This window comes from Hemiscyllium ocellatum, chromosome 2 (genome assembly GCF_020745735.1).
Source record: "Hemiscyllium ocellatum isolate sHemOce1 chromosome 2, sHemOce1.pat.X.cur, whole genome shotgun sequence".
Taxonomy (NCBI): Eukaryota; Metazoa; Chordata; class Chondrichthyes; order Orectolobiformes; family Hemiscylliidae; genus Hemiscyllium; species Hemiscyllium ocellatum.
The window spans coordinates 111,252,761-111,324,849 of NC_083402.1; positions in this window are offsets into that span (position 1 = coordinate 111,252,761).

Consider the following 72,089-nt stretch of genomic DNA (forward strand, 5'->3'; position numbering starts at 1 on the left):
CATATGCTGAACAATGCCTTGTAGATGATGGACAACCTTTGAGGAGTTAATTCGAGATTGCTAGTCTCTGAGCTGGTCTTGCAGCCCACAATTTATATATGGCTAGTTCAGTTTAGTGTCTGATCAAAGTTAACCCCCATGATTTTGATAATGGGGGATTTGGCAATGGTAATAACATTCAATGTCAAGGGGTACTGGTTCAATTCTCTGTTATTGGAAATGGCAATTATCTAGCACTTGCGCTAGTGTGAATGTTACTATCCACTTCTCAGCCCAAGTCTTTGTAATATCCAGGTCTTTTTGTATTTGAACATGGTCTTCTTCAGTATCTGAGGAATTGTGAATAGTGGTGAACATTGAGCACTTATCAGTGTACTTTCCCATTTCTGACATTATGATGGTGAGATTGTCATTCATTTGGCACCTGGAAAATAGTTGTGCCCTTGAACACTATGCTAATGAACTCCAGCAAGATGTCTTGTAGCTAAGATCTCCAACAGCCACAACTATCTTACTTTGTGCCAGGTATGAGTCTAACCTGCAGAGATTTCTCCCCCATTTCCTATGGATCTTAGCTTTTCTAGGCTTCTTTGTTTCCACACTCAAACAAATGCGGCCTTGAAGTCACCAGCCAACTGTATCGTCTTTATAGTTTTCATCTTCCCAAAATGAGGTTGAATATGTCAGATATCTAAAGTCCTATCACCTTCACTTTATCTCCAGTCATTCTTTCATGTTTTATTCTTCTGTTTCAAAGAAAATGATCAGTTTGTGGCAGTGGGAGTAAACTGGAGGTTACTGGTCTCTTTTTGGCTTCTTAAAATCCATCTGCAGGATATTGTCCCTCTTTCTATATCTTCGGTGCTGATATGGATCATGACCTCTGGCTGTTTGCCCTTACCCATCAGAACACTCTGCAGCTACTCAATGACACTCTGATTATATATTCATCAGACAATATTTTATGTGATTCACCTTCACTCCCAACATTATGAATAATTCCAAAAGGTTTTTGCTTAAGTTCCCAGATGTGCAGCTTTCTACCAAATCCCTTTGTTCTGAATTTGGCCTTGAGCAAGTTGATGCAAATTCAGCTTTAGCTACAAATAAAGAATTCAACTCATAAATTTTACAAGGTGCTCTCAGTGGGTTGTTGAACACTTTTTTTTGATATTTTAGGCAGCTGTTTTATTTTGCAAGGTTACAATTTTAGTTATTCTTTAAATGTTGAATTGAAATAATACTTACTTTATTATTTTCAGCATCCAACATTTTTCATCAGGAAATGAGATTGCGGTTCGTGTGTTCATATGGTATACAAAACTTGTGATTATCCAGAATATTTCAGTACCTTATAGATCAAAGTACTGTCAAAAAAGTGCTTCTAAATAATAACAGAAAATTCAGTGGACAATCTGTTCATAGCCTGGTCCCACAAGCAGCAATGTGATAAACAATGAAAGAAGTTACTTTTTCTGATGGCGTTTGACAGAAAGATCACAGTTAGTAAACTGGGAAACATCCCTGTTTTTTTGTAATAATGGAATGCAATTTTTAGATAGTTCCCAGGGCCTCAAGTGAATATTTCATCTGAAAGATGACAGAGACCTCCAACACTGCAGTAGTGAATTGTCAGACTAGTTTATGTAGTTTAGTGTCTGAAAAAAGATTTGAACTCATGACCATCTGAGTCAATATTCAAGGTTGTAGGCATCCCATGCATTTGTTTCAAACAATGTAGGCATTATGGGTATTTTTGCTTGCCCAAAGATACAAAAAAATGTCAAAGTTGGAAAAAGACATTTGGAACATATTGAAACACAATCCACTTTTGATTATTCAACTCTATATTGAACAATGTCAAATTATGGAGCTGAATCCTTTTGCGGAGAAAGCCAACTCAGATTCTAAATGCATATTGTCGATGTAATGAATCTTATCTTTTATAACAATAGATCTGTAAACTCAAAAGGCAGAAATAACAGTGGCAATTAAGTACTTTTATTATTATTTCAAATCATTTACTTGAAGACTAAATAGAGACTTTGTACAGTGCAAACAATTGAGAAATGGCATTTCTAGAGAACCAGGTGATTGTCTATGCATGTCGTTTACAATATCTAAAAACTAAATGTCCCAATAGAATGAAGATTTAGACCCCTTCATTTAAAAAGAAAACATACATTGTCCAATCCTTTCTGATTCTGTCTTTGTTGGATGTGTTTTAAGTCATCGTTTGAACTGATCGTTGATGAAACATAGGGGGCAGAATATCATCAATAAACTGTTCTTTGTCTGAAGGTTTCACATCATGTTACCTTATACAATTATGAACAAAGATCAAACCTATCAGCATACCATTGCAGCCTATCCTGATTTAAATTTGTGTTTTTACCATATTTACCGTATAACTGTATTGTCTGCACTCAGTATTCAAAAGAACAATTGGAGCATATACTTTAATTTTCATATTGCCATTGCCCTTTTATAAAAGAAGAACATTTGCATGATGGAATGTTACATAAGAAAATGGTTTTACGCTGGAAAATGTCACATTAATAAGAATGGCCTAATAATTAATTGCTCATCAGGAAAGTTACAGCACAGAAACGGAAGTGAATATTTAAGCGTGGCTTTACAGTAAGTCTGCAGTAGTGCGTAGAGTGGGTTTTTTCTTGATTATATATTTTATTGAGATATGTCTCTTGATTAAACTTAAAATATAAGCCATACGTATTAATTTAACCAGGAGCAGTGTTTTGTTGAGGAATAAGACGGTGCTATTTTCTGGGTCTGTAGGTTGTGAATGAACAAAAATGGCCTTAGTAGAGTGATATGCTCTCCTTCTCAGATGTGGGAGTTTAGGGAGAGTTTAGGGATACTGAGGATTATATCTGCAATAAATGCCATTGGTTGTGAATCCTATCACATCGAATGGATTGGTTGGAGAGACAGTTAGAGGCAGCGAGGAATTTACAAGAGCAAGGGGATGTGATGGATGGCAGTTACAGGAAGGGGGAAAAGTTACAGATACAATCACATAGATGAGTTAACTCCAGGAAAAGTAAGAGAGGTAGGCAATTAGTGCAGGAGTCATCTGTGGCCATTCTCATTTGAAACAAGTTTGCTGTTTTGGAAAATGTAGGGGTGATGGATTCTCAAGGAAATGTAGTCCGAATAGCTACATTTCTGGTATTGAGACTGGTTCTAATGCAAAGAGAGATACATTGGGTTCTATTAGGGGACTCTCTATTCTAAGGTACAGACATTTCTGTGGCCAGCAGCAAAAAAATCAAAATGGTGTGTTGCCTCCCTATTGCCAGGATCAAGGATGTCTCAGAGAGGGTGCAGAATGTTCTCAAGGGGGAAAGGGGCCAGCAGGAGGTCATTGTACACATTAGAACCACCGACAAAGGAAGGGAAAGGATTGACATTCTGAAGGGAGATTACAGAGAGTTAGGCAGGAATTTAAAAAGGAGGTCCTCAAGAGTAGTAATATCAGGATTACTTCTATGAGCTAGTGAGGGCAGGAATAGGAGGATAGAGCAACTGAATGCATGGCTGAGAAGCTGTTGTAACGAGAAGCATTCACATTTTTGAATCATTGCAATGTCCTTTGGCGTAGAGGTGAACTGCACAAGAGGGACGGATTGCACCTCAATTGGAAGGGGACTAATATATTAGCAGAGAAGTTTGCTAGAGCTGCTCAGGAGAATTTACACTAGTGAGGTGGGGGGTTGGGACCCTTGGAGATAGTGAGGAAAGAGATCAATGTGAGACTGGTACAGTTGAGAACAGAAGCGAGTCAAACAGTCAGGGCAGGCAGAGACAAAGCAGAGAACAAGGTAGGACTGATCAATTAAAATGCATTTATTTTAGTGCAAGGGGCCTAACAGGGAAGGCAGATGTACTTAGGACATGGTTAGGAACATTGGACTGGGATATCATAGCAATTACAGAAACATGGCTCAGGGATGGACAGGGCTGGCAACGTAATGTTCCAGGATACAAATGCTACAGGAAATAGAAAAGGAGGCAAGAGAGGAAGGGCAGCGGCATTTTTTGATGAGGGATAGCATTACAGCTGTACTGAGGGAAGATATTCCCGAAATACATCCAGGGAAGTTTTTTGGGTGGAACTGAAAAATAAGAAAGGGAGGATCACCTTATTGGAATTGTATTATAGACCCCCTAATAGTCAGAGGGAAATTGAGAAATAAATTTGTAAGGAGATCTCAGTTATCTGTAAGAATAATAGAGTGGTTATGGTAGGGGATTTTAACTTTCCAAACATAGACTGGGATTGCCATAGTGCTAAGGATTTAGATGGAGAGGAATTTATTAAGTGTGTACAAGAGAATTTTCTGATTCAGTATGTGGATGTATCTACTGGAGAAGGTGCAAAACCTGACCTATTCTTGGGAAATAAGTCAGGGCAGGTGACTGAGGTGTCAGTGGGGGAGCACTTTGGGGCCAGCAACCACAATTCCATTAGTTTTAAAATAGTGATGGAAAAGGATAGACCAGATCTAAAAGTTGAAGTTCTAAATTGGAGAAAGGCCAATTTTAATGGTATTAGGCATGAACTTTCAAAAGCTGATTGGGGGCAGATGTTCGCAGGTAAAGGGAGGCTGGAAAATGGGATGCCTTCAGAAATGAGACAATGAGAATCCCAGAGAAAGTATATTCCTGTTAGGGTGAAAAGGAAAGGCTGGTAGGTATGAGGAATGCTGGATGACTAAAGAAATTGAATGTTTGGCAAAGATAAAGAAGGAAGCATATGTCAGGTATCAACAGGATAGATCAAGTGAATCCTTAGATAAGATTAGAGTTGTGCTGGAAAAGCACAGAAGGTCAGGCAGCATCCGAGGAGCAGGAAAATTGACGTTTCGGGCAGAAGCCCTTCATCAATTCCCCTGCTCCTTGGATGCTGACTGACCTGCTGTGCTTTTCCAGCACCACTCTAATTTTGTCTTTGACCTCCAGCGTCTGCAGTCCTCACTTTCGCCATGTGAATCCTTAGAAGAGTTTAAAGGTAATAGGAATTTACTTAAGAGGGGAATTAGGAGGGTAAAAGGGGACATGAGATAGCTTTGGCAAACAGAATTAAGGAGAATCCAAAGGGTTTTTAACAAATACATTTAGGACAAAAGGGTAATTAGGAAGCAAATAGCACCCCTCAAAGATCAGCAAGGCCTCCTTTGTGTGAGCTGCAGAAAATGGGGAAGATACTGTTGGGATCCATTATTAAGGTTAGGTAGTGTAAGAAACTTTATTGTTAGGTAGTGCTCACGTAAGGCAGTATTAGCAAGTCTGGAACTTGTTAGCTTCACTAGACAACAGTAAGCCATTATGTTATACTAAGAGCAGACTGAAAAGCTGATGGCATAGCCTGAAGAGGCCCCAGGGAGGGTGAGAGATAACAGGACATTGGAGCCGTGTCAAAATGCACGTAGCTCAAACTGAGGTAATAGAACGTTATCAGGTGAGAACCAATGACATACCAGAATACTGCATTTTACCAAATAAGGATGTAACTCTGGAATGTGAGAGAACAAAAAGTTAGACAAATTAGAATATAGTCAGAACGCGCCTTCTCCAGTGAGCTAGACACCTCACTGTACTGTGTACGATTCTCTCTCATTAAAGCTGCTTATACTTTTAATCAGACCTGGTGTCTCTCTCCTCCAAACGAACACGGAGACAGAAGTCCTGTCCCAACAATACTAAATAAGTATTTTGCATCAATATCTACTTTAGAAAAAGACATGGAAGATATAGAATGTAGAGAAATAGATGGTGACATCTTGAAAAATGTCCATAATACAGAGGAGTAAGTGTTGGATGTCTTGAAACACATCAACGTGAATAAATCTCCAGGACTTGATTAGTTGTAACATGGACCTCTGTGGGAGGCTACTACTATGCAGTAGCATCATGAGTGGTGTTTTTTCACTGACAAGATGATGCCATCAAGCTAAAAGGATCTTCTGCCTGTCATAAAAATGAGTTATGTGGGATATAATTTCAGTACTAGTGTGGTGCTATGTAGGTTGCAGGTCACAAAATTGCAAATTCACAATACAGCGTCCAGTATTAGATGTGACACTACAATTAGATAACATTTGCTACATTATCCTGAGTGTTGAAGAATTATGCTGACAACCATTTTAGGATTTTCACTTGGTCTCACAGTATTTCACATTTGTATGTATTGTAAGTAACATGTATAAATATACAAGGCCCTACTCATTGCAAGTAGTTTCATGTAGCAAAATAGGTGGCAGTCATTCTCTGATTCATTTTTTAGGGCAATGTTGCGGTCAATCAGAATCAATCTGCTTGCTTTAAAATAAAAACAAATAGAATCATATAGTACAGAAAAAGCCCTTTGGCCCATCAAGTCTGCTAAAAAACCTACTCTAAATCTACACCGGTCCCACTTTCTAGTACTTGGCCGATAGCTATGAATGTTGTGAAATTTCAGGTGCTTGTCCCTGTACTTTTTAAAATTTATGAAGTGTCTTGCTTCAACTACCCTCCCAGGCAGAGCATTCCAGAATATTCACCCAGAGGACGGTAGCATTTGTTTCCTCAAATCCCCTCTAAACCTCCAGCGCTTCACCTTAAAATTATGTGTTCCGTCCCACTTTTTATTGACCATTCAATTAAGGGGAACAGCTGCTTTCTATCCACCCTGTACATGTTCCTCATAATCTTCGACATCTCAACGTTCCCTACTCTAAACAAAACAATCTGAGCTTTTCCAGCCTCTATTCATTGCTAAAATGCTCCATTCCACAAACCATCCTGATGAATGATGACCATTCTGGTCACCACATTACTAGAAGAATGACTTAGACAGGGTGAAGAGGAGGTTCACCAGGATTTTGCCTGGTGTGGAGGGTGCTAGCTGTGAGGAGTGGTTGAGTATATTAGAATTATTTTCACTAGAAAGATGGAGATTGAGGGACGACCTGATTGAGGTCTACAAAATCATGAGAAGCATAGACAGAAGCTTTTTCCCAGAGTGGGGGATTCAATTACTGGGGATCACAAGATGAGAGGGGAAAGGTTTAAGGGAGATAGGTGTGGAAAGTTCTTTATGCAGAGGGTGGTGGGTGCCTGGCACGCGTTGCCAGCATAGGTGGGCATGATAGAATAATTTAAGTTATATCTAGAGAGATAAATGAATGCCAGGGAGCAGAGGGATACAGAGCCTTTCAAAATAGGTGACAGATTTAGATAAGGGATCTGGATCAGCGGAGGCTTGGAGGGCCAAAGGGCCTGTACCTGTGCTGTAATTATTTTGTTCTTTGTTCATTGAATCTCCTCTCACCCCCGCCAATGTAATCACATCCTTCCTATAGTACAGTGGCCACAACAGCACACCATTTTCCAGCTGTTAACTATTAAGCTGTGATAAAGCTTAATAGTTAACCTTTAGTCATCATTAATTGTACACTTGCCATAGCAATATTTCTATTAATCAGAGTCCAGTTACCAACCAATCAGAGCAGTCCTCTCAGAAAGTACAAATATAGTTTTCCCTTTACTTTGGTATTTCTTGTGAATTGTCCTGATGCATGCATGAAAAAATGTTTCATTAAAATGTCTTAATAATACTCAAGTTGCATATAATCCTTATTCAGCAATATTAAATGATTTAATTATTCAGGATTAAGCAATACTCAAGCTGTACATAATCAACTGACACTTATTCAAAACCAATATATGCGTTACAGAATATACAATATAGCAAATCAACTAACGCCTATACATGCAAATTGCAGACAAAAGCAAATTAACTCCCAGAGTTACAACATTGTCTACACACAGCACACAAAGTCTTTAAAGGCAAACTGTCTTAAAGGCAGAGTTTATATACAATATCCCACTCATTTTTAAAAGGAAGCTTAACTATATATACAATAACAAGTGAGTCTATAAATATCTATAATGTATAAAAGATTTATTGATAGTCCAGATCTTGTGATAGTGGCACTGCCTGGAGATGCTTTTCCACAGTTATTAGCTGTTTAATTTAATATGAGATGTTTGTCATTCCTGTTGTGATGTTTAGTTAGTCTTCCATTGATTGTAAATACTGTTCCAGAATTGCTCATACTCATGCAGAAGAGCCAAGTTTTATTACAGGTTAGGCACTGGTTAGCTTTGCTTCTCAAACTGTTTTGAGTGATTCAGACCTCCTTGGCACTGTCTGTTTTCTTCTTTAAGTGCTTCTGATTCATTTTGAAGCTTGGATCCTTCTAATTCTATCACAGTATTAGTCTTGTTGGTCTAGTATTTGCTCATATCTACCTAATACCTTTAATCTTTTTTTGTTTACTTTGAAGATTGGACCATTTCTATTTTCTGCTTCAGTGGTTGATTTGGCTTCCTCCCTATTCTGCTTGATTTTTTTTTCACCAGAGCATCACGATTGTTTCTGAAAGGAAGTCACTGACTGATTGATCTGTCATTTTGCCAGCATTGCTTTGAGCTCAAGCTAACGTTTCTCTCGCTGCTCCTGCTGAGCCTGATTTTTTTTGTTAGTTGCTTAAGATATTCCAATAAACTGGCAATTTCTTTTCTCTTCTAGTTTTTCATTCATTTTTGTGAACAATTAAAAAGTACCTCCTACGTTAGCTCAGAGATGGCATTCTTGGGTCTGGATTTATTCTGAGCTAGAATTTACTTCTTGAAGTTTTGATTCTTCTCTCAACAACAAAACACTGAGATTTGATCCACCAACCCCCACATTAATTTTGAAGAAGTGAAATTTTCCACCTTTTGTTTTACCGAATCAACTTGTTCAGGGATGTTAAATACACCTCTGCAGCAAATAGGGTCCACTACCTATGTACCACAACAAAGCCCTTAAATCGGTGTTTGATTGTATGGCAGAATGTAAGTTCGAAAGGGTGAAATGAGCAGCCACTGTTGGCAGAAAAAATCCTACTGTGCAATATTCCATTCTTCTTTCAAATTTGGTTTGGAAAATATTTCTTAACAGTCTGCTGCAGTTTCTGTTGTATCTCTAATGTTTGACTGATTCCATGGGTAGCAACTAGTATGACATTATAGTGTGCTGATAGACTTGTAATTACTGTCCCAGCAGTGACCACGAGTATAGAATGTCTGTAACATTTAGGCATATTGATTATCCTTGCACTCCAGCACTATTGATCCTACATATGGAACTGATGAACTATTGTGTGTTGAAAGGTTTTCATGTATAGATTTTATCATGTCTTTATACTTCTGCGAGTATATATACTTTTCAGAATTCAAAGGAGTAATGTAATTGTATTTGTTCTTATGTGATTCTTGGCGAATAATAAATAGTTACCAGTCTTCTGAAGACAGGTAATTTGAACAAAGTCTGTGAGAAGATTTGTAGCTCAGGTGCTCGTTTGTAGCCATGAAATGACATGAACAGCTATCCCTAATAGCCACACATGCAGATGACAAGCAACATGAATTCGACTTGGACAACACTACTATTATAGGACAAGCCAAACAGAGAATAGCCAGGGAATTCCTAGAGGCATGGCACTCATCCACAGATTCAATCAATAAGCACATCAACCTGGACCCAATATACCGACCACTGCAGCGGCCAGCTGGAACTGACAACCGGAAGCGGCAGATTCAAACCATTACAAATGCCGGAGGAAAGATCACAGAAATGCTTCACAAGAGGCTCCCAAGCATTGAGGATGTCACCTAGACAGGGGATGAAACATCTGCAACACAAATTCCCAGCTCGGCAAACAGAACCACAGCAACGGTAATTTGAACATTTAAATCTCTTCAAATGTTTAATGATATTGATGTTTTCCATGATTGGCATTGTGAGACATGTTTTCATGTTTTTCTTGCTGTGTGCATTGTCAGATTCTAGTTTGCCGATAACATCTGTACCTCTAGCAGGATACCATATGGCCTTCATTGCTTGAAGATATTTTTTGTCTTTGCTCTGTTTGGGTCAGTGCATGGCTGTTTGTAGCTGAAACAACCCTTGCTTTGTGCACTTCTTCAATAGTTGTTTTTGTGAAATGCATTACAAGATTGCTTGAAAGTTGACTATTTCCTTGGTGCATACAGAAAACCAAACCTTTCAGTTTGCTATCTTTGAGTTTTCTAATAATTGTGAAAACTGAAGAGCTTATGTTTAGGATCTTTAATCATTGTCAAGTTGTACTTATTTGCAACCTTCAGTAATTCTTCAACTCTATTAGCTCTCAGTTTGTGTAGTAAATATTTATAGAAAGCTTTTACGGGGGTGAATGCAATCACTAAATCAACAAGTTTGTTTGCTAGCACTTTATCCTAAAAATCACACAATGAGCTCTTTCCATCATGCTTGACAAACCTACTTGAATTTTTCGAGGAAGTAAGTAGGAATGTTGAAAAGGGGCAGTCAGTTGATACAGTTTACCTGGACTTTGAGAAGGTTTTCAATAATATTCCACATAAGAGATTAGAATGTAAGGTTAAAAAACATGGAATTGGGTGCACTGTACTCGCATGGATAGAGAACTGTTTAGCAGACAGGAAACAAAATATTGGAGTAAATGGGACTTTGTTTTCCTGAATGACAGGCAGTGATCTGTAAGGTACTGCAGGGATCAGTGCTTTGACCCCAAGTTATTCAAAATACATATTATTGATTTGGATGAGGGAACTATACATAATATCTCCAAGGTCACAATTAACACAAAGCTGGGTGGGAGGGTGAACGGTGAGGAGTATACACGGATGCTTCATTGTGATTTAAACAAGTTGCGAGAGTGAGTAAATGATTGGCAGAAGAAGCTTAATATGGATAAATGTGAAGTTATTCACTTTGATGACGAAAATAAGAAGGTAGATTGTTATCTGAATGGTGATATTTTGGGAAAATGGAAGGTGCAACAAGACCTGGATGTCCTTGTGCATCAGTTGCCAAAGGTAAGCATGGAGGTGAAATAGGCAGTGAAAAAGGTATGTTGGCCTTTCTTGTGACGGTAGGCGCTGCATGACGTGTCAGATCATGGACATAGATACTACCATTTCGTGTGGGGATACCTCCCACCATGTACATGGGAGGTACTCATGCGACTCAGCCAACGTTGTCTATCTTATACGTTGCAGGCAAGGATGCCCGGAGGCATGGTACATTGGTGAAACTGAGCAAAGGCTATGGCAACGGATGAATGGGCAGCACACAACAATCAACAGACAGGAGTGTTCCCTCCCAGTTGGAGAACATTTCAGCGGTCCAGGACATTTGACCTCGGACCTTCAGGTGACCATCCTCCAAGGCGGACTTCAGGACAGACAGCAACGAAAAGTGGCTGAGCAGAGGCTAGTAGCTAAGTTTGGTACTCATACGGGGGGCCTCAACCGGGACCTTGAGTTCATGTCACAGTACAGGTGACAACCATTGCACTATACACACACACAGACACTCCTATGCGCACATGCACTCCTATACACAGACACTCACACACACGCCTATAGACACACACACTCCCATACTCACTCATGCACCCTCTCACAGACACTTTACACTCACATACACATATACATTATCTCTCACTGACACTCACAACCCCCCACCCCAGACACACATGCACACACACACTCCTACAGACACACACTCCCAAACTCACACATGCATCCTCTCACAGACTTAGACACTTTGCACTCAGACACACGTACACTCTCTCTCACAGACACTCAACTCCCCACCTCAGCTACACCCACACACTCCTACAGACTTACACACTTCCACACTCACACATGCACCCTCTCACAGACTTAGACCACTTTACACTCACAGACACACATATACACTCTCATCTCACAGGACACTCACAAACTCCCACCCCAGACACACACACACACACACACACACACACACACATATACATATATGTTTGTGGGCTGAATTTGTACTTGTAGAGTTACATTGTACTTTGCTCAAAAACTGCATGAATTAATGTAAGACTCTGTTAACTCACTTTTTAGATTAGAATCACTGTAAACATTATGACACAGAAACAGAACTAAGAGGGCTAACACCTTCAACATCTCAGCATCTTATCTGTGCTGACACCAATTGTTACAGTTAACCTGAGAATGTAACTTTTTAAAAAAAAGTTTTGTGATTTACATTATGAAAGAAGTGAAACTATCATGGTCATTCTAACAGATGAGAGACTTAACAAACAATCAAGGTATTTTAAATGTATAATTTCAGTTACATCACACTGTAAACTTTTGTTATAAATTCTGTGTCTTACAATTGTATACGCCACAATGACCTGATGAAGGAGCAATGCTCCAAAAGCTAGTGTGCTTCCAATTACACCTGTTGGACTATAACCTGGTGTAGTTTGATTTTTAACTTTGTACACCCCAGTCCAACACCGGCAGCTCCAAATCATTTCTCGTGAGAGGATTTGAGTACAGGAGCAGGGATGTGTTGTTGCAACTGTACAGGACCTTTGTGAGTACATACCTGGTGTATTGTGTGCAGTTTCGTATGCTTATCTGAGGAAGAATGTTTTGGCTACTAAGGGAGTGCAACAAATATTTACCACACTGATTCCAGGGTGGTAGGACTGATCTACGAACAGAGACTGGATTGGTTAGAACTCTATTCACTGGTGTATAAAAGAATTAAGGGGATCTTGTAGAAACCTATAAAATTCTAATGGAATGGTCAGGGAAAGCAGGAAAGGATGTTCCCAATGACTAGGAAATCCATAATGAGAGATAACAGTTTATGGATACAGGGTAGGTTGTTTAAGAATAGGATGAGGAGAAGTTTCCTCACCAGAGACTAGTGAGCCTGTGGAATTCTCTGCCACAGAAAGTGGTTGAGGTCAAAACATTTAATGTATTGAATGAATACTTCTCATTTGTCTTTACTTAGGAGAAAGAGAATACAGGTAAGGAATTAGAGAAGATGATGAAATTTGTGGTTCTTGAGCAGTTTGATATAGGGAGTGAAGTGGTAGTGGAGGTTTGGCAGGTTTAAAAGTGGATAAAAGCCCAATGGACAATTTCTATGAGTTGCATCCCAGATTGCTGTCAAAGGTGATGTTAGGGCTGCCATAACAGCACAAAATGGCTTACGGCTGCCCATAGCTAATGCAGCAGAACACGGTTGACAGTGATCAGAGACCTTGGGAAAATATTTGCTTAGTGTGCTTTTCACAAGTAGAACAATCTTAGCTCTGCCGACTCAAGGTTACTGGAGAAGTGATAGAATGTGCAGCTGCAGTTGCTTCAGCATAAGACATAGATAAGAAATTTCACATGAATTAGTTGTTTCTCTTGAATTACTTAATTAGTCTGTTACAGTACTAAAGGTGTGTTTTCGTTAAGATCCTTCATGTAACTATAGATATAGATTCCAAAGTAGTTGTAGATCCACCTATATACACTGAAAGCATTAGAGGAAAATATTCAAACCACTTTCAGACAGTTAAAGCAAACCCCATATCACTACAGGGAGAAATGAATCATAGGTACACAAATTAGCAGGTATTGAAATGGGGATTGAATGAATACATTAAGACAGAACATGTTAGCTAAAGAATTCTAACATTTGGTGTAACCACATAACTTTGTTGGAACTGATTAAAAAAATCAATATTCTTTTGTATTCCTTGTAATGAGGAATTTAAAATATCCTGAAGAGATAAAGAAGTATCCAATTAGTTGGCAGTTAACATGGTGCAGCTGGCCAATATTACTTGAATACAATATCCTTTGTGAAAAGCCTCAAAAAGGAAGATAAGAAAGTTTGGACAACATACTCAGGGTGCACCATAAGCCTGTCCATCTCTGTTGTTCAGTGAGATACTGTGACTAGCCTAATTGGAAATACATTGAAATTGCTGAGGGAAGCTTGATCTGTATAAAATACTGTCCCAGGCAAACAATTACAAAGGGATAACTCGGTGTCGCTTACCAAGAGTAATCAAATGGGGCATGAGTATGCTCTAAGTTTAAACTGTATAAGTTAAGGCATTCTGAAGCTTTTTGTGTGCCTTATCGCTCTGAGACATGAAGCTGAACTGAACAAACAAAGCTGCATCCTGGACTCTCATTGGAAAACATGAGATCCAACAGGTGAGGGAGGAAATCACAACGGCCCTGACCTAAACTTTTAAAACTGAGCTATAGATTTTGAGTCATTCGTTAAATCTCATGAATTCTCATTGATGAATAAAGAATAAAAAAAAATATTTTAGAAATCACTTAGGTCTTTGGCTGTTGGTCCTTGTGGTGGGAAGTGTATACTTTTTTTTGTTTCTAATTGTTAAACAATTTTTAATTGCTTGCTTTTTTCTATACTCAGCACACCTGAATCTAGAAACTAGATATGTGAAGATTGGAACATTTTAAATTTTCATAAGTGTGGTCTACTTAAAGTGGAAATTTTTTGTGAACCTTCTGACAATATGCCCTTGATTATCCCTTGCTTGTTATTGCACCAGCAGATTTCCCAATACTTGCCTTTCTCAAATAAGTCAAGTCGCAGGTAGATAGGACAGTGAAGAAGGGTTTTTTTAGATTAGATTACTTACAGTGTGGAAACAGGCCCCTTCGGCCCAACAAGTCCACACCGACCTGCCGAAGCTCACCCACCCAGACCCATTCCCCTTCATTTACCCCTGCACCTAACACTACAGGCAATTTAGCATGGTCAATTCACCTAACCTGCACATTTTTGGACTGTGGAAGGAAACCGGAGCACCCGGAGGAAACTCACTCAGACACGGGGAGAATGTGCAAACTCCACACAGTCAGTCGCCTGAAGCAGGAATTGAACCCGGGTCTCTAACTACTGTGCCATCATGCCACCTTCCTTTATTGGTCAGAGTATTGAATACAGGAGGCTGTATAGGACATTGGTTGTGGCTGTACAGGACATTGGTTAGGCCACTTTTGGAATACTGCATGCAATTCTGGTCTCCTTCCTATTGGAAGAATATTGTGAAACTTGAACGGGTTCAGAAAAGATTTACAAGGATGTTACCAGGGTTGGAAGATGTGAGCTATTGAGAGAGGTGGAATAGGCTGGGGCGATTTTACCTGGAATGTTAGAGGCTGAGGGGTGACCTTATAGAGGTTTATAAAATCATGTGGGGCATGGATAGGATAAATAGACAAAGTATTTTCCCTGGGGTGTTGGAGTCCAGACCTAGAGGGCATAGGTTTAGGGTGAGAGGGGCAAGGTATAAAAGGGACCTAAAGGGTAAACTTTTTCACACAGAAGGTGGTACATATATGGACTGAGCTGCCAGAGGAAGTGTGGAAGCTAATATAATTGCAACATTTAAAAGACATCTGGATCGGTATATGATTAGGAAGGGTTTGAAGGGATATGGGCTAGGTGCTGGTGAGTGAGACTAGATTAGGATGGGATAGCTGGTTGGCATGGATGAGTTCGAATGAAGGGTCTGTTTCTGTGTTGTACATCTCTATGACTCTATGACTCTAAGTTAAATTGGTACCTCAATATATATTTGTCTATCTACTAATGAACTGTGCCTTCAACATTCTCTGATCTGGTGCTGGATATTAACAACAAGGGTTTTCTCCTCTGCATTGACATGAATTAATATTATCAACCATATATACTGTCTGCAGATGAATTTGCTTTCTCACTGGTCAAGTACAATAGGTCTTAGCAGCAAGGTGTTTTCTACTACTGTACACCATGTCAGGTTATGATACTGAAGACATAGGGTCTAGAGTAAGTTCAAGAGGCTGGGAGCATGATGTGAATGAATATGGTCTCATAATCAATTGTTCATCTGGAATTGATTAATTCTATGGTATCATTTGTTTAAAAGATTAAAACACGTTATAAATTGTGTTGTAGAGATTACAGCAAATGAACTAATTTCTATGTGAGCAGCTAGCAAATTTATATTAGTTGAACCAGCAGGCAGAGTTACAATCTTGTATGCCAATAGTGCATCACATCCTTAAAGGTGAACTTTTCTAAAAACAAGTTAGATGTACAAACGAATCTGCTCAAAAATCTTTGCAATGACACTTGTTGCATTTGAGCAATGATCAGTGAAACGGGAATCAAATTGTAATCACTGTTGTCACATCTAAAGGTGAGAAAAATGGTGGTGGACAAACAATGCGCAGTGTCTCAGAGAATTTCCAAGCAATGGAGTAGCTGCAGATGAGAAAGCTTTTTAAGAAAGTGGGACAAAAGGATTTGAGTTTGACACTTGTACAAGATAATACAAAAAGGATGGTGTACACTGCAGAGAGAGGGTGGAACAACAGATGAAGCTCTGTCAGGAATACAGAGTGACTAAACAGAAGTGAGAGTAAACGTTTACCAGCTTGATAAAACAGGCTAATGTAAATACTTTGCAGTGTTGCTTACAATGAGACGAGGCAAAACCATTAAATATTCCCTCATGGATTGAGTGAACAGTGAAAGGTAAAGATGTCAGAGATAGTTTTCCTTAACCCTGATACTCAGACTCCTTTAGGCTTCTGATAAGCACCCACATAGTAATTCAAAATAGAACCACTGCTCCTTTTCCACCTGGCTCATTGAGCTCAAAAATAACTTTACAATAAAAACTATGTGCATAATGCATGTCAAGTAGTTCATACTTCTGCTGGAGTAAAAAAAAATGAACCTGGATTTCAATTATGTTATTCTAATACCAAAATCTCTAATTCACTTCTTTATTTGTAAGGGAAGGTAGCAGAACAGAACAGCATACCAACACCAAACAGACTGTAATGGTTCAAGGTGTCAGCTCACTACTACCTTCTGAATAGCAACTAGGGACAGGCAATAATTGCTAGACTAGCCAGCAATGCACATAAACTATGAATAAACTAACAAAATGTCAGGTATAGAAAGGAAGGATCAAATGAATCCTTAGAAGAGTATAAAGACAGTAGGAGTATACTTAAGAGGGAAATCAGGAGGGCAAAAAAGGGACATGAGATAGTTTTGAGAAATATGATTAAGGAGAATCCGTTTTTACAAATACATTAAGGACAAAAGGGTAACTTTTGCTAGGGACCAAATAGGGCCCCTCAAAGATCAGCAAGGCGGCCTTTGTGTGGAGCCACAGGAGATACTAAACAAGTATTTTGCATCAGTATTTACTGTGGAGACGGACATGGAAGATTTGAATGTGGGGAAGTAGATGGTGATATCTTGAAAAATGTCCATATTACCGAGGAGGAGGTGCTGGATGTCTTGAAACGCATCAAGGTGAAGCAGTCCCCAGGGCCTGATCAGGTGCACCCACAACTCTGTGGGAAGCGAGGGAAGTGATCGATTGGCCCTTTGCTAAGATATTTGTATCATCAATAGTCACAGGTGAAGTACCAGAAGACTGGAGGTTGGCTAACATGGTACCATTATTTAAGAAGAATAGTAAGGACAAGCCAGGGAACAATAGACCAGTAATCCTGACATTGGTGGTGGTCAAGTTGTGGAGAGAATCCTGAGGGACAGGATTTACATGTATTTGGAAAGGCATGGACTGATTAGGGATAGTCAACATGGCTTTGTGCGTGGGAAATCATATCGCATGAACTTGATTGAGTTTTTTGAGAAATTAACAAAGAGGATTGATGAGGACAGAGGGGTGGAGGTGATCTATATGGACTTCAGTAAGGCGTTCGTCAAGGTTCCCCACGGGAGACTGGTTACCAAGGTTGGATTTCATGGACTACAGGGAGAACTACAGAACTGGCTCGAAGGTAGAAGACAGAGGGTGGTGGTGGAGGGTTGTTTTTCAGATTGGAGGCCTGTGACCAATGGAGTGCCACAAGGATTAGTGCTGGGTCCACTACTTTTTATCATTTATATAGGTGATTTGAATGTGAGTATAAGAGGTACTTTTGTAAGTTTGCAGATGACACCAAAATTGGAGGTGTAATGGACAGCGAAGAAGGTTACCTTAGATTGCAATGAGATCTTGATCAATGGGCCAGTTGGCTGAGGAATGGCAGATGGAGTTTAATTATGGTAAATGTGAGGTGTTGCATTTTGGGAAAGCAAATCTTAGCAGGGCTTATACATTTAATGGTAAGGTCCTAGGGAGTGTTGCTGAACAAAGATACCTTGGAGTAAAGGTTTATAGCTCCTTGAAAGTAGATTCACAGGAAGAAAAGATAATAAGAAAGTGTTTGGTATGCTTTCCTTTATTGGTCAGAGTATTGAGTACAGGAGTGAGGAGGTCATGTTGCAGCTGTACAGGTTGTTGGTTAGGCCAGTTTTGGAATACTGTGTGTAATTCTGGTCTCTCTCCTATCGGAAGGATGTTATGAAACTAGGGTTCAGAAAAGATTTAGAACACAGAACTTAGAGCAATGTTGCGCCAACCTGTGAACTAATCTGAGCCCATCCCCCTACACTATCCCATCATCATCCATGTGCTTATCCAAGGATTGTTTAAATGTCCTTAATGTGGCTGAGTTTACAACATTGGCAGGCAGGGCATTCCATGCCCTTACCACTGTCTGAGTAAAGAACCTGTATCTGACATCTTTCATAAATCTATCACCACACAATTTGTAAGTATGCCCCCTCGTACAAGCTGATGTCATCATCCTAGGAAGAAGACTTTTACTGTTTACCCCATCTAATCCTCTGATCATCTTGTATGTCTCTATCAAATCCCCTCTTAGCCTTCTTCTCTCCAATGAGAACAGACCCAAGTCCCTCAGCCATTCCTCATAAGATCTTCCCTCCAGACCAGGCAACATCCTGGTAAATCTCCTCTGCACCTTTTCCGATGCTTCCACATCGTTCCTATGATGTGGTGATCAAAACTGTACATAATATTCCAAATGCGGCCACGCTAGCATTTTGTATAGTTGTGGCATGACATTAAAGCTCCAGAACTCAATCACTCTACTGATAAAACTTAACACACTATATGCCTTCTTAACAGCGCTACCAACCTGGGTAGCAACTTTCAGGTATCAATGTACATGGACTCCAAGGTCCCTCTGCACATCCACACTACCAAGAACCTTTCCATTGACCCAGTATTTTGCCTTTGTTATTCATCCCAAAGTGAATCACCTCACATTTATCGGCATTGAACTTAATTTGCCACCTCTTAGTCCAATTCTGCAGTTTATCCAAGTCCACTTGCAACCTGCAACGTTCATCCACACTGTTCACTATTCCACTGACTTTAATGTCATCTGCAAACTTACTAACCCATCCACCTATGCCTGCATCCAAGTCACTTATAAAAATGACAAACAACAGTGGTTCCAAAACAGATCCTTGTGGCACACCACTAGTAACCAGACTCCAAGCTGAATATTTTCCATCAGCCACCACTCACTGCCTTATTTCAGAAAGCTGGTTTCTAATGTAAACAGCTAAATCAGCCTCAATCCCATGCCTCTGCATTTTCTCCAACAGCCTACCATCTGAAATCTTATCAAAGGCTTTACTGAAGTCCATGTCCACGACGTCAACTGCCCTACCCTCTTCCACATGCTTAGTCACCTTCTCAAAAAACTCAGTCAGGTTTGTGAGACATGACCTGCCCTTGATGAAACCATGTTGGCTCTCTGCAATCAAATTGTTGCTTGCTAGATAATTACAAATCCTATTTCTTATAATCCTTCCTAAAACTTTTCCTACGACAGATGTAAGGCTCACTGGTCTATAATTACCTGGGTCATCTCTACTGCTCTTCTTGAACAAGGGAACAACATTTGCAATCCTCCAGTCCTCTGTTACTAAACCTGTTGACAATAACAACTCAAAAATCAAAGCCAAAGGCTCCAACATCTCCTCCCTAACTTCCCAGAGAATCCTCAGATAAATCCTATCTGGCCTGGGGACTTGTTTACTTTCACTCCTAATAAAGTCGATAACACCTCCTCCTTACCAATCTCGATCCTTTCTAGTCTAACAGCCTGCATCTCATTCTTCTCCTCCACAATATTCTCCTTTTCCTGAGTGAAAACAGATGAGAAATATTCATTTAATACCTATCCGATCTCCACATGGTCCACACACAACTTCACACTTTTGTCTTTGACTACTTTTATTCATACCCTAGATTAGAGTGATGCTGGAAAAACACATCAAGTTAGGCAGCATCTGAGGAGCAGGAAAATCAACATTTCGGGCAAAGGTCCTTCAACAGGAATGAGGCTGGGAGCCTCGTGGATGGAGAGATAAATGGGAGGGGGTGTGGTTGGGAAGATGGTAGCTGAGAGTGCAGTAGGTGGATGGAGGTAGGGGTGAAGATGATCACCTTCACCTCCACATCCATCCGCATATTGTACTCTGAGGTACTTTCCCCCCAGCTCCACCCCACTCCCAACCTCATTTCTGATGAAGGGCTTTTGCCCGAAATGTCAATTTTCCTGCTCCTCGGATGCTGCTGGACTTGTTGTGCTTTTCCAGCGCCACTCTAAACTTGACTCTGATCTCCAGCATCTGCAGTACTCACTTTTGGCTATTCTTACCCTAGTCACCATTTTATTCCTCATATAGCTATAGAAAGCTTTAACGTTCTCCTTTATTCTACCTGCTAAAGACTGCTCATGTGTTCTCCTTGCTCTTCTTAACTCTCTCTTTAAATCCTTCCTAGCTAATTTGTAACTCTCCATCACCTCATCTGAACCATCTCATCCCAACGTCACATGAGCCGTCATCTTCCGCTTAACAAGAGATGCAATTTCTTTAGTAAACAACGATTCCCTTAACCTATCACTTCCTTCCTGCCTGACAAGGGCATACCTATCAAGGACACACAATATCGGTCCTTAAACTAGCTCCATATTTCGATTGTCCCATTCTCTGCATTTTGCTACCCCATTCTATGCATCCTAGGTCTTGCTTAATTGCATTATAACTGCCCTTCCCCCATCTAAACTCTTGCCGTGTGGCATGTACTTATCCCTTTCGATTGCTAAACTAAACATAACTGGATTATGGTCACTCTCTCCAAAGTGCTCACCTACCAGTAAATCAAACACCTGGCCTGCTTCATTACCAAGCACCAAATCCAGGGTGGCCTCCCCTCTTGTAGGCCCTTTGACATACTATGTCAGGAAACTCTCCTGCACACATTGCACAAAAACTGATCCATTCGACGTGCTAGAGGTCTAGCATTTCCAGTCAATGTTGGGGAAGGTAAAGACCCCATAATAACCATCCTGTTCCTTTCACTTCTACTCAGAATTGTTTTGTCAATCGTCTCCTCCACATCCCTGTACTCTGCGGAGGCCTATAAAAACCTCCCAGCAGTGTGGCCTCTCCTCTCCTGTTTCTAACCTCAGCCCATACCACTTCAGTAGACAAGTCCTCATCAAAAGTTAATTCAGCCACCGTTATACTGTTCTTGACTAACAAGTCACACCTCCCCCTCTTTTACTGCCTTGCCTGTTCTTACTGAAAGATCTAAATTCTGGAACCTGTGACATCCATTCCTGACCCTGCTCTATCCATGTCTTCAAAATGGCTACAACATTGAAGTCCCAGGTACCTATCCATGCTGCCAGCTCACTTACCTTATTTCAGATACTTCTGGCATCGAAGTAAACACACTTCAAACCAGCTTGCTGTTTGCCCGACTTTCCTGTGACCATGAAATTCTGTCCCTGTCCTCCCTACTCTCATCCTCCTGTGCACTGGAATTACACTTCAGGTTCCCATTCCCCTGCTGAGTTAGTTTAAACCCACCTGAATAGCACCAGCAAATTTCCCACCCAGGATATTAGTATCTCTCTGGTTCTAGTGAAGACTGTCCTGCCTGTAGAGATCCCACTTTCCCCAGAATGAGCCCCAATTATCCATGCACCTGAAACCTTCCCTCTTGCACCATCCCTGCAGCCACGTGTTCAGCTGATATCTCTCCCTGTTCGTTGCCTCATTATCACATGGCACAGGTAACAAATCAGAGATGACAACTCTGTTTGTTCGAGCTAGGATGTTGCCAGAATTGGAGGATTTGAGCTATAGTGAGAGGCTGAATAGGCTGGGGCTATTTACAATAGACAATAGACAATAGACAATAGGTGCAGAAGTAGGACATTCTGCCCTTCGAGCCTGCACCACCATTCAATATGATCATGGCTGATCATCCTTAACCAGTATCCTCTGCCTGACTTATCTCCATAACCCTTGATTCCACTATCCTTGAGAGCTCTATCCAACTCTTTCTTAAATGAATCCAGAGACTGGGCCTCCACTGCCCTCTGGGGCAGAGTATTCCACACACCCACCACTCTATGGGTGAAGAAGTTTCTCCTCATCTCTGTCCTAAATGGTCTACCCCGTATTTTTAAGCTGTGCCCTCTGGTTCGGCACTCACCCATTAGCGGAAACATGTTTCCTGCCCCCAGAGTGTCCAATCCTTTAATAATCTTATATGTTTCAATCAGATCCCCTCTCAGTCTTCTAAACTCAAGGGTATACAAGCCCATTCGCTCCAGTCTTTCAGCGTAAGGTAGTCCTGCCATTACAAGAATTGACATCGTGAACCTATGCTGCACTCCCTCAATAGCCAGAATGTCTTTCCTCAAATTTGGAGACCAGAACTGCATACAATACTCCCAGGTGTGGTCTCACCAGGGCCCTGTACAGCTGCAGAAGAACCTCTTAGCTTCTATACTCAATCCCTCTTGTTATGAAGGCCAGCATGCTATTAGCCTTCTTCACTACCTGCTGTACCTGCATGCTTATCTTCATTGAATGGTGTACAAGAACACCCAGATCTCTATGTACTGACCCTTTACCTAAATTGATTCCATTGAGGTAGTAATCTGCCTTCCTGTTCTTGCCACCAAAGTGGATAACTATACATTTATCCACATTAAACTGCATCTGCCATGCATCTGACCACTCACTTAACCTGTCCAGGTCACCCTGTAATCTCCTAATATTCTCCTCACATTTCACCCTGCCATCCAGCTTAGTATCTTCGGCAAATTTGCTAATATTATGACTAATACCATCTTCTATATCATTAATATATATTGTAAAAAGCTGTGGTTCCAGCATTGATCCCTGCGATACCCCACTGGTCACTGCCTGCCATTCCAAAATGGAGCCGTTTATCACTACTTTTTTTCCTGTCAACCAACCAACTTTCAATCCAAGTTAATACTTTGCCCCCAATACCATGCACCCTAATTTTGCTCACTAACCTCCTATGTGAGACTTTATCTAAAGCTTTCTGAAAGTCCAGGTACACTACATCTACTGGATCTCCCTCGTCCGTCTTCAGAGTTACATCCTCAAAAAATTCCAGAAGATTAGTCAAACATGGTTTCCCCTTCATAAATCCATGCTGACTCTGACTTATCCTGTTACTACTATCCAGATATGTTGTAATTTTATCCTTTATAATGGACTCCAGCATCTTTCCCACCACTGAAGTCAGACTAACTGGTCTATAATTTCCTGCTTTCTCTCTCCCACCTTTCTTAAAAAGTGGTACAACATTAGCCACCCTCCAATCCACAGGAACTGATCCTGAATCTATCGAACTCTGGAAAATAATCACCAACGCATCCACGATTTCTCGAGCCACCTCCTTCAGTACCCTGGGATGTAGACCATCAGACCCTGGGGACTTATCAACCTTTAGACCTAACAGTCTCTCCAACACCAATTCCTGGCAAATATAAATCCCCTTACGTTCAGGTCCTTCAGCCGCTGTTACCTCAGAGAGATTGCTTGTGTCTTCCCCAGTGAACACAGATCTGAAGTACCAATTCAATTCTTCTGCCATTTCTTTGTTCCCCATAATATATTCCCCTGTTTCTGTCTACAAGGGCCCAATTCTAGTCTTAATCATTTTTTTGCCATTCACATACCTAAAAAAGCTTTTACTATCCTCCTTTATATTTTGGGCCAGTTTACCTTCGTACCTATTTTTCCTCTGCGTATTTCCTTCTTAGTAATGCTCTGTTGTTCTTTAAAAGCTTCCCAGTCCTTCGTTTTCTCACTTATCTTTGCTATGTTATACTTTTTCTCTTTTAACTTTATATGTTTCTTAACTTTCCTCGTCAGCCACGGCCACCCATGCCTCCCCCTAGGATCTTTCTTCCTTTTTGGAATGAACTGATCCTGCATCTTCTGCATTATACAAAGAAATATCTGCCATTCCCTGGAGTGTCAAAGGCTGAAGGGTGACCTCATAGAGGTTTATAAAATCATGAGTACTATGGATAGGATAAATAGACAAAGTCTTTTCCCTGGGGTGTGGGATCCAGAACTATAGAGGGTATAGATTTCAGGTGAGAGGGGAAAGATATAAAAGAGACCTAAGGGGTAACATTTTCACAGAGAGGGTGGTACGTGTATGGAATGAGCTGCCAGAGGAAGTGGTGGAGGCTGGTGCAATTGCAACATTTTAAAGGCATCTTGATGGGTATATGAATAGGAAATGTTTCGAGGGAAATGGGCCAAGTGCTGGCAGATGGGATTAGATTAGTTTGGGATTTCTGGTCAGCATGGACAAGTTGGACCAAAAGGTCTGTTTCCATGCTGTACATTCCTATGACCCTATGACTCTAACATTAGAAAGTGAACTTGCATGTGGGTACTCATTTTGATTTTCTCATAATGATGACTAATAATTAAATAGAACTCCAGTTCATGAATGCTTTGGATAAGGTGCCAGAATTCTGCAACATTAATAAATTGCTGTGGCCTCTTGCTTTGCTCCTTGGTTCCTTTGAGAAAATCCATGAAGTTCTTTGCCATGGAGATCTATTAAGCTTCAGTGACATTCTTCATACAGCTGTAGATAAAGCCTTGTCTAGTGTAGCAGATACCTTTGAGAATGCAGACAGAGGCACAATATTTAGTGTCATAATTATCTGCACACACTGTTTAATAAACCACGTCTCTCAAGCCAATTATCCAGAGACACTCTTGGCTACCTCTGTACAAATGCCCAAATGTGTAGGTGGCCAGTCCATCCCTTTCATCTTTCAACTTGAAAGCAACTAACACAGAAGAACTTCCAAAGCATTTTCTGGATTCAGAAATTAGAGTGAAATCATTTTAATGTGATGCAAACGAAATGGAAACCAATTTCATCATAACTCGCCCAAAGAGTATTAAATAAACATTTTAAGGAGAAAAGAATTTGCCAACAGAAATTTTGTTCAAAAGCTCTACCTCAACCTGAATGACTCCTTTCCTGTGATTTATGGTTTTATAATTTTTTCTTAATCTTCTGGGCTATCTTCTCATGACCAGTAACAGCAGGTGATGCGACCTTTCATAAATGAACATTTAAAACCGTACTTTAGACTGCCATAATGTAAAAGCCAGATTATTTCTGTGGCAAGATATCAAATAATATCTACCATTATTTAGTTTTGCCTGTGCATATCTTCCTGTTTTTTGCGTACTGTGCATGGCATGTTACAAAAACGTGTGAGCTGATCATGCTGTAGTGAGGATACTGGACATCTAGGAACTTAACCAAACAGGTACAAGTTTCTATCCACTCAGCCAATTAAACTGACTAATTGAAAATTAACAACAGAAGAATTAATAGATATGTATATTACAGGGGTGAATTCAAGGTTAAATTTGGTACAGAAAAAATGATAAAAGGAATTGAGAGGAAAAAACACATTTTAAATAATTAGAGAATTTGGATTCAATATGATTATTTTAAATAGAAATGGATGGCCAAATCAAATCAATATCCTGAATTAGCTGATGGTATGGCTTCAGCTATTGAGCTCTGGAACAGAGCAATTGTTACATGTGGGGAGTGCTGTGATTCCTTAAGAAAAGATGGTGAAAAATTCCTGATGTAGTTTTAGCAGCTGCTGAGATTTTAAAATTTATATTGTGTAGAGAGTTTTCTGGAGCCTCAGCAGTGGGAAGAGATTTCTAAATATTTCTTGAAATAACCACATATTTCTCTATCCTTAGTAGGTGGAAACAGTGTGCAAGTTGTTCTTTGCTGGATGGAACAAGTTTAAATGGCCAAAATGAACTCCCCATCTTTTTAAAAACATTTATTTGTCCAGATTTGGCCACGTATATCAATCAGCACTTGCTGCATATATCTCAGTTTTAATAAATTATATAGTTGATGTCCCAGTAATAATGTTCAGATAATCCCACACAGTGGAACTTACCTCTACCTCAGTTTGGTCCTTGTTGTGATGCATGCACAAATAAAAAAAACGTAAGTTTTCCTGTTGTTTTAAATGCTTATTTAAAAACATTGAACTTCTCACATTAGCAGCTCACTAAGAAATTAGACTGGACAAGACCCTCTGATCTGTCCAGTTTGTCTCAACTTTGTGTAGCACAGTTTATAGACTTCTCTAGCTCAACTGAAACTGTCTTATCTCCTGCCAGAGGCAAAGAAATAGGTTAAAAGGCAAAATCAATTTATGAGTAAATGTGTTGAGATACGATTTCCATAGGTACACTGATCATATCCTGATTAAAGTCCATACATTGATTGATTTTGTTGTTCCAATCTGACTTTGTAGATGACATCTGAGCATGGGACCCTCAGATACTGGATTTCAACAATCTCCGATCCAGCTCTGTAGCAATACTCTCTTCCTGAACTTTCATTGATTCCTTGAAAGCAATTAGTCTGCTATCCAAATTGTCATTTCTGTGTCATTAGAATTTGAACAAAAACTGAATAAATATTTATCATGTGCCAGCTGTAACATCCTTTAATTGACTTGGACTTGATCCCATTCCTGTGATCTCAAGCATAGAAGCATAGTAATTATGGTAGGGGATTTCATATGGTAGAAGATTGTAAATAAGAGATTTGACTTCCAATTGCACAATGGCATTTTATGGATTTGAATTCAGTAATTAAATAAAGCTTATTTTATTTTTGAAAGGGGCTTTCTATCAGTAAAGGTAACCACAATGTTCGCATATAAAAATCGAACAGATGATCTTCCAGGAAGGAAACATAGCATCGATTCTCAACTCATTCATGTGTGATTCCAAATATGAATTGGAATCATGAAACCAGGAAAGAAGGAGTAATATCAGCTGGAGACATTTGACAATATTGCATTGATTGAATCAGTGGCAACATGAACAGAATCAACCCATTCAACACTCCTCACAAACATCTGAGACTTGAGGAAGGGCAGTGACACAATTGCGTCACATCTTTGCAAGGCACAGACAGACTGACAGGATCACACCTATTCACTTGAGAATGTAACTTTTAAAAAAAGGTTTTGTGATTTACATATGAAAGAAGTGAAACTAACATGCTCTTTCTAACAGATGAGAGACTTAACAGACAATCAAGGTATTTTTTAATGTATAATTTCAGTTATATCACACTGTAAATGTTTGCTATAAATTCTGTGTCTTACAATCTTATTCTCCACAACCACCTGGTGAAGGAGCGGCATTCTGAAAGCTAGTGCTTCCAATTAAACCTGTTGGACTATAACCTGGTGTTGTGTGATTTTTAACTTTGTGCCCCGAACATCAAAGAAATCTTTCGTCACAATCCTGAGGGAGAGTCCTGAGAGGGCATGGCAGGGTCATCTAGACAGATGAAAACAACCTTGGAAGAATTTAACTTGGACTCCAGACCCCAAAGAAGGCTCATGATATCTTGTCAGATATAGGCCTTCATTTGTCAAAAATGAAATACATGAATTTCTTCGAGACTAACTCGAATTTTTTTTCAGCCTCAGCTAATGATCAGGATTCCTTCAGGCTGAAACACTTGGCGAAGTACAATACCCTAAATTAGCATTAGTGGTATTATCACTGGATGAAAATCCAGAGACAACACCAACCCTGCACCCCACCCCCCCCACCACCCCCCACCCCTTGCCACCACTGTACCATTCTGGTGATACAAGCTTGAATTCTGCTGTAGCAGATGGTGGAATTTCAATTCAATAAAAATTAAGAGTCGAATGATGACCATGAATCCACCAGAAAATCCCCATCTGGTTCACGAATATTCTTTAGGGAAGGAAACTGCCACCCTTATTTGGTCCCCTAGTCTGACTTCATGTTTCAATCACCAATGGAAAATAATTTTGGTTATGATTCAGGAAACCATTTGATTTAATAACTTAAAGCTTTGACTACCACTGGCAACATGTGTCCAGCTAGTTTACTGGGAAGGAGATCTTGCTCTGAAGGCTCCAGATTCAACACTAACCTGCCATGACAGAATGATCCTCCTGACACAGCAGGAATCACACATGCCAAGAGAGCTGACCCTCTGCATGTAGAGCCTATTTTGGAGTCTTGCCTCCTGCCAGCTGGATCTCAGTGTCCATTAGCTCTGACCTTGGAGTGCCATGCAGCTCAGGAGAAGGCAACTGGTGCTGATGCTGGCTTTGCTCCTGCTGCAACGGGTGTTGCTGGTATTGTTGCTGCTTGTCTTGTTCTTCCTCATAGGTTCACAGTGGAGCTGCACAAGCTGTTCCCATGCTGTGGTAAAGACTGACAGCAGGGAAGTGAAGTTCAGGTAAATCAGCCAAGACAAGAAAAAATACATGTGAGAAGTGGAAATTAGTGCATAATGAAAAGATATGCCTTTGTTGAGATGTCCCTCAGTATGGGATAGAATCATAGAGTCACAGAGTTGTACAGCATAGAAACTGACCCTTCTGTCCATGCTGATCAGATATTCTAAATTAATCTAGCCCCATTTGCCAGCATTTGGCCTATATCCCTCTAAACCCTTCCCAGTCATGTACCCAACGAGATGCCTTTTAAATATTGTAATTGTACCACCCTGCAACACTTCCTCTGGAAGCTCATTCCATACTTGCACCATTCTCTACATGAAAAAGTTGTGCCTTTTAAATCTTTCCCCTCTCCCCTTAAACCTATGCCCTCTAGTCTTTGACTCCCCTACCCTGGGGAACAAAACACCTTGGCTTTTCAACCTATCCTTGCCCCTCATGATTTTGGAAATATCCAGATAGTCACCCTTCAGCCTCTGATGCTCCAGGAAAATAGCCTCAATCTTTTCAGCCTCTCCAAATAGCTAAACTCCAAACCTGGCAACATCTTAGCAAAGATTTACAGAACCCTTCCAAGTTTAACGACATCTTTCCTATGCCAGGGAGATCAGAATTGAACCCATACTCCAAAGGTGGCCTAACCTATGTCGTGTACAGATGCAACAAAACATTCCAACTCCTATACTCAATACTCTAACTAATAGAGGCAAGCCTACCAAACACCTTCTTTACTACCCTGTCTATGTGGAATTCCACTTCCAAAGTACTATGAACCTGTACCCCACGGTTTCTTAGTTAGGCAACACTCCTCAGGAGCCGACCATTAAGTATATATATCCTGCTCTGACTTGCCTTGCCAAAACATAACAACTCATATTTATCTAAATTAAACTCTATCTGACATTCCTCGGCCCTCCTGTACAGAATTTAAGAAAATATAATAAACTAGAAGAGTATTGCCTTCTCTCATAAAATAACTGAGCAATTTGCAGCATTCCTGATTACTGATGGGCAACATCAATGTAAAAGGTATCTGAGAAGCAGTTTGTGGGGCTAGTAAAAGATGAGCCATAATCATTTTCTGCTGCTGGATTACAGAGCAGCTGATCCCTGTGATTATTGCATTCTCCACTCTGAATCAATATGGCTCTAAGAATTTCACTCCAAGTTTCAAGCACCATGAGAAGCAATGTGTGCGATCTGATCCTAAAAGACATGCACTCAGTGGGGAGGTTAATAACAGGTTGGAAACTTGTTTGATTCAAGAAAGGATTTTTCCAAGGCTTTTGCACTTCCAGCCCTGCATTAACATCCTGCTTCTAAGTTTCCTGACCACTTAGTGAAGGTGGCTGGGTTAACCCATTGAAATCATCAACATTTCTCAGAAAGCTTGGGCTGTCATGGCCAGTCATGGCTGACATTTTCATTTGGACCCATTAAGGATCAGAATGACTGAAATGTAATTTAATGCCTGATGTTACAGTCACAGAAGAAATGAAGAGCAGAATCTGTAATGCAGCATCACAACACAATGATTTTCCCAACTTTTTTTAACCACAGAATTTTTTCCAACAACCCTGCAGCTACACACATTCCTCTCCACAGTTCCTTAGCAGCATTTGCCTTAACAGAAGCACTCACACTCACCGTCAGTTTTGTTACATCACATGACCCTGACTCACAGTCATTTTTGAAAAATGCTGTCCTGCTCTCCTCTCCACACACTCCATTTATTGTACTCACAATTCTCTGTTAAAAATCACACAACACCAGGTTATAGTCCAACAGGTTTAATTGGAAGCACACTAGCTTTCGGAGCGATGTTCCTTCATCAGGTGATTCTTGTGTGATTTTTTACACCCCAGTCCAGCACTGGCATCTCCAAATCATGACAATTCTCTGTGTTTTCTTCCTGAAGAACAGAGCACAGAATGGGAGGTCCCCGCCACGACTTTCCTTCTCCATTGGTGACAGACAGCTGGCTGTCCACTGGCAATGTGTGTCCAGCTGGTCCAATGGGAAGGAGGCCTTGCTTCTGAAGGCTGCAGATGTCAGCACTGACCTGCCATGAAAGACTGAACCTCCTGATATAGCAGGAAACACACCAGTTAAGAGAGCTGACTCTCTGCATGTTGACCATGTTTTGAGGTCTTGCCTTTTGTCAGCTGGATCTCAATGTCCATCAAGTCTGTTATGTGGAGTGCGATGTGTCTGAGGAGGAGGTAGTTTGTGTTGCTGCTGTTGAAGTTATTGACACTTCCATGTGTCAAAACATTGCCTTTAATTCATCAGTCTTACCTATTCCACTCCTAGTATTAAAGACCATCAAGCCTTGACTTAATGTGTTGGCACTCAACATTGCTGAACTCACTCTGACTTGCTTCCTTTGCTGGACTACAATGTATCTGTATTTCATCAATATTCTGTGTTCCCCACCCTGCCAGACTAGTTTAAACACCTCTGGACTGCACTAATATATCTACCTGCAGGTGCAGACTGTCCCATTTGTACATGTCCCATCTTCCCCAAGAATGATCCCAGTGATCCAGGAACCAAAAATCCTCTTTCTTGCATCAACACTTGAGCCACACATTCATCTATCCTAATTTTCAGACTCGCTAGTATGTGGCACCGGGAATAATCCAGAGATTATAACCATTGAAGTCCTGCTTTTTAATCTGCTGTCTAACTCCTGCTGCTGTTGGTGCCTTTAATGTTGATTTGCTGCTCTGCTTGTCACTCCTCAGAGGTTTAAAGAGGAGCTGCAGAAGCTGAAACTATGCTGTAGTGAAGACTGACAGTAGGGGAGGGCAAATCAGATGAATTAGGCAAGATATGGGAACTGACTCGCGAGAACTGGAAAATAAAATGCTCCTCAGCTGTTTGCTATTGTAGATGTTGTCCCTGAGTAACAGTTGGACAGAGTTTAAATAAATACAATAAGCAAAAAGCAAATATTGCTTTGTCTCACAAATGAACACAGCAATCTGCACCATACCACATTGCAGATGGCAGCACTAATACAACAGGTATCTAAGAAGCAAGGTTTGGGCAGCGACTAAATGATAAACTTGAAGTATTTTTTGTTGCAATATACAATAACATTAGGACTACCCCAGCATGGATCATCTGCTGGTCTGCGTGGATTTCAGAGCAGCTGACTCTCCTGCCTGTTCTCCCCACTCTGACCCAAGATGGCACCAGAAATCTCACTCCATGATTCAAGCACCAATGGGAAGCAAGGTGTGGAATCTTTCCCAAACAGATTTCATATTTCTGGGCATTTCAATAGTGAGTTGGGAATTTGTTTGATGCAGAAGTGGATTTGGCCATTGGCCTTTAATTCAGTCACAACATTAACATCTTATTTCCATGTTCCTACTCAGGCAGGGTGGCTGGAAATAGCAGAAATTGCACAATATGGACAGAATTCGGACCTCATAAGGATCAGGATGATAGAACTATACATTGATTTCTGATGTTACAGCTACTACTGGGATGAAAAGCAGAATGAGGGATGCAGTGTTCCCATCATTCTTTGACACATGATCAGCCCAACACACACTGTGGCTATACTCAATCCTCTACAGTTACCTATGGATACCCTCATTTAAACAGCCAGCACTCACACTCACCCTCAGGTTTGTGACTTTGCATTCCCCTGGATCACCATCCCTCTCCCTGCTCTCCTCTCCATACAATATATTTATCATCCTGGCAATTCTCTGCTTTTCCTTCTTACAAAAGAAGAGAGCACAGAGCAGGAGTTGGCTGTTCAGCTGCAGACAGGTTGACGTCAATTGGCAAATATGTCCTATTCCTATAGCCTGGAACATTGAGTGGCCATTCCTCCACTTCGGCCAACCATTTTTCTGTGATGGCAACAATATCACACTTCCATGTATCTTTAACTCATCAGACCTACCTGTTACACTCCTGTTATTAAAGATCATCCAGTCTTGCCTTATTTTCTAGATACTCAACATAGCTGAAGTCACTCTGACTTGCTTCAATTTGCTGTAGCATATGTCTCTATTTTATCAATATTCCTGCCTGATGAGTTTAGTGCCACCCATCATTGCTCTGCCTATCTGACCAATGCATTTCTATCTACCTGTAAACTAAAACTATCTTCATCTCTATTCTCCAGCCTACTAACCTTGTTCTCATCAGCAAAACTTCTTAACATTCCTTCCACATTTTCATCTCCATCATTTATGTATAAAATAAACCATAAGGATCTCGATTTGGAGATGCCGGTGTTGGATTGGGGTGTACAAAGTCAAAAATCACACAACACCAGGTTATAGTCCAACAGGTTTAATTGGAAGCACACTAACATTTGGAGCGACGCTCCTTCATCAGATGATTGTGGAGGGCTCAAACCTAACACAGAATTTATAGCAAAAATTTACAGTGTGATGTAACTGAAATTATACATTGAAAAATTGATTGTCTGTTAAACGTTTCATCTGTTAGAATACAGTGATAGTTTCACTTCTTTCATGTGTAACTCACAAAACCTTTTTTTAAAGTTACATTCTCGGTTAGCTGTTAACAATGGTGATAGCTAGACAATATGTTGAAGGTGCTGGTCCCCTGTGTTCTCTGTCTATGACCTGATATTTAGATTGATTCTAATCTAAAAAGTGAGATAACGGAGTTTTACATAAATTCACGCAGTTTTTGAGCTCAGAGTTCTACATGAATGCATGAAGTTTTTGAGCAAAGTACAATGTAACCCTGCAATACAAATTCACCACACAAAATTTATGTGTGCATGTGGGTCTTCGTGTGTGTGTGTGTGTGTGTGTGTGTCTGTGTTGTGGGTTTTGAGTCCGCCCTTGAATTTTCATAGACGTCCAGTGTTCCCTGGGGATATTTCTCCTGTATTTCCCCAAAAAGGTACATGTTGAACCTGTACCCTCCCCACCTCCTGAATGAGTAACCCCAACTGCTCTGCTGTAAGCTTACCCAGAGGGAACTGTTTCCAGTCCACTTTATCTAGACCCTGCTATAGTTTAATGAAATCTGCCTTCTCTCAATTCAAATCATCTTTTGCTGGTCATATATCTCCTTGTCCACATTAAATTTGAACCGTACCATGTTGTGCTCCCCCACTGCCATATTTGAACACTTGTCCGGCTTCGATCCCAGAATCAGATCTAGCACTGTGCCATGCCTAGTTGGGCCTTCTACATTTTGTTACAATAAACTTCCCTGAATACATTTCAAGAAATCCACCTGCTCTAAAGCCTTAACAGTATGACTATCCCAATGTTTGTTGGGAAAGATGGAATTCCCAAGTATACATACCCAATTATATGGAGTGCCATGTGGCTGAGGAGAAGGCAGTTAATGCTGCTGCTGATGCTGATGGTGTTAGTGTTGTTGTTGCTTCTCTTGCTCTTCATCAGAGGTTACATGGAGCTGCAGAAGCTGTTATATTGTTGTCATAGTATCATATGGCACAGAAATACCCATCAATGATGACCAAGTTTCCCATTTACCTGCATTTGGATCACAACCCTCTAAATCTTTCCTACTCACATGCATGTCCAAAAGTCTTTTAAATGTTGTAACTGTACCTGCACCTACCTCTTCTTCAGGCAGCTCGTTCCACACATGAACTATCTTCTGCATGCAAAAGTTGCCTCTTGAATCACTTTTAAATTTTTCTCCTAAACAAAATAAAACTGTGCCTTCAAGTTTCGATCTCCCTTACTCTAGGATAAAGACCCATGCTATTCACCTTATCTAGGCCCCTCATGATTTTATAATTTGGACATGCTGGTGTTGGACTGGAGTGTATACAGTTAAAAATCACACAACACCAGGTTAAAGTCCAACAGGTTTAATTGGAGGCACACTGGCTTTCGGAGCAATGCTCCTTCATCAGGTGATTGTGGAGGGCTCGATCGTAACACAGAATTTATAGCAAAAATGTGAAGAGTGATGTAACTGAAATTATACATGGAAAAATTGATTGTCTGTTAAGCCTTTCATCTGTTAGAATACAGTGATAGTTTCACTTCTTTCATGTGTAAATCACAAAACCCTTCTTTTTAAAGTTGCATTCTCGGGTTAGCTGCTAACAATGGTGATAGCTAGACAATATGTTGAAGGTGTTGGCCCCCCTGTGTTCTCTGTCTATGCCATGATGTTTAGATGGATTCTAATGTAGTAAGTGAGATAACAGTGTTTTACATAAATTCATGCAGTTTTTGAGCTCAGAGTTCTACATGAATATATGCAGTTTTTGAGCAAAGTGCAATGTAACTCTGCAATGAAAATTCACCACACAAAGTATATGTGTGCATGTGGTTCTTTGTCTATCTGTCTGTGTCTGTCTGTCTGGGGTGGGGGTTGTGAGTGTGAGAAAGTGTGCTGTGGTCAAAGCTGACAGCAGGATAGGACAGATTGAATGAATTGAGCAAAACAGGGGAACTGACTTGTAAAAACTGGAAAATTATACACCACTAAACTATGTTGTAGTAGATTATGGTACTTGAAAAAGGTACCTGAATTGAGAGTGCTTAAGAAAATACAATAAACAGAAAACATATTGCCTTTTCTCATGAACTGACAAAGCAATCTTCAAGTTTCCAGATTACGGACTTATATCATTCAATACTAGGAGTATCTGAGAGGCATGTTTTTGGGAGCCAGTAAATAATGAACTAGAAACACTTGCTGCTGCAATGTACAACATCATCAGGACTGGCTTACTGTGGATCATCCACTGGTCAGAGTGGATTTCAGAGCAGCTGATTCTCCTGCCTGTTGTTCTCCCCAATCTGACCTGATATGACTCCAGGAATTTTATTCCATGATTCAAGCACCAATGGGAGGCAATATGTAGAATCTTATCCAAATATGCATACAAGCAGCAGGGAGCTTGATAGCAGCTTGGGAGTGTTGCTGAACAAAGAGACCTTGGAGTGCAGGTTCATAGCTCCTTGAAAGTGGAGTCGCAGGTCGATAGGATAGTGAAGGTGTTTGGTATGCTTTCCTTTATTGGTCATGGTATTGAGTACAAGAGTTGGGAGGTCATGTTGCAGCTGTACAGGACATTGGTTAGGCCACTGATGGAATATTGTATGCAATTCTGGTCTCCTTCTGATTGGAAAGGTGTTGGTAAACTTGAAAGGGTTCAGAAAAGATTTACAAGGATGTTGCCAAGGTTGGAGGATTTGAGCTTTAGGAAGAGGCTAGATAGACTGGGGCTATTTTTCCTGAAGTGTCAAAGGCTGATGGGCAACCTCATAGAGGTTTATAAAAATTTTGAGGAGTATGGATAGGATAAATAAACAAAGTCTTTTCCCTGGGGTGTGGGAGTCAAGAACTAGAGGGCATAGGTTTAGGGTGAGAGGGGAAAGATATAAAAGAGGCTTATGGGGCAATGTTTTCACACAGAGGGTGGAACGTGTATTGAATGAGCTGCCAGAGACAGTGGTAGAGACTAAAAAGACTGCAAATTTTAAAAGCCATCTGGTTGGGCATATGAAGAGGAAGTCTTTGGTGGGATATGGGCTGTGTGCTGGCAGATGGGACTAGATTAGGTTGGGATATCTAGTCAACATGGACGAGTTGGACTGAAGGGCCTGTTTCCGTACTGTACGTCTCGATGACTTTATGATTCTAAATGACAAACATGAACAACAAGGTGAAGATGGGGTGGCTTCAAAAATGAAACAAAAGATAACCAGATGAGAAATGTTTGCGACATTATTAAAAGCAGGAATAGAGAAGAGTAAAATAGACAGAATATCTTACAGATGACATGTACAATATGTGGAGGACTCACTACTCTCCAAAGGATAAGGGAGTAAGAGAGACTAAATCAGATGTGGAGGAAGAAAGGAAATCAGACTGACTGCATCTTCCACAATATTCCTAGATCCCAGCTTGCAGGAGGTCGGGCAGTTGTGGTGAGCCAGCCAGTCAATTGTTTGGGTGAGGCTGGGACTCTGGGGTCTGTGTAAGGGTATTTGTTGGGATGATCAGAGACCTGAGGCCTCATGTCCTTGTCACTGTTTATTGGAGGAAAGGCAACCTACAATGAGACATTGCATTATTAGATACTGGTACAGAAGGTATTATTTTACATGGCAATGCACATTGACACGGGCTCAGAACAACTATTAATGGATTTGATGCAGCAGTTACACCAGCAATTAGAACAAATGTTAGAATAGCCTTGGGAAATGGTTCCCATATGTGGTCTTGGTATTGATAACCAACAAACCAGAAAATTTTATTGCTGTGGACTTATTAAGAGGACCCCACTGGGCAAATTCTCTTTTGGTCAATGAGCTGTGACAAAGCGAAATGGGAGCTCCTCATTGTTTCCCGGCCCACACGCAGGTTTCGATGAAACAGTAGCATATTCTGGGAGGACACAAAGAAATTGCGGATATTCTACAGGGCCAGTCAGCTGTGGGGAGTGTGGCACATGTAGTATCTGTGTACAATAGCCCTATATGGCCTGTAAAGGAGCCTGATGGAAGTTGGCAAATGACAGTTGATTACTGCCAACTCAACAAGCATGCTCCTCCACAGTCTGTGGCCCTGTCTGACGTGGTTACTGTTATAGAAAGTATTGTCACAGGGGCCAGATGCCATTATTGATCTGGCATATGCTTTTTTCTTGATACTGATAGCCCCAGAACCACAAGCTCAGTTTACTTTTACATGGGAAGATTGCTAATATACCTCCTGTCAGCTGCCACAAGGTTCCCTACACACTCCAACCTAATGCCATGGGCTAGTAGCAAGGAACTTATTTACGTGTCTGCTGCCACCAGCCATTCATGTAGCACATTATATTGATGGCATCTTGACCTGCGGATGAATGGAAACTGCAGTGGCAGAAACTGTATCTACACTGGTGCAGCGTATATGAGACAGAGGCTGGGAAGTGAACCTGAAGCAGAAACAGGGACTAGTACAATTGGTGCAGTTTTTGGGCATTTGGTGTACAAAAGGGGATACAATCATCCCTGATAAAGTAAAGAATAAAATACAAGAAATGACTGTTCCAACTAGCAAGGCTGAGGCACAGAAATGTATAGGTCTGCTTGGATATTGGTGCAGACATATCCCTCAGTTGACCACATTACTAAGACCTTTATATGCCATTACTCAAAAGAAAGCTCAGTTTGAATGGGCAGCAGAAAGCATTTATGGCCACTAAAGAGGCCATAGCACTAGCACATTCCCTGGTATCTCAGATACCTGGCTTACCCTTTGAATTACATGTGACAGGAATACAAAATGTGGCCACATGGAGCTAATGGCAGAGACAAAACAGGAAAGCGGTATCTTTAGTTTTCTGGTCTTAAAAACTAACTGAAGCAGCTACATGTTGCATACCATTTGAAAAGCAACTTCTGGCCTGCTACTGGGCCCCAGTAGAAGCTGAAGGGCAGATGGGTGATGATGCAGTACTCCTCAGACCTGAATTACCAATTCTGACATGGGTATTATCTGAGTTGTGACCCACACAGCTGGTAGACCCCAACAAAGTTCCGTTGTAAAATGGAAATGGTACATAATTGATCAAGCCAAGAAGGCGAAGGAAGGGGCAACCAACTCCATGAACAAATAGCTGATTGTCCACCAGGTGAACAAACTCTGGGTTCTGACCTGGCCATCCCTGCAACTCCCCTTCAATGGGGTGTTTCATTTGAACAATTGCCCAAAGATGCTCTTCACTCTGCTTGGTTCACTGATGGACCAGTCACTTGGGAGAATGTCTAGTGGTGGTGAGCAGCTGCATTTAATCCCTCCACACAGACAATTATACAGAGTGAAGAATATGGGGGATTGAGCCAGTATGCCAAATTAGCAGCTGTGGCCCTAGTGCTAGAGGAGGAGAGTCAGTATTTGCACATTTATACTGCCTCATGGATGGTGGCCAATGTACAGATGTCAACCTGGCAGTCACATGACTGGAAGGTTGCTGAAAAGCCCCTATTGGTAATAGAATAATGGAAACAAATGTGGACAAAGGTACAGCACAAGAAAATTACAGTGTACCATGTTGATGCCCATATGAAGGATGGTTCGGTATCTGCTGATCACAACAAAGCTGGAGTTAGAATAGTAACAGCCAGAACAGTTGAAGATGCATCAGAAGAGTACACACAGGAAAATGTGCTCTTGAAAAATCTAGACATGTAGACCATCACAGCACTGTGCAATAGGCAAGAGATTGAAGTTTGCACTTACCCCTAATTTGGTGAAAGGAATCATTGGCAGATGTGCAATATCTAATGTATCACTGCCACAAAAAGCCAATAGCAGTAATCAGACAAGGAGATCAGACGGCTCAAATCTGGCCCATTGCCATTATGGCAACAACATAAATATCTGTTCACCATGGTGGAAACTTATTCTAGGATAATGCTAGCTTTCCCAATGTCTAAAGTCAATCAGAGTAACACTGTTAACGGCCTTGAACAGCTGAAATCATACCTTGGCATGCCACCATAAGTACAATCAGATAATGGCTCATACTTTACAGGTCAGCAGGTGCAGCAATGGGTTACAGACAGTGGGATAAATTCGGTGTTCCACATTCCTCATCATCCTCAAGCAGCTGGCCTTGTAGAATGAATAAATGGATTATTAAAACAACAAATTGAATTATTGACCTCTAATCGTACATTACAGGGGTGGCTCAAAGTATTGCCACAGGCATTGTATAATCTGAATAACCTGCCAATGAAAGGAGAAACACCCATGAGTAGAATGTTTGAAGGAGGGGGCCAGTTACACCCTCCCACTAAACTTGCTGCAAGGATTGTACAGGAGGAAAAATGTGGGTGCACCCCCAACAACACTCTACTAAATTGGGAGAGATACTTGCCCATTGGCAAGGTGATAGCTATTGGATATTGATAACCGGGCAGGAAGTACCAGTGTGTATAGACAGAGGGAAGTTAGCGAAAGAGAGTGAATTGTCAAAGATTGTACATTGATATGATTTCTTCACAGAACCATGTGAATTTATTATGGATGGATTCTGCTGTGGATGATTCATCAGTTTAGATTAGATGCCCCACAGTGTGGAAAAAGGTCCTTCGGCCCAACCAGTCCACACTGACCCTCCGAAAAGCAACCCACCCAGACCCACTTCCCTTTGACTAATGCACCGAACACAATGGGCAATTTTGCACGGCCAACTCACCTCACCTGCACATCTTTGAACTATGGGAGGCAATCAGAGCACCCAGAGGGAAACCACACAGGCACGGGGAGAATGTGCAAACTCCACACAGACAGTTGCCCAAGGCTGGAATCGAACCTGGGACCCTGGTTCTGTGAAGCAGCAGTGCTAACCGCTGAGCTACCGGGCCACCCTTGCGTGGTGCCACTGTTTAAGAAGGGCATTAAAGACAAGCCAGGGAACTATAGACAGGTGAGCCTGACCTCAGTTGTGGGCAAGTTGTTGGAGGGAATCCTGAGGGACAGGATGTACATGTATTTGGAAAGGCAAGGACTGATTTGGGATAGTCAACATGGCATTGTGCGTGGGAAATCATGCCTCACAAACTTTATTGAGTTTTTTGAAGAAGTAACAAAGAAGATTGATGAGGGCAGAGCAGTAGATGTGATCTATATTGACTTCAGTAAAGAATTTGACAACATTCCCCATGGGAGACTGATTAGCAAGGTTAGATCTCATGGAATACAGGGAGAACTAGCCATTTGGATACTGAACTGGCTCAAATGTAGAGGACAGAGGGTTTATTTTTCAGACTGGAGGCCTGTGACCAGTGGAGTGCCACAAAGATCGGTGCTGTGTCCTCTACTTTTTGTTATTTACATAAATGATTTAGATGCGAGGTACAGTTAGTAATTTTGCAGATGACACCTAAATTGGAGGTGTAGTGGACAGCGAGAAAGGTTACCTCAGATTACAACAGGATTAGGACCAGATGGACCAATGGGCTGAGAAGTGGCAGATGGAGTTTAATTCAGATAAATGTGAGGTGTTGCATTTTGGGAAAGCAAATCTTAGCCGGACTCATACACTTAATGGTAAGATCCTAGAGAGTGTTGCTGAACAAAGTGACCTTTGAGTGCAGGTTCATAGCTCCTTGAAAGTGGAGTAGCAGGTAAATAGGATAGTGAAGAAGGTGTTTGGTATGCTTTCCTTTATTGGTCGGAGTATTGAGTACAGGAGTTGGGAGGTCATGTTGCGGCTGCACAGGACATTGGTTAGGCCACTGTTGGAATATTGTGTTAAATTCTGGTCTCGTTCTGACTGGAAAGATGTTGTGAAACTTGAAAGGGTTCAGAAAAGATTTACAAGGATGTTGCCAGGGTTGGATAATTTGAGCTGTAGGGAGAGGCTGAACAAGCTGGGGCTGTTTTCCCTGGAGCATTGGAGGCTAAGGGGTGACCTTATAGAGGTTCACAAAATTGTGAGGGGCATGGATAGGGTAAATAGACAAAGTCTTTTCCCTGGGGTCGGGGAGTCCAGAACTAGAGGGCATAGGTTTAGGGTAAGAAGGGAAAGATATAAAAGAGATCTAAGGGGCAACATTTTCATACAGAGCATGGTACATGTTTGGAATGAGCTGCCAGAGGATATGGTGGATGCTGGTACAATTGCAACATTTAAGAGACATTTGGATGGGTATATGAATAGAAAGGGTTTGGAGGGATATAGGCTGGGTGCTGGCAGGTTGGACTAGATTGGGTTGGGATATCTGGTCAGCATGGATGGGTTGGACTGTAGGGTCTGTTTCCATGCTGTACATCTCTATGACTCTCTGACATGCTTATCCTGGGCCTCCTGTACAGTCAACACAAGGAAACATGAAAACCGGAGGAAGAACTCCTCATCTTCCCCCTCGGGAGATTACAACCCTACAGCCTTAACAGAGAATTCTAAATCTCCACATCCTCTACTCTTCCCAGACCCAGCTCTCCCTCTCCAACCTGCCTCCTTAACCTAGCCCTACCTGTCAATCTTTCTTCCCATTTATCCACTCTACCCTTCCCACTGACCAATCAGAGCCACCTTCTACTTGTAACACCATCTCACCCACCTTTGCTTAAGCTCCACCCCTTCCTCTATTTATTTTGCAGTCCCCTTCTCCTCCCCCAGTCCAAATGAAAGATTCTGGCCTGAAATGTCAACTCCCCTTCTCTGCTGATGCTGCTTGACCTACTCTGCTTTTTCCAGCTCCACTCTTTATAAATGCTGACTCTCCAGCATCTGCAGTTCTCACTATCTCCATGATTCATCAGTTGACAGCTGCTGTAATTAATCTCATGAAAAAGGCCACCGTGATTATTAATTTGATGATAGTTATTTTTGTTATCGTTTTAATTTTCTGGTGTAGGTTACATGCTCTTGTTGTACATTCTCACGTGGCTATTGCTGATTTACTTCTACATTTGCAATTGTAACATGTGCTGTCAAATATCATCAGTGGTGGATTATATAGAATGAGCTAAAGGGTTAAAATTGTTGATGATATTTGACAGCTGGATGATCTTGAATGAATCCTGTGAACATTCCTGTACATGCTACAGCCGACATAATCAAAACTTGCTTTCTGTACTTGCAAGCAGCTTGAATTCTGTATCTGCTTTTCTCTGCTGGCTGTTTGTTACATTGTATAAGAGCGAGAGTTTTGTTGCACGTTTTTGGTCTTCACCTCGGACCAGGATCGCGATCAGTGCCAGGAACAAACCTAAGCCTGCAGACCAGCCATTGATTGAGGTGTCCCCAGTGGGCAGCAGGGCATAAGCCTTATAGCTTTTCTTCCCTTTTCGTTTCCACTTTTTTTTATTATTACTTAATAAATATTGATATTTAAGCAAATTGCCATCATTGTATCTCCCCTTACTTGCATTTTAACTAAATCCAAAAGAACCGTGTGGATATATTTTTGATCCATGCCAAGTGGGGCCCGAATTAGGACTAGAAGAAGGAATGAGACAAAGTGAGGACTGCAGATGCTGGATAGTTAGAGTTGAAAAGTGTGGCCCTGGAAAAGCACCGCAGATCAGGCAGTGTCCAAGGAGGAGAGTTGACGTTTCGGGCATAAGCCTTTCATCAGGAATGTGGATGGGGAAAGGGGCTGAGAGATACATTGAAGGGTGGGGTGGAGTGTGGGGAAGGTAGCTGGGGAAGCGATAGGTGGATGTAGGTGGAGGGTGATTGTGATAGGTCGGTGAGGAGGGTGGAGCAGATAGGTGGGAAGGAAGATGGACAGATAGGTCAGGTCAAGAAGGCGGGGCCAAGTAGGAGGGTTGGATCTGGGATGAGGTTGGGGGAGAGGAGATTTGGAAACTAGTGAAATCGACGTGGATGCCATGTGGTTGAAGTGTCCCAAGGTAGAAGACGAGGCGTTCTTTTTCCAGTAGCCAGGTGGATTGGCGGTGGAAGAAGCCCAGGACTTGCATGACCTTGGTGGAGTGGGAGTGGGATTGTTGGATGTGTGTCCCCCCCCCTCCCCTCCCACCTCATCCTAGATCCAACCCTCCAATTCAGCACCGCCCTCTTGACCTGACCTATCTGTCCATCTTCCTTCCCACCTATCCATTCCACCCTCCCCACAAACCTATCATAATCACCCCACCTGCATCCATCTATCACCTTCCCAACTACCTTCCTCCACACCCCACCCCCATCCTCCTGTGTAGTCCTCGGCCTAGCACACCAGTAAATAAATGGTTTCAGACATAGGATTAGCACTCTGCTTCTGTGCTCCCTCCCAATCCGAGATGGTGGGCTGAATGTTGCACTGAATTCTATCAACAAAATTTTCCCTATAGTTCAGGCTCTCATGGCTGGTCATTGCTAACATCTGCAGTGTCTGGAAGCATTTGACTGACCACTGATATGTACATTGATTCCAGAAGTTTCAGCAGCCACAGAACTGCAGTGTAGTCTTTCTTCCCAAGAGTACAGGTCTTTGCAGGACATACTGTGGGAACTGGGGGACCAAGTACACTGATATATCCCAGGAAACGAAGGCTGTAGTCAGCCTGTTAAAACACAGGCTTGGATAGAAGTAGCTGAGAAATTGAGCCGCAGGATTGTAGCGCTTTGAAAATGAAGTCAGTTTGCTATTCGGGTCAAAGGTCTAAAGAGCTTATGCTGTTTATAGATTCACTTCCCACAATTTTAACTTACGCTTGCAAAGCACTCCCCAAACCAACACAACTTGCAAATCTAATTGTTTCTCTCTCTCCTGACACCTCCTCACATTCCTTCCTGCAAATTGAACACTTATACTAACCCTCATGTATTTATACCATTTCTCACTGATGCCCTGCAGTTACTTTTCATTCTGCTGTCCTTCTGGAGAGACACTGAGAAAGAGAGAGAGAAGATCCAGTCTGACCTGCAAGACCTACATTCATAGAGGAAACCCAACCCTACACTGAAGAGGAAGGAGATTCCAACTATAAAAGTAAAAATGCTGGAAAATCTCAGCAAGTTTGGCAGCATCTGTAAGGAGAGAAAAGAGCTGACATTTCGAATCAAACTGACCCTTTGTCAAAGCTAAAAAAAGGAGAAATAGAGAGGCATTTATACTACCTCCATACTTTTCCTTCTCTCCTTTTCTCCTTTATTTTAGCTTTGACAAAGGGTTAGTTAGACTTGAAATGTCAGCTCTTTTCTCTCCTTGCAGATGCTGCCAGATTTGCTGAGATTTTCCAGCATTTTCTCTTTTTTGGTTTCAGATTCCAGCATCTGCAGTAATTTGCTTTTATCCAGGAGATTCCAACTGCCCAGCTCAAACTTATGGTTAATTGCGGGTAACATCCTTTCTCAGACAGATAAAGCTAGACGTAAAGTAAATAATCTGAGGTTTTGAGAAATGCTCACGTGACATTTTTAATAAGGAATAGTATATTAATAAAATTGAGTTGAATTGCTGTGTCCTTTTGTCTGCTGCACCAACAAGAGTCCTTTGGTAAAATGATTTTAATACATGGCCAAAATGTCCAAAGCAGATGCAAGAATAGTTACAGAACAGAGCATGCAATCAGGCTCAGACTGACAGTGAGACAGTTAGCCATAGACTCTTAAGAGACACCAGGAGTGGGGCTCAATAAAACACCAAAAACCAAATTCCAGTGATCCAGCTACCAATGAACAATGACATTAAAAATGTATTGAAGACAACAAATACGATTCCACCCTACAGTGCAGCAGTATGCCTGACATTATCCTGTGCTTCACAAATTGCAACACAAGATAAACATTTTAGGACAAACCTTCCAATGTTTGCAACCTTCTTTTAAAACTATTGATTAATGATGTCATCATTGTTCAATCTCTCTTCACAAAGTAAATTGATTCAGATATTCTTGCCAACCACAATTACTACTACATCAGTCAACAGCAGCCCGGCTTCAATTCCTTCACTAAAACTGGTTATGCAACCACCTGCATTTGTTTTACGCAGTTCACAGGGGCTCTTCTGAACCAGAAGGCCCAGGTTCAAGTTCTATCTATTCCAGACATGTGTCATAACGTATCTGAACAGGTTGATTTTGAATAAATCTGCAAACCAAGTGATCTTGTTATGTGGGGAAACTTTGAGTAAAAAGTGAGGTCTGCAGATGCTGGAGGTCAGAGCTGAAAATGTGTTGCTGGTTAAAGCACAGCAGGTCAGGCAGCATCCAAGGAATAGGAAATTCGACATTTCGGGCCAGAGCCCTTCATCAGGAAACTTGTACTGTGATTTCACAGGTTTGTGAATCAGTTAAATGGATCTTTAAGGAATTGTGTTTAGCAAACGCTTGGCCTTCATTTAGAGTACAAGAATGCAATATGATTCATTTCCACCTGATCAGGTCCCAGTGAATAGAAGTCGAGGTGGACAATGCACCATAACATTATTTTTGCCTCCTCCCATTGAGGTAAAGTAGTTGTTTATATTTACCTTAACCTGAGTAGACCATGTATACTTTGCTATTCATACACTGATCTGTGGCCTCAAATATGTCACCCTTATTTTCGAGCTATATCCCTTGAAAAACATATGAATGGAAATCGTCATTCTTAGTGAATAGCAAATGTGTTTTCCTTAGAGTGGAGGAGTTCAAAACTTAGGCCATATTTTTTAAGGTGAGGGGAGAAAGACTTAATAGGGATCAGAGGGGCAACTTTTTCACGCAGAGAGGAGTTTGAATGAGTTGCCAGATGAAGTTGTTGATCCAGATCCAGATACAACATTTGAAAGACGTTTGGACAGTACATGAATAGGAAAGGTTTAGAGGGATATGGGCCAAATGAAGACCAATGGGACTAGTTTAGTTTGGGATTATGTTTGGTATGGATTGGTTGGATCAAAAGGTCTGATTCTGTGCTGTATGACTCTATGACAAGTGTTGTTTTGCATGCTCTACGGTCAGATCGTATCACACAAAGTGCATCAGGTAGCAGAACAGAGTAGTATACAGCGTTACAGCTGCTGAGAAGGTGCAGAGAGCACGATGAACATTAACATTTGAGAGGTCCATTTGAAAGTCTGATAACAGAGGCTACTGAATTTATTGCTACACTTCAGAGACAGATTTCTTGCCTACTTGTTTCAATTTCCTTTGCAATGTGTGCCTGCAAGGCGTCCTGAAGAGATATGACTTCTTTCCTTTCCTCCCCTTTCTGGAATTAGAGATCTTGAGAGACTATTGCTCTGATGGTGCTTTTATTTCTTAATCAAGTCAGTAGAATTCCAGCAGCTGTTGCAGCCCTAACACTCCAACTCATTAGAAATGCAAATGACTTTAAATTAATGCTAGCCATGGATGCGTAAGGGTGCAGCTCAGCACCATGTTCAGTGCTTGGGCTGCATGATTCAATCACAGTGATCAGCAGACAGCGTAAAGTTTGCAAACTATCTGCAATGTATCAATTGCATGTAAGTTATGGTGTCCCACAATTGCCACAACCAAATGCCGCACTAATCTTACCTGTCAATGGTGACTGACAGAGAGCTGAAGTGATCTATGACCATCCAAGTTGGGGGACGATTTCCTATAATCCAGAATTTTATTTTCACTTTACAAATTAACAAGCGCTGCAAAAACCCTAATTGGCAGTATGGTGATTTAACCATGTTTTACAAAGACTAAGATAAAGAAAAGAAAGAAAATCAGGACTGGAAATTAAATGTTGCAAAGCATTCACTGAGTATAGAGAGTGAAAACAGGAAGGTGGAGTACTGAAGCTTATTGGAGATAAAATGATATTAAAAAATGCAACCATCAGTAAGAAAGAACCAGGACTCGTGCACAGAGAAAATAGATGATAAAAGATCAATGACAGCAGTAGTACTGGTCTACAGCCACCTAAAAGTGGCAGGGAGGTATGGAAAGAAACATGATATGATATTATTGAGGAAAATGAATAAAAAATATTGAATAATAATAAAGATGGAATTCAATTATCCTAAAAATAGGAGAGATAGGTAAGGGGGATAAGGTATTCGAGTTCCTATAATACATAAGGTAATAAGAACTGAGAGTAGGAGCAGGTCAGTCAGCCCTTTGAGCCTAAGATTCCATTAATGTGATTGTGTTTGATCTCATCTTAGCCTCAACTTCACTTTTCTGCCTGCTTTTCATCACCCTTTCAATTATTATTAATTAAAAAACTGTCTATCTACTCCTTTACACTACTCAATGTCCCAGCAACCACCTCACTCTGGAGTAGTCATTTCCATAGATTCACAACCTTTTGAGAGAACTAATTTCTCCTCATCTCTGTTTTAAATCTGCTATACTTTATCATAAAACTATGACCACTTGTTCTAGATTGCCCCAAATTAGGAAACATCCTATGTATTTTGTCAATCCTCTTTACTATTTTGCTTACCTCAATTAGAACTCTTTTCATTCTCCTAAATGCTGGAGTGTATAGGCCTAAACTGCTCAATCTCTCTTCATAAGACACATTCCTCATCTCTGAATTAATCCAATGTAAGTACACTCCTCCTCAAGTAAGAGGATCAAAATTGCACACTATACTCCAGGTGTGGGCTCACTTGTACATTTGCAGCAAATTTTCTTCTTTCTGTACCTATTCTTTTAGCAATAAGTGCTAAAGTTTTGTTTGATTTCGATATTACCTGTTGTACCTGCGTATTAGTTTTGTGCGATTCATACACAAGGGCACCCAGACCCCTCTGCACTGAAGCACTCTGAGGTTCTTCTCCATTTAGATAATAAGTTTACTTTTTGTTCCTCTGACAAAAATAGATAACCTCACAATTATCTAAGTTTAACTTCACTTCCCACATTTTGACCCATTCACCTTACCTATCCATTTCGACTTGTAAATCTCTGATTTCTTCATTGCAACTTATTTTTTCACCTGTTTTAGTATCACCTGCAAATTTGGCTGTAGTATTTTCTAACCACATGTCCACGTCAGTAATATGCACTGTAAAGAGTTATGACTCAAGGACTAAACCCTGTGGCACTCCGCTAGTTACATCTTGCCAATCATTAAAAGACCCATTTATTCTGATTCGCCGCTTCCTTGGTGAGCTTATCCTCCTTTGAAGCTAATAAATTGCCTCTAATCCGATGTGATCTTACCATATGTATTAACCTTTTGTGTGGCACCTGATCAAATGCCTTCTGGAAGTCCAGAAGATCTCTAGATCTCTAGATCTCTAGTGTTGGAGATCTCTAGAAAATTAATCAAACATGATTTACTCTTCATAAAAATATGCTAACTCTGTATTTTGACTTTCCAAATGTCCAGTTATTACTTCTTTAAGAGTGAATTCCAAAAATTTTCTAATGACATCCATTAAACTAACTGGATTGTAGGTTCCTACTTTCTGCCTTCCTCTCTTTATGAATAAGGATGTTATAACAGCATTTTTCCAATTCACTCGAACCTTTACTGCATCCAGGGAATTTTGGAATATTATAACCAATGGACCTCTGCTGCATGCAGGCCATGAGGCCTTAGGGATTGTCTGCTTTCAGTTGGAATAGTTTGCTTAGTACCTTTTTCCAAGTCATGATGATTATTTGAACTTCCTTCCTTTCTGTAACCTCTGTATCACCTATTACTATTGGAATGGTACGAGTGTAAAGTGAAGCTAAATATTGATTTAGTATCTCCTCAAAATTTGCCACTATTTACTCGCCAGTCTCATCCTCCCAGAGACCAATATTCACTGAAGCTATTCTCTTTGCTTGTATATACTGATAGAAGCTTTTGCTATTCATTGTTATATTTTGCATTAGTTTTCTTATTTACTTCTGCTTGTTTCATGAGTTTTTAAGTAAACGTTTGTTGACCCTAAGTAGTTTCCTAATCTTGAAGACTGCCATTTTCCTTTACAATATATTATCTTTAGCTTCCATGCCTAGTCATTAATAAGATTCCTTTCCATCCCAGTATTTAATGTACCTAAGAAGTGAAAACTTGCTATTGGATCAAATACAGTAATGAACACTGGGAATGAATAAAACAGATAAGAAAAGGAAACGGAAGGAAATTTCTCAGTAATTGTGACCACAACATAATGAGTTTTAAGATAATTAGAGTCATACAGCTATAAAGATACACAGCAGAGTAACAGATCCTGTGGTCCAACTCGTCCATGCTGACCAGATAACCTAAATAAATCTCGTCCCATTTGGCTCATATCCCTCTAATCATTTCCTATTGGGCGGCACGGTGGCACAGTGGTTAGCACTGCTGCCTCACAGCGCCAGAGACCCGTGTTCAATTCCCGCCTCAGGCGACTGACTGTGTGGAGTTTGCACGTTCTCCCCGTGTCTGCGTGGGTTTCCTCTGGGTGCTCCGGTTTCCTCCCACAAGCCAAAGATGTGCGGGTCAGGTGAATTGGCTGTGCTAAAATTGCCCGTAGTGTTAGGTAAGGGATAAATGTAGGGGTATGGGTGGGTTGCGCTTCGGCGGATCGGTGTGGACTTGTTGGGCCGAAGGGCCTGTTTCCATACTGTAAGTAATCTAATCTATTCGTATACCTATCCAGATGCCTTTAAAATGTTGTAACGGTACTCTTCTCCTGGCAGCTCATCCTCTGTGTGAAAAAGTTGCCCTTTTGGTTCCTTTTAAATGTCTCACTTTAAACATTTACACTTTAGTTTTGGACTCCCCATCCTAGAGAAAAGACCTTGGCTATTCAGTTTATACATGCCTGTCATGGTTTTAGAAACCTCTATAAGGTCACCCCTCAGCCTCCAACATTCCAGGGAAACCAGCCCCAGCCTGTTCAGTTTATTCTGAAGCTCAAACCCCCTCAACACTGGCAACATCCTTGTAAATCTTTTCTGGACCCTTTCAAGTTTCACAACATTCTTTTTATTGCAGGGAGACCAGAATTGAATGCAATATTCCAAAAGTCGCCTAATTAATATCCTGTTCAGCTGCAACATGACCTGCCAACTCCTATACTCAATGCACTGACCAATAAGGGGAAGCATACCAAATGTCTTCTTCACTATCCTATCTACCTGTGGCTCCACTTTCAAAGAACTATGAAACTACACTCCAAGGTTTCTTTGTTCAGCAACACTCCCCAGGATCTTACCATTAAGTGTATAAGTCCTGCCCTGATTTGCCTTTCCAAAATGCAGCACCTCATATTTATCTAAATTAAATGCCATCCATCACTCCTCAGCACATTGGATCAAGATTATGTTGTACTTTCAGGTAACCTTCTTGGCTGTCCACTACACCTCCAATTTTGGTGTCATCTGCAGACCTCCTATGTTCACATCTAAATCATTTAAATCATTGATGAAAAGCAGTGGACCCAGCACCGATCCTGTAGCACCCTACTGGTCACAGGCCTTCAGACTGAAAAGCAACCCTCCACCACCACCCTCTGTCTACTACCTTCAAGCCAGTTTTGTATATAAATGGTTAGTTCTCCATGTGTTCCATGTGATCTAAACTTGCTAATCAGCCTACCATGGAGAACTTAGTTGAACATCTTACTGAAATCCATATATTTCATGTCCAATGTTCTGCCCTCATCAATTCCTTGCCTTTCTAAATACATGTAAATCCTGTCCCTCAGGGTTCCCTCCAACAACTCGCCCACCACCGATGTCAGGCTTACCAGTCTGTAGTTCCCTGGCTTTTCCTTACCACTTTTCTTAAATAGTGGCACAACTTTAGCTACCCTCCAGTCTTCTGGCACCTCACCTGTGGCTATCGATGATCTAAATATTTCAGCAAGGAGTCCAGCAATCACCTCCTTAACTTCCGTCAAAGTGCTGGTATACACCTGATCTGGAGATTTATCCACATTTATGCATTTTTAAGTCATTCAGCAACACCTCCTCCTCTGTAAAATGGACATGTTTCAAGATATTGCTACTTGTTCCCTATGTTCTCTATCTTCCATATCTTTCTCCACAGTAAACATTGATGCAAAATACTTGATTAGTATCTCCCCCATCTCCTATGGTTCCAAACACAGGTGGCCTTCCTGACCTTTAAAGGCCCTATTCTCTTCCTCTTTGCCCTTTTGTCCTTAATTTATTTAATGAATCCCTTTGAATTCTCCTTAACTCACTTACGAAAACTACAATTCTACTGCATTTATACCCTTTTAGGGATTCACTTGATCTCTGCTCTCAATACCTGACATAGGCTTCCTTCTTATTCTTGACCAAAACCTGAATTTCTCTAGTCATCCAGCAATCCCTGCACCTACCAGCCTTGCCCTTCACCCTAACAGGGACATACTGTTTCTGGACACTCGTTTTCGCATTTTTGAAGGCTTCCCGTTTTCCAGCCGTCCCTCTACCTGCCAACATCTGGCCCAGTTAACTTTTGAAAGTTCTTGCCTAATACCATCAAAATTGGCCCTCCTCCAATTTAGAACTAATGATCGAAAAATGAAAATCCTTCTCCCCTTCATGAGCTCCTCAGCCAAGCATTCATCTGCTCTATTTTACCCTGACTAGCTTGTAGCACCAGGAGTAATCCAGATATTACTACCATTATAAATTCATGCCTAACTTCCTATGTTCTCCCTTCAGAATCTTATCCTTTTCCCTTCCAGTGTCATTAATTCCAATGTGAACAATGACCTCCAGGTGGTCCCTCTCCCCTTTGAGATTATTCTGCACCGCCTCTGAGATTTCCTTGATCCTGTCACCAGGTAGGCAATGCACCATTTTAATTTCTCACTATCGGGCACAGAAAGATCTGTCTGTGCCTCTGACTAGAGAGTCCCCTATCAGAATTGATGGCTTGGAACCTGATGTAACCCTTATTACGTTAGAGACAGTCTCACTACCAGAGACCTGACTGTCAATGCTACATTCCCCTGAGAGTCCATCAGCCCCTACATTTTCCAGAACAGCATACTTGTTTGAGATGGGAATAGCTACAGAAGACTTGTGCACTCCTACTTCCCTCTGCTTTCCTTGCTGGAGGTAATCCATTTACCTGACTGTATGTTCAGTTTATCTCCCTCCCTGTAACAGCCTCAATCAAAACCCTTCCCGTAGCTCCTGTAAGCTCCTCATTGCCTCTAACTGCCACTGTGATAGGATTTACAACCAAGCACACTTCCTGCAGACAGTAACATGGAAACTCCCTGGTCTTGCAAATCCTGCAGGTAGAGCACATCAGTCTACTAAAGGCCATCTTTGCATCTTAACAATCTACAGGTCCAGAAAGCAGCAGAATCGTATTGCTCTAAAACACTGCTCCAGGCTAGTTTAGTAGTTTTGTTTTTTTTAAAGTTAAATCAAGAAATAGATTTCAATAAAAACATGTAACCACAAAAGAACCAACCCTACTCATTATTGTAGATTTACAAATAAAAAGGTTACACTTTAAAACTAGCCACTTGACTGCTCCCCTGCTGTGAGCCTCCCCACACAGGTTTCTCCAAGATCAGCTGTGAATTTCACTGCATGTTAATTTTTCTTGGACAAACTCCGATATCAAGAGATGCTTGAAACCAAACAGCAGAGGCAGTTAGCGGTGCAGATGACTGCTGGCTCAGACTGCTATGTAGGTTTACTGTTGCATTCGATTCACTTCCCAAATGGTCACTACCTTTGTTTCTCTTCCTCGTTTATAAAGTGCTGTTGCTTTGATCTTATTTTTCCCTAAAGATCCAAAACAATGCAACATTATAATATCGTAATTTCTGCTCCTAAAATTCAAGGAAATCAGCTCCAACACTGAAAATACCCTAAAAAAGGACCAGCTCTTCCAGCCACACTGTTTTCCCATCCTCCAGCTTGGATTACCAAGAATCTTTCTCCAATTGTGGAAAAGGACCCGAGCCAGGATCAAGTCCAGGGCAATTGATTGGAGTAAAGTCCCTTTTTAGAAATAGAAATAGTATCTCTCCACCCTGGAGGCTTCCTGCCTCTATTCCTGATGAAGGGCTTTTGCCCAAAACATCGATTTTCCTGCTCCTCGGATGCTGCCTGACCTGCTGTGCTTTTCCAGCACCCGTCTGATCTAAATTCTGGTTTCCAGCATCTGCAGTCCTCACTTTTGCCAAGAATATGGGAGGGACAGTATCTGCATGCACTGAGAGAGACTGAGGAGGGAACATGGGAGGAAGTGTACCAACAGGAACTGAGAGAGACTGAGGAGGGAGAGAGAGTTAACAGGAATTGAAAAAGAGTAAGCAGAGTGTGAAGAGAGAGTGTGTCAATAGAAACTGAGAGTGAGTAATGAGTGTCAACAGGAACTGACAGTTAGGACTGAGATAGCTTAGCACAACTGAGGGAGGGTTGGGAGGGAAAGATAAGAGCAGTGAGCTGATACTTATATCCTCATTGTGTATTTTACACTTGGGAACCAAGAAAAATGGTATTTGTAAGCGTTTACAGGAAATGTCGTCACTTTGTAGAAATGGGGGTTGCTGCAGATGTGTTAAATGCTCCCACCAGATGGCATTCTCATCTTAGTGTAACCACTCCAGGGTTCTTTTGGGTTATGTATGGCTTCACACACAGTTTATGCATTGTTGCCTTCAATCAATATGTGTGGCTGTTCAGTGTGGTTATGAGTTTTGATCAAAACATCATTTTTTATCAAATCTTAAAAGAGGGAAATGGAGTTGTAAGTAAGTGATATGGATAAGAAATTGAAAATATATGAAAGAGCTGGAGGCTATTGTCAATTATGTTTTTATGGCTCAGTAAGCTGCTTGGAAAACTAGATTCGTCATGAAGTGCGATCATAAAGGTAAATCAATTTCAGAGAATATGTTGCTTCAACTATCACATTACACAATGCTTTATCTGACATTATATCACATCACAGGCTGCATTTACGAATGTATCTGCTTCGATGGCTTTTGGTAAAAATATACAGACTGTCTAGCAGGATAATTTATTCACCTATCATCGCACAGATGTAAACAGGGAATTAAAGTTGAAGATATTTTTAAGCTTCTCTCAATATTGTTGTGGGAAACTTCCCTATCAAGCAAAGTGTGATATAACTAGAAGATCCTGTCCTGTAGTATGTGCTGAACTGGGTCAGGGCTCAAGGTGTTACTTTTGAAACAAAAGCAAAATACTGTGGATTCTGGGAATCTGAAATAATAAGAAAATAAGTTGGAGACACCAGTAGGTTATTCAGCTTCTGATAACACAACAGAAAACTTATTTACCCGGATTTTGTGCTAGCCAACCTTAACTTTTCCAGTGTGATGGGATTTGCACATTGGGATCTTGCAGAATTCCCATCATAGCAGACTCTGAAGGAAATGTCCAAGAACTTGAAGATTCTGCTGATAATTCCCTTATGCATGAACCTTCCAAAAAAACTCAATTTAAATTGGAGTAGGGATACAGATAAGGAAAATGGCAGGGGTCTTTTCCTTAGGGTGGAGGATTTCAATACTAGGGTGCATGTTTTTTGGGTGAAAAAAGAAAGAATTTGAAAAGACACAAGGAGCAATGAACTTCCAGCAGAAGTGATGGGTACTTGTACAGTTACAACATTTAAAAGACATTTGGATAAGTACATGAATAAGAAATGTTTGGAGGGTTACACTTGGGAACTGAGGCTAAGTGCAGCTGGTGGGACTACTTTAATTTGAGGATTATGGTCAGCTTAGACTGGTTGGAGTGAAGGGTGTGTTTCTGTGCTATATGACTCTATGACTCTGACTCTAATTCAGAAGGTTTCGATGACATTAGATAAAAAAAGTTACTTGGGAAAATTTGAACTATTAAATATGTGGTCTAACTCCTGAGTAACTATTCAAGTGATCCCATATTTACTCCACACATCCCTCACCCCAACTACATCGCTCCAAGATCACTTACACGCCAGAGACTCTAACCCAACACTCCCTCGGGAACTGACCTCCCTTACCACCCCTTCCTCTGTAGTATGTCATGCTTCCCTCTTCCCCCACTTTGCATATGACCCCTCCCTTCTTCCGAGTGTTGTTGGAGCTTATCCAGACAAGTGGGAACTATTCAATCATTTGTGACTTGTGGATGATGAATAATCTTTGGGGAATCAGGAGGTATGGTATTTGTTACAGAATTCCAAGTTTTGCAACTACAGCATTTATATGGTTAGTTCAGCTCAGTTTCAGGCCAATGGTAACCCCCAGCATATTGATGGTAGGGGATTCAGTGATGGTAATACCTTTGAATGTCACTGAGCAATAGTTAGGTACTCTCATTCATATGTGGCACGAATGTTATTTGTCTCATATGAGCCCAAACCTGGAAATTATCTTGGTGCATTTGGATGCAAATTGCCTCTGTAAAGTGAATGATAGTGTGTGAAGGTGAACATTGTACAATCATCAGCAAATATTCCCTGTTCTGATCTTATGATGATGGGCACTATCCTGCAGGATTCTTGCAGAATTATCCTGGAGCTGAAATGATTGACTACCAGCAACTACATCCAGCATCCATTGGAAAGGTATGGCTCCAGTTAGCAGATTTCCACTTGCTTTTCATTCATACAAGTTTTGCTGGAACTTCTTGTTGTCAGAATTGGTCATGTGACCTTGATGCCAAGGGCAGTCACCTTACCTTATCCTGAGATCAGTAATTTTTGTCACTGTCAGGACTAAGGATGTGATGAAGTCAAGAGCTGTACGACTTTGGTAGAACTCAAACTTAGCATCAGTGAGCAGGTTACTTCTCATTAAATGCTGCTTAATAGCACTGTCGAGATCTCTTCCATCACTTTATGGATGATCAAAAGTAGATTCATGGGTGTAATTGACCAGGTTGGATTTGTCCTATCTTTTGTGAAGAACACAAAGTTGGGCAATTTTCCACACTGCATGTTATAGCTGTACTGGAACGTCTTGTCAGGGCCCATTGTCTTTGCAGTGGAGTGAATCCTGCATCACCTGCAGCTCAATTATTGATATCTTGGTGGGAACATCAGCCTCAGAGTGTGTGGAGCACAATCTGTTGAGCACATCACTGCAACAGTTCTGCCACTAGCCAACTAGGAAACTGTCCAGACCACTGTCACTCAGAAGACTGCTGGAAACCAGGCATCCAACCCCAGGTGGGTGAGGGAACTATGTGGCGTCAGTAAATAGAGCTTCACCCACATGCACAGGAGCAGCAGACAGGTATGTGGGACACAATGGCCCTCATTGGCAGAAGCAGTGAGTTTTATGACTGTTTATCCACCTCCGTGGGCAAGTTAGTGGCTGCAATGGAGAGCTAGGTCCAGCACCCTCAAGGTCAGCTGGAGAGGCACATATACCTGCACTCCGTCACTGCAGTCATTGGCCATAATGAGCAAAGGCACAGCAACTGTGTGATGGGGAAGCTGGTGCACCCTCTGGGTGCTCCTTCCTCACATAGACATCAGACTGTGGTAGGAAGCACCCAGTCGGCGGAGGAACATCACAAAGCAGCTGCACTCAGGACACTCCAGATTCTTCCACCTCCACCCTGCTTTCCCCTTCCACCTCTTGGCAGTGCACACTGAGGAGGGCCAACTTGAAGGAAGACCCACAACCACCGCAAGCTCCACCTCCAAGTGTTGGTGAGCCCTCAAGCATCCAGGTGTCCTTGCTGATGGCCTTTCCTGTAAAGCCCATAGGCTTTACACCTCCCCAGCTCCCCACCTAAACATTCCACATGGGCTTGCCTTTGCTGAACTTTCCCAACTAGACCCTGACATATGAGGTAATCATGCCAAGTGTGACTGCAACCCATTACCTTTGAGTGTCCTAACTGGGCATCCCTTGGATAAGAAGTGCCCAGACACCTTACGAATGGCTGTACATTTCCCTAAAGCTTTAGCCCTGCCTCTACCATTATAAAGCAACAAAGACTGCCTATTATGGCACTCCCTGTACATGTTGTTCTGCAATAATGTGCATTTCATTAATTCTCTATAACATGACTGATGAATTGGGGACACTCTTTCTAAAGTGTGATCTTTTCAAACGAGTGTTGGCTGTAACGCCATTAGAGTGCTAACACTTTAAGCACTGTTTCTAAAGCATGACTTTTCTATAACACAGGGTTGCACAAGAATGCAACCATCATGTTATAGAAAAACTACTTGTACTGCAGAGGGTCAAACCCCTGACTGAGAATAGCCCAAATGAATGTCTGACTGTGGTTGATCTCCTTACCCGGTATTGGAGGTTGCCCCTGACATGCTGTGCTGGATTTCCCTTGACCGATGAGCACCTCATGGCCAATTCAAAGAACAAAGAACAAAGAAAATTTACAGCCCAGGAACAGGCCCTTCGGCCCTCCAAGCTGATCCAAATGTACTATCTAAACCTGTCGGTCAATCCCTAAGCAGCTGTATCCCTCTGCTCCCAACCTACTCATGCATCCGTCCAGCACCTTAAATGAATCTACTGTGCCTGCCTTAACCACCTCAGCTGGCAACGCCCTCTGTGTGATGTACATGCTGCATGTATCCCCCTTAAACTTTACACCTCTCACCTTGAAAGCATGATCTCTCATTATTGAATCCTTCACCCTGGGAAAAAGCTAATCTCTATCCATCCTGTCTATACCCTTCATGATTTTGTAAACCTCAATCAGGTCCCCCCTCAATCTCCTTTTTTCTAGTGAAAATAAACCTAACCTACTTAACCTGTCTTCATAGCTAGCATCTTCCATACCAGACCACATCCTTGTAAACCTTCTGTGCGCCCTCTCCAAAGCATCCACATCCTTTTGGTAATGTGGCGACCAGAACTGTACACAGTGTTCTAGATGGGGCCGAACAAATGTCTTGTACAATTTTAACATGACTTGCCAGCTCTTATACTCAATACCATGTCCAATGAAGCCAAGCATACTATATGCGTTCTTGACCACTCTACCCACGTGTGCAGCAACCTTCAGGGTACAATGGACCTGCACTCCCAGATCTCTCTGCCCATCAACTTTTTCGAAGGCTCTTCCATTCATTGTATAATTTGCTCTAGAATTAGACTTGCCTAAATGCATCACCTCACATTTGTCTGGATTGAAAGCCATCTGCCACTTTTCTGCCCAACTCTCCAGTCTATCTATATCCTCTTGCATTCTCTGACAGTCCTTTATGCTTTCTGCTACTCTACCAATCTTTGTATCATCTGCAAACTTGCTGATCATACCAACAGTGCCCTCTTCTAGATCATTTATGTACATTACAAACAACAGTGGCCCCAATACTGACCCCTGTGGAACACCACTAGTCATCTTTCTCCACTTTGAGAAACTCCCTTCAACTACTACTCTCTGTCTCCTGTTGCTCAACCAGTTCTTATCCACCTAGCTAGAACACCCTGCTCACCATGTGACTTCACTTCCTTCATTAGTCTACAATGAGGAACCTTATCAAACACCTTACTAAAGTCCATGTGTATGACATCTACAGCCCTTCCTTCATCTAACAACTTGGTCACTTTCTTGAAGAACTCTATTAATTTGGTAAGGCACAATCTCTCCCGCACAAAACCATGTCGCCTATCACTGATAAGCTCATTCTTTTCTAAATATATATCTCTCAGTACCATCTCCAGCAACTTCCCCACCACCGACGTCAGGCTCACTGGTCTGTAGTTACCCGGAATATCACTACTACTCTTCTTATACAGGGGGACAACATGAGCAAATTTCCAGTCCTCCGGCACCTCACCTGTATTTAAGGATGCCACAAAGATACCTCTCAGGGCCTCATTTATTTCCTCTCTCACCTTCCTCAGCAACCTGGGATAGATCGCATCCAGTCCTGGGGATTTGCCCACCTTAATAACCTCTAGAATACCCAATACATCTTCCCTACTTGTGCCAACGTGATCCAGACTAATCAAATTTCTATCTCTAATCTCAAGATTCATCATGTTCCTCTCCTCAGTGAACACTGATGCAAAACAATCATTCAGAATCTCACCCATTCTCTCAGGTTCGGCACACAGCCTTCCTTCATTATCTTTTAGTGGACCAATCCTTTCTCTAGTTACCCACTTGCTTCTTATATAAGAATAAAATGCTTTGGAATTCTGCTTAATTCTGCTTGCTAAAGCTGTATCATGATCCCTTTAGCCTGCTTGATTGCTTGTGTAAGACTTGCCCTACTCTTCCGAGATTCCTCCAGGGCCCGTTCTGTTCTTAGCTGCCTAGACCTTATGTACACTTCCTTTTTCCTCTTGGAATCCCCCTACAGCTTTGAGATGTGACTTCCTGTTTGGTACACACGAAGTGTGTTTGCCATGTAAGCTGCTGGCACATGGAGCGGATGTGAGATTGATGAAGCACAATGCCACACAACAAGTTATAGCTGCCATGACTGAGGACTGCTGAGCAGCAAGGCAAACTGCCTGATTGTGTATCTACACTAACTGGCACAGCAAGGCAAGGCAGGAATATTGTGAGTATGCAAGAAGCCGATAAGTGAGTTCACATTAAAGAACAAGCAAGCAGTCCATAAGATCCAACATAATCCGATCCATGACCTGAGTTTGCACGTGATAAGTGTCTTTGTTGCAGCCTTTTAATGTTAGCTACTGTCATATCTTGCAAACCAAGTCTATACTTCCTGAGTAGTCTGCAAGAGGTGCCATGATGGTCATGGAGCCTGGCAAATGCTAACTACCAATATCTGTGAATGAAGGGTGCATGTAGCTTTTGGATCATGCCTTGTTGTTTGATCCTTAGTAACATGGAGGTCCTTTAAATCAAGTGGTGAGTTGAAGTCATCAGGTATCCACTTGGAGCTTCATGTCGAGATTTCTTGATGTTGACTTTGTTTGGATCATTTGATAAGATATGAAGCTAACTATTAATGATGTGAGTTGGGCCATTAACAAGATATTTAACAAGCAATAATCTGCTTTAATTGGCAACTCACCATTGCCTAATGAGAAATGGCACCCTCCTCTTGGCAAGAGTGCAACAGATGGAGTGAGATGTTCCCAACGTTGATATTGACCTTGCCAGACCCTTATCCAGTTATGGCACAAATCATGGCATTACTCCACATTACTCAGACCCTGGTAAGATTTTCCACCCCTTGTTTTTCAGTGTGCCTGCTGCTGTTTCTGACATATCTTCTTGCACTCTTTATTGAATCAAGGTTAATCTCCCACCTTGATAGGAGGGGACTAGAATGGGGCTCTTTGTTTACAGATTGTAAGTGAATATGATTCTGTTTTTGCAGATGCTTCACAATGCCTCAATAATGCATAGTTTTGAGTGGCTAGATCTGTTTGAAATCAATCCCATTTGGCATGGTGATGGTAATGAAGGGTATCATCATGTGAAGGTGGGACTTATTCTTCACAAGAACTGTGCGATGGTCTCTCTAACTATGCTGCTAAGGACAAATCTGTGACACACAACTTGGTGAAGATGAGGTCAAGTAGGTTTTCCATATTGTTGCTTCTTTAATCATTGCAGCTAGACTAGATCTGTGGCAATGTCCTTTAACACTTGGCCAGCTCGGCCAATCATGGTGCTGCTGAGCCATTCTTGCTGATGGAACTTGAAGTCCCCACTCAGAATATATTCTGAGCCATTGCAACCTTTGCTTTTCCATCAATGGTAAGGGTGTAAAACATGGATGAGTACTTTTTTCACCAAGTAAGTTGGGGATAGGATGGAAGGGTTAGTGGGATCAGGAGGCCTGCTTGTTTTACATTTGACTTCATGTGGTCCAGAGACAATGTTAAAGATTCCCAGGATGAATCTCTCCCAACTGTACATCACCATGTCATAGGATCATAGATTAGAATTCTTACAGGGCACAAAGAAGCCATTTGGCCCACCAAAACCTCTGAAGAGCAACCCACTTTGTTGTAGTATACCCACCCTATCCCTGTAACCCAGCAATTGCAATGGTCCATCCACCTAACCTGCATATCCATGGATACTATGGGAAAAGTAACATAGTCCAATCCATCTAACCTGCACATCTTTGGAAAACCCATGAAGAAGATAGAAGAATGTGCAAACATTACACAACCAGTCAGATTTGAACCCAAATCCCTAGCATGTGAGACAGCAGTGCTAACCACTGAGCCACCTTGACATCCCCTCTTCTGGGCTTGTTTTACTAGTGGGACAAGCTATACCCAAGGATGTATTGATGGTATTTGGGACATTCTTTTAAGCCATGGTTCCAAGAGAATGATTATGTTAGGTTATTGTTTAACTGCTATGTGTGACAGTTCTCCCAGTTTTGGGACAAACCACCATGAGTTAGTAAGGAGTATTCTGAGGTTCAACTGAACTGGGTTTACTATTGTTATTTACAGCTCCTCTGTGATGTAGAGTGATACATCTGGTTTTATTCCTCCCATCAGATAGAATCTTGTTAGGATCAGTAATGTAGGCTATGGTGGGAATTGTGACAGAATCAGATGAGATGTCTAACAGGGCCTACCTCAATGTTGGAAGCATTTTGCTCCATCTTTTATGCTATTGCTAATCAGTGAGATGAGTTTCTCATTAGGCAGCAGAAAGTTGCCAATTAAGAGGGATTATAGTTTGTGAAGCACTTTACTAAGGCACAACTCGCCTTATTAATGTACTATTTCCTATCTTACCAAACATGCCATCAAGCTAGACATCAAGTCATCACAACATGGAAGTCAGAGGACGTACCTGGGACTTCATTTTGCTGCTGATGATGAGAAGCCTTCATGTTATTTGCTCCAAACAGCATCATGACACACTTCATGGGCACAATCCACATGTATCCCTTCTCCACAAATACTGGGGTCTAGCCTTTGCAAACTGCTCGCAATCATTGTGGCACCTCTCCAATGCACATGCAGGACGCTGTACAGATCAGACCTGTATTTCAGGGAGCATAGCAACTAGCACTGAATCACTACAGGATGGACACTGTACACAGGGACAGGCATTGATGTAACAAACTGAACCAGACAGAAAATCAAATTGCATGAGTGCTCTCTTAGAACTCACTCACTGAACGCCTACATACACTTTTTCAAGATCCATGCGTTGTGATACCTACAATGCTGTACCAGTTACTGCACTGGCATTTCAGCCAGTGCCCAAAAGCTCTCACTACAGCTGTATTGACAAGCTCTTTTTTGCAGGCTCATAGACAGGTGGCTTTTCAGGAGGAAACTGTCCAAGGTGAAGGGACATCAAGATATCAATCTTACACCTGCCGCATGTGTCAGCTGCCTGGTGTGGCAAACTTTATTGAACCAAATAGTCATGTTGAAAGTGTATGCAGGTTAGTCCTCAGTCCAGTCAAACCGGGAGGTGGATGGATGTTGCTGTAGGTTACGGCATCCTGGTACCATTGCCAGCGACGCTATCCACACACATGGGCTAAGTCATAGCCGATCATCAACTTGAAGTGTTCACGATTATGGGACCTGGTCAATTTCACTCCAGAGAGTCATCAACAGTCTGTCCAATAGGGCCAGCAGCAGTAGTCATGGCAGCAAACTTTTGTTGGTCAGGGAGCTGCAAAGACAATGCTTGAGGTCTGGACAATTATGTCTAGGCTGCACATCAATGTCAATCAGAAACAAGAGAGGAATGTTGTCCCAAGGGTGTGTCTATCATTGTTAAGGAAGATGCAAGGGTGGACTGTAGGAGCAGTGTACAGAAACATTGCCAATAGACGTGGGGCTGTCAAGACTTGAGGAGAATGCAAAGATAATTGTGGAGTTAGGAAATTCAGGGTGAATGAAAATATTCATCTGAGGCCATTGTAGATGACTGAAGAGAGATTATTGATAATAACCACCACTACAGCTGCTACAAGGGGAATGTACAGGAGTAGAATAGACATCATTAATGTTTAATGTTGGATCTTTAGGGTTAGGGGCATCAGAAATGGATTGTTGACACAATGAGAAGTAAGATGGGACATGGAGCCTCTGGGAAGGATCTGGCAACTTAGCAGAGTTCAGTTCTTAAGATGTCCACCATAAGCTGATTTCCCTGTCCTTACTTGCTATTGTCAAGATACATAATGTAAGTAATTTGGGCGGCACGGTGGCACAGTGGTTAGCACTGCTGCCTCACAGCGCCAGAGACCTGGGTTCATTTCCCACCTCAGGCGACTAACTGTGTGGAGTTTGCACATTCTCCCCGTGTCTGTGTGGGTTTCCTTTGGGTGCTCCGGTTTCCTCCCACAGTCCAAAGATGTGCGGGTCAGGTGAATTGACCATGCTAAATTGCCTGTAGTGTTAGGTGAAGGGTTAAATGTAGAGTTATGGGTGGGTTATGCTTTGGTGGGTCGGTGTGGACTTGTTGGGCCGAAGGGCCTGTTTCCACACTGTAAATAATCTAATAATGGAACTGAAAAATGGCTCATGTGGTTGAAGTCAGAGTCACTTTGATGGGCAAAAGTGTGGGATTCATGTCAGCCAGGTGTTAGGAAATTGACGAGTTGAAAAGATGAAGCATGGGTTAACAAACACCAACTATGCCTTATATGTAAACATTTCTTCACATATATGCAATGCATGCATAGTGAAGTACAATGTATCAAAAGCTAGTCAAAAGTAAATTGCAACATGCCATTTGTGCTGGCTAAATGAATATTATTATGCCAAAAATGCTAGAGTTAGCAGCAATAGCTAAAAAGGTGAATCTTGTTCAAAAACTACCCCATAACTTGTGTAACTTACAAGATCCCTGCATGAAATCTCATACAGAGGAACCGCGATTATCCGAATGGCACAGGTGGGGAGTATTTTGCTCGGATAATCGAATGCCGGATAACACAGTTTAGCCAAGCATCGAGATCTTGCGACCGTGTTCGGATAATCCGAAATTCGAATAACCGGATAATCAAGGTTCCTCTGTATAGATATGATAGTGGACTGTATTGAATGCACTGGATAGTTAAATATTTGAAGTGGATCATAGAGTCATAGAATTATATGGCACAGAAACTGACCCTTTGGTTCAACTCATCCGTGTTGACCAGGTTTCCCAAACTAACTTTGTCCCATTTGCCTGCATTTGGCCCATATCCCGCTAAACCTTACCTTCATCTACCACTTCCTCTGGCAGTTCATTCCATATATGCACCACTCTGTGTGAGAAAGTTACCCCTCGGGTCCATTTTAAATCTTTCCCCTCTCACATTAAAATCATGATGTCTAATTTTGAACTTTCCTTTGCTAAGGAAAATACCTTAACTATTCACCTTATCTATGCCCCTCATGACTTTATAAACCATTATAAGGTAAGCCTTCAACCTCCTATGCTCCAGGGAAAAAAGAACCAGTCTATCCAACCTCTTCTTATAACTCAAACCCCCACAGTCCTGGTAACATCCTTGTAAATGTTTTCCATGCCTTTTCTAATTTAATAACATCCTTCTATAGCAGGGTGACCAAAATGTACAGACTACTCTAAAAGTAACCTCCCCAAAATTCTGTACAGCTGCTCCATGTTGTCCCAACTCCTTTAGTCTGACCAATGAAGGCAAGCATACCAAACACCTTCTTCACCATTCTGTCTCCCTGTGATGCCACTTTCAAGGAACTATGTATTATGAACTCCTAGGTCTCTCTAGTTGACAATGCTCCTCAGGGCCCTACCATTTACTGTGTAAATCCTGCCCCTGTTTGTTTTACCAAAATGCAGCACCTCACATTTATCTGTCACTCCTCGGCTCATTAGCCCAGCAGATCAAGTTCCTGTTGTACTGTTAGATAACCTTCTTCACTCTCCAATATACCAGCAATTTTGGTGCCATCTGCAAAATCATTAACCATGCTTCCTATATTCTAATCCAAATCGTTTATATAAATGATAAACATCGATGGATGCAGCACTGATCCCTGCAGAACACTGCTGGCCACAGATCTCCAGGCCAAACAGCAATACTCCACTCCCACCTCTGTCTCCTAATGTCAAACCATTTTTGTACCAAATTGGAAAGCCCTCCCTGAATCCCAAGTGGTCTCACTTTATTAACCGGTCTGAAAAATGGAACCTTGTCATAGACCTTGTTAAGTTTCATGTAGATAACATCTACCACTCTACCCTCATCTATGTTCGTGGTGCATCCTGAAAAATGCTGAAAAATGTGTTGCTGGAAAAGCGCAGCAGGTCAGGCAGCATCCAAGGCGCAGGAGAATCGACGTTTCGGGCATAAGCTTCAGGCTTATGCCCGAAATGTTGATTTTCCTGCTCCTTGGATGCTGCCTAACCTGCTGCGCTTTTCCAGCAACACATTTTCCAGCTTTGATCTCCAGCATCTGCAGTCCTCGCTTTCTCCTAGTTGATTTTAACATCCTGAAAAATTCAATCTAGTTTGTGAGAATGATTTCCCATACACAAAGCCATGCTGACTCTCCCTGATCAGTCCTTACCCCTCCAAATACATCTAAATCCTATCTGTCAGAACCCTTTCTAACAATTTATCTACCATTGATGTCAGACTCACTGGTGTAAATTTCTCAGGCTTTTTCTTGCAGCCATTCTTTACTAAAGGAACAACATTAGCCACTCCCTAGTCTTTCAACACCTAAACTGTGGCTGTATAAGGCACAAGTATTTTTGCTAGGGGCCCACCATTACTTACCTAGCTTCCCATATGTCCTCGGATGATTTGGAGATGCCGGTAGGATTTTAAGACACAGGATTTATAGCAAAAGTTTACAGTGTGATGTAACTGAAATTATATATTGAAAAAGACCTGGATTGTTTGTTAAGTCTCTCATCTTTTATAGTGACTATGTTGGTTTCAGTTCTTTCACATGTAAATCACAAATCTTTTTTTAAAAGTTACATTCTGAAGTGAACTTTAACAATTGGTGTCATGTCGGCCCAGATAATGTACTGAAGGTGTGAACTTCTCTGTGTGAGGCTGCCTGTGCCACAATTGATTCTAATCTAAAAGACGGATTTACAAAAAACTTATATGGATTCATTCAGTTTTGAGCAAAGTAAATTGTAATTCTGCAAGTACAGATTCACCCCACAAACTTATATGTGTGCGCGTGTGTGCGCGTGTGTGTGTGGGGAGGGGGTGAGTGTTATGAGTGTCTGTGAGAGAGTGTGGGTATGTGAGTGTAAAGGGGTATAAGTCTGTAAGAGGGTGTGTGTGGGACTGTATATGTGAGCATGTGAGAGGGCTCTGTGTGAGTGTTTGTGGAATGTGTGTGTGTGCGTATAAGTAGGAGTGTCTGTGTGTGTCCATCTGTCTGCGTGTGTCCGTCTGTCTGTGTGTGTGTATAGTGCAATGGGGCCACCTGTAATGTGACATGAACCCAAGGTCCTGGTTGAAGCTATCCTCATGGGTACCAAACTTGGCTATCAGCCTCTACTCGGCCACTTTTCATTGTTGCCTGTCCTGAAGTCCGCCTTGGAGGACAGTCACCCGAAGGTTGAATGTCCTGGATGGCTGAAGTGTTCTCCGACTGGGAGAAAACACTCCTGTCTGTTGATTGATGGGAGGTATCTCCGTGTGTAATGGTGGTATCCCTCAGTACTTGGCACTTGGAAGTACTTAGAAACGCTCTCATAAGAACAGAGTAATGTGCTTCACTCAACGATCGCCAGTTCTGACATACCACAGCTGGGAACTGTAATGACCTCCTCAGGAGACAGACATGAACTGCACCTGACAGGGTACCTTTCATTGTCCAGTACTTCCCAGGAGCCAAAAAACCACGCCATGTTCTTCGCGGCCTGAAACACATTATCAATGAGCATGAGCAGCTCGTCAAGATCTTCCCCACACCTCCACTTCTTACCTTTAAACAACCAGCAAACCTCAAACAGATCATTGTTTGTAGAAAATTGCCCAGCTTTCAGGATGATGCCATACAACCTTGCCACAGTAGATGCTGCAAGACATGTCGGAAGGTTAACACATACCACCATTACATAGATAGAGTCATAGAGTCATACAGGTGTACAACATGGAAGCAGACCCTTCGGTCCAACCTGTCCATGCCGACCAGATATCCCAACCCAATCTAGTCCCATTTGCAAGCACCCGGCCCATATCCCTCCAAGCCCTTCTTATTCATATACCCAACCAAATGCGTCTTAAATGTTGCAATTGTACCAGCTTCCACCACATCCACTGGCAGCTCATTCTATACACATACCACCCTCTGCAGGAAGCTGTTGCCCCTTAGGTCTCTTTTATATCTTTCCCCTCTCACCCTAAACCTATGCCCTCTAGTTCTGGACTCCCCAACCCTAGGGAAAAGACTTTGCCACTTTATCCTATCCATGCCCCTCATAATTTTGTAAACCTCGATAGGATCACCCCACAGCCTCTGTTGCTCCAGGGAAAACAGCCCCAGCCTGTTCAGCCTCTCCCTGTAGCTCAGAACCTCTAACCCTGGCAACATCTTTGTAAATCTTTCCTGAACCCTTTCACATTTCACAACATCTTTCCGAATGGAAGGAGACCAGAATTGCATGCAATATTCCAACAGTAGCCAAACCAATGTTCTGTACAGCCGCAACATAACCTCCCAACATCTGTACTCAATGCTCTGACCAATAAAGTAAACATACCAAACGCCTTCTTCCACTATCCTATCTACCTGCGACTCCACTTTCAAGGAGCTATGAACCTGCACTGAAAGTTCTCTTTGTTCAGTAACATTCCCTAGGACCTTACCATTAAGTGTATTAGTCCTGCTAAGATTTGCTTTCTCAAAATGCAGCACCTCGCATTTATCTGAATCAAACTCCATCTGCCACTTCTCAGCCCATTGGCCCACCTGGTCCAGATCCTGTTGTAATCTGAGGTAACCCTCTTCGCTGTCCACTACACCTCCAATTTAGGTGTCATCTGTAAACTTACTATCTGTACTTCTTATGCTCACATCCGAAACATTTACATAAATGACAAAAAGTAAAGGGCCCAGCACTGATCCTTTAGGGCACTCCACTGGTCACAGGCCTCCGATCTGAAAAACAACCCTCCACTACCACCCTCTGTCTTCTACCTTTGAGCCAGTTCTGTATCCAAATGGCTAATACTCCCTGTATTCCACGAGGTTTAACCTTGCTAATCAGTCCACCATGGGGAACCTTGTTGAATGCCTTACTGAAGTCCATGTAGATCACATCTACTACTCTGCCCTCATCAATCTTCTTTATTACTTCTTCAAAAACTCAATCAAGTTTGTGAGACATGATTTCCCATGCACAAAGCCATGTTGACTATCCCAAATCAGTCCTTGCCTTTCCAAATACATGTACATCCTGTCCCTCAGGATTCTATCCAACAACTTGCCCACCACTGAGGTCAGGCTCACCGGTCTATAGTTTCCTGGATTGTCTTTAACACCCTTCTTAAACAGTGGCACCACGTTTTCCAACCTCCAGTCTTCCTGCACTTCACCTGTGACTATCAATGATACAAATCTCTCAGCAAGAGGCCCAACAATCACTTCCCTAGCTTCCCACAGAGTTCTCGGGTACACTTGATCAGTTCCTGGAGATTTATCCACCTTTATGTGTTTCAAGACATCCAGCGCTTCCTCCTCTATAATATGGACATTTTACAAGATGTCACCATCTATTTCCCTATCTTCCATATCCTTTTCCACAGTAAACACTGATGCAAAATATTCATTTAGTATCTCCCTCATTTTCTGTGGCTCCACACAAAGACTGCCTTGCTGATTATTGAGGGGCCCTATTCTCTCCCTAGTTATCCTTTTGTCCTTAATATATGTAAAACCCTTTTGGATTCTCCTTAATTCTATTTGCCAACGCTATCTCATGTTCCTGTTTTGTCCTCCTGATTTCCCTCTTAAGTATACTCCTACTTTTTTTATACTCTTCTAAGGATTCACTCGATCTATCCTTCTGTATCTGACATTTTCTTCCTTCTTTTTCTTAACCAAACCCTCAATTTCTTTAGTCATCCAGCATTCCCTATACCATCCAGCCTTCCCTTTCACCCTGACAGGAATATACTTTCTCTGGGTTCTTGTTATCTCATTTCTGAAGCCTTCCAATTTTCCAGCCATCCCTTTACCTGTGAACATCTGCCTCCAATCAGCTTTTGAAAGTTCTTGCCTAATACTGTCAAAATTGGCCTTTCTCCAATTTAGAACTTCAACTTTTAGATACGTAGCAGGTACTCATGCGACTCGGCCAATGTTGTCTATCTCGTACGCTGCAGGCAAGGATGCCCTGAGGCATGATACATTGGCGAGACCAAGCAGAGGCCACGGCAACAGATGAATGGACGCAGCAAAGATAGTAGTGGGGAACAAAGAAATGGCTGAGGAACTGAATAATTGCTTCATAGCAATCTTCACAGTGGAAGACACCAGTAATTTCCCAAAGCTTCAAGAGTTCGAGGGGACAGAGCTGAGTATGGTGGCCAACACCAAAGAGAAGGTGCTAGAAAACTGAATGGCCTGAAGGTGGATAAATAACCTGGACAAGATGGACTACACCCCAGAGTTCTAAGGAGATAGCTGAAGAGATAGTGGAAGTTTGGTGGTAATCTCTCAGGAGTCACTTGGATCAGAGAGGGTCCCACAGGATTGGAAAATCATTAACGTGACACTCTGTTTAAAATGGAAATAAGGCAGAAAATGGAAAATTACAGACCAATTAGCCTAACCTCACTCATGGGTAAGATCCTGGAATCCATCATGAATAATGAGATTTCTGAATACTTGGAAGTATATGGTGAAGTAGGGCAGAGTCAGCATGGTTTCACCAAGGGCCAGTCATGCCTAACAAATCTGTTAGAATTCTTTGAGCAAGTAATAAGCAGGTTAGATTAAGGAGAACCAATGGATGTTATTTACCTGGACTTCAAGAAGGTCCCACACAGGAGGTTACTGAGTGAAATAAGGGCCTATGGTGTTAGAAGCAAGGTGCTAGGATGAATAGAAACTTGGCTGTCTGGCAGAAAGCAGAGAGTGGGGATAAAAGGATTCTTCTTGGGTGGTAGCTGGTGACAAGTAGTGTTCCGTGAAGCTCAGTGTTTTCACTTTATACATCAATGATGTAGGTGAAGGAACCGAGGGCATTCTGGCTAAGTTTTCAGATGATACACAGTTAGGAAGAAGGACAGGTAACATTGAGGAGGCAGAGAGGCTGCAGAGGATTTGGACAGGTTAGGAGACTGGGCAAAGAAGTGGCAGGTGGAGCTCAACATAGGAAAGTGTGAGATCATGCAGCTTCGTAGGAAGAATAAAGGCATGGGATATTTTCTATTTGAGCAGGAAATTCAAAAATCTGAAATGGAAAGAGACTTGAGATTCTAGTCCAGGATTCTGTCAAGGTAAACTTGCAGACTGAGTTAATAGTTAGGAAGGCAAATGAAATGATGGCATTTATTTCAAGAGGATTTGAATATAAAAGCAGGATATATTTCTGAGGATCTAAAAGGCTCTGGTCAGGTCACATTTGGAGTACTGTGCACAGTTTTGAGCCCCATATCTCAGGAAGGATATGCTGGCCCTGGAGCTTATTCAGAGGAGGTTAATGAGAATAGTCCCAGGAATGAACAGCATAAGATATGAGGATTCTGAGTCCATACTCGATTGAGTTCAGATGGATGAGGGACAATCTAATTACAGTATACTGAATGGCCTGGACAGAGTGGATGTTGGGAAGGTGTTTCCATTGGCAGGAGAGACTAGGACCCGAGGGCATAGCCTTAAAGTAAAGGGAAGACCTTTTAGAACGGAGATAAGGAAAAACGTTTTCAGTCAGAGAGTGGGGAATCTCTGGAATTCACAACCACAGAAGACCAGGTCATTGAATATATTTAGAATGGAGATGGATAGTTTCTTGACTGTAAAGGAAATCAAGGATTAAGGGGAGAAGGTGGGAGAATGGGATTCTGAAATTTATCAGCCATGACTGAATGGCAGAGCAGACTCAATGGGCTGAATTGCCTTATTTTTGCTCCTTTATCTTGTAGTCTTATGGTCTTATAAACTTGATTAGGCACCAGAGATTTATCTTCTTTTATGCTTTTTAAGACCCCCAGCACCTGTGAACTGTTTTCAAAACTTCAATATTTATTTTCCCAAGTTCCCTAGCTTTCATGTTTTTTTTATTGTAACTGCTGACACAAAATATTCACTTAATATCTCTCCCATCTCCTGTTGTTCCACAGCTAGACACCCTCATTGATCTTTAAGGGGCCCTATTCTCTCCCTAATTTGCTCTTTTGCCCTGATTGTAATTGTTGAATCTCTTTGAATTCTCATTAATCTTATCTGCCAAGGCTATCTCATATTCCCTTTTTGACCTCCTGTTTTCCCTTTTATTTATGTCCCTACTCCCCTTATGCTCTTCTCGGGATTCGCTTGTTACCTGTTGTCTTACCTGACAGATGTCACCTTTTTCTTGACCCAAGCTCAATGTCTCCAGTCATCCAATATTTCTTACTCTTACCAGCCATCTTCTTCACTCTAGCAGGAACATATTGTCCCTGAACTCTTGTTCTCTCACTTTTGATCTCCCACTTGCTGATTGTCCCTTTACCTGTGAATAGCTGTCCCAGTCAACTTTTAAAATTTCTTGTCTTAGACCATCAAAATTGGCTATGCTCCAATTTAGAACGTTAACTGAACAAGCCCTATCCTTTTCTATCATTATTTTAAAACTAGTAGAATTATGATCACTGTTCCCAAAATGCTCCCCTAGCCGCATTTTTGTTATTTATTGTGCCTTATTTCCAAAAGAAGGTCAGGTTTTACTCCTCCTCTCATAGCCACATCTATATATTCATATTGAAAAGTTTGTTGAATACATTTAACAAAATTCTCCCCATCCAAGCCCCTAACACCACACCAATCCTGGTCTACATTACCTTACAGTGTGTGTGTGTGTGTGTGAAGAGAGAGAGTAAAAGAGACAGAAGGAAGGAAGGAAAGCATTAAAGGCGCTTTCATATGGGCTTATATGAACATTATATAGTAATTTTGTTATTAGCCAAAGGAAAGCACACTTGTGGTAAGACAAATGCTGGGCTTAAAATTCCTGAATTAAGAAGAGAGATAGTTATGAAGGTCACATGTTAGTTGGCCCATAGGCCTGACAATCCTGTGGATATGCCCTGGGCTACATGTGGTGCCAACACATAGTGCCCTGGGCTACATGTGGTACCAACACATTAAAACCAGCTTTTTACTGAACACAGGAGAAATTCTGATCAAATGATC